At 38.6% G+C, this 54,646-nt stretch overlaps 1 protein-coding gene across 3 annotated transcripts; it reads right to left on the bottom strand.

The window, feature by feature from the left end:
- Positions 1-8,992: 8,992 nt before the first annotated feature.
- On the bottom strand, positions 8,993-41,899 carry LOC129923990 (uncharacterized). 3 transcript variants are annotated; one of them, XM_056017536.1, is made up of 4 exons: positions 41,712-41,899; positions 37,167-37,279; positions 21,978-22,188; positions 8,993-10,276 (listed from the first exon to the last, which is right to left on the bottom strand). In XM_056017536.1, the coding sequence occupies exons 1-4, from the start codon at positions 41,752-41,754 to the stop codon at positions 10,137-10,139; spliced, it is 507 nt and encodes a 168-aa protein (XP_055873511.1). In that variant the 5' UTR covers positions 41,755-41,899; the 3' UTR covers positions 8,993-10,136. The 3 variants fall into 3 exon arrangements, with proteins under 3 accessions (XP_055873511.1, XP_055873510.1, XP_055873509.1); XM_056017535.1 differs by having other exon boundaries at positions 37,167-37,364; positions 41,712-41,895; XM_056017534.1 differs by having other exon boundaries at positions 37,167-37,369; positions 41,712-41,892.
- Positions 41,900-54,646: the final 12,747 nt, after the last annotated feature.

The following is a 54,646-nucleotide window of genomic DNA, read 5'->3' as shown; positions in this document are numbered from 1 at the left end:
TCATTACAGCACGAGGCAGAGAAAACGAAGATGCTGCTATTATTGTACACGCTGCTGAATCAAAGTTAGGTCTGTAAACTGTATTAAGTTTTGATTTGGATATCTTTTGAAGTATCCCTTTTTACCGCATTTATTACAGTTCGCCTCCCTTTAGCTGGGCATTTTCTACGAGAGTGGATAGCACCTCCACAAAAGTAGCACTTGCCTTGAGCTGCAGCTATCGTAACGGGTTCCAGATCAATCTTGTCCTTTTACAGCAGAGAATTGCGACATTTCTGACCAAGTGGATTGTTGTGTTTGTGGTGTTTGAAAAGTAGTGGCTTGTTTTGAGTTAAAAGCTACACAATGTTTCTGTGTCATCTCCAGAGATCTAACTACCTCCAATGACTTTGCGAGGTCCAGAAAAAAGTACTCTAAAAGTCTCCGTTTAATTTCTGGTGATAGCATATCACTAATAAATGCGTCTCTAAAGCTTTATTCTGGTTTTCGAGAGCAGAGACTGCTCTGAAATGGCGGTCTTTAGCCAGCAATTTCAATGTCTGAATATACTTGTCAACACTCTGTCCGGTTTCCTGTTTACAATTGGATAAGAGATAATGAGCATACATCTCATTCGTTTGTTTGTCATGGATTCCTTTTCGTGTATTTACAGCAGTTTCAAAATCGGTACTGTCATATATCAGTTCGTACACACCATGTGAGATAATGTTACATAGTACATCGAACTTGTCACCTTCTGGCACTGTTAGTTTTGAATGCAACTTTTCAAAACGTGTGAAGCCAGAGCTTCCAGATCCTTTGAGCGTCCGAATCATTATGATCCACCTCCAATAGTTCAGTTGTAGAAAACGAGACATATTTCAAGCGCGATTCTTGTATAATAAATTGCAGTAACTTCATAAAAACACTACGCAGACATGTCTGAATCATAAGCTTTATTACACACAATGACCAAAAATTCACAATAACACAGTACACACACACAAGCTGACCTGGACACCAAGTCTGTTTAAAATATCAGTACAGATTAGTTAATAACACACAACAAGAAACACGCATACACAACAGTAACTCAGAAATGATAAAAAACTATGAGGGTTAGGCAAAGTAAATCTTTAATTGTATTAATCGACTAATGTCTAACCAAATCTTTGCGCCATGCTACCAGTGTAAAAATTGTCATTTAAATAAAGGCAAGAAATGCAAAATGCTTTGATCCTTACAGTCGGTCTAGTGTTACCAGACACCCATAGGAGAGCAAAACAGAGGGCAATGCCTTACAGTGGGTCTAAGGTTACCAGACACCCATTGGAGAGCAAAACAGAGGGCAATGCCTTACAGTCGGTCTAGTGTTACCAGACACCCATAGGAGAGCAAAACAGAGGGCAATGCCTTACAGTCGGTCTAAGATTACCAGACTCCCATAGGAGAGCAAAACAGAAGGCAATGCCTTACGAAACAGGAAAAAAATTAACTTTAACAATTAAAAAATAGAGTAATTTATATGATGCGTCGTAGTCTTCAGACATCTCATCTCTGCCTATTGTCCCTTCTGGGGCATAGGCCACCATTCTGAAATGAACTCCGATTAATGTAAAGGCATTGAGACCTAGGTCTCCCGTAGTGCCCTGTTAAGGAACTCTGCTGTGCGACGTAGTGCCTCATAGCCTCCATTCATATCTAGTTGACAATTGGATACCTTTCCCGCAGCTCACGGAACTGCGTACATTCTTGCAAGACTTGCACCACCGTTTCCTCTGACTCGGCAACGGGCATCACAATTTTTCCGGAACCTTGCAAAGTATGCACCAATAGGACAGTGTCTCGTACGCCACTACGCTATTACCGATTGTTCCGACCGTTTTAGTCTCCACCACGGGTCGTCTCGGTTAGGGTGGCGCATGTGCATCCAGATTCCCCTGGCACTTTCGGATTAATCCTAGGATTTTAACCATTTTCCATGTAACCACTCTCGTATGACTGTCGTAACCTAATGAAACGTACATGGAGCCTCGAAAATGGGCACGGCCCTCGCTTCTTCTCTCGCTAGAGCATCAGCCACAGCATTGCCCTTCACGCCGCAGTGCGAGGATACCCACTGCTTTAAAGTGACAACTCCAATAAATCGGCGGGTGTTATTTGTGGCACCGAGTGCCTCTTCTACCATATGGGAATTTCCCCCCTAAGCCGGCCTTGGCTTGAAGTCAGAACTGAAAATCAGTGACCATTACAACGGTAGTCGCTACGTTTTTATTTTCCCGCAGTTTTTAGAGTACCTGGCTGAGTATGATTGTTATCAGTTAATTCAGAGTTGAAGCAAATGCGGCGAGGCCGCATGTCCCTGACAGCTTGTCTGGTTTGAGGCCCGGGTAACAGATATAGGCCTCATACCCGGCTCTCACGGGGTCCTTCAGAACCAACACGTATAGTTAAAGGCGTGTAGGTCTTTAGTGTATCTAGTGCCATTTTTTTCGGGTGTATGCGTCGTTTGATGCCCCCCTCCATCCCGTTAAGTGATAGGCTTATGGGAGAGCTGAGCAGGCTCCTCCAGAGCGGGCACGTGCCTATCCTGTGGATTGGGAACCGATCAGTGGAAAGACCAGCTTGCACTCTCAAATTTTTCACTATGTGCTTAAAAGATTTCAATTTTTTATCCTATTTTCCTCTCTCCACTGTGTCACTAATGTGTGGGTCGGGAGCTCTGGTTAGTCCCTTTTATAGCGTTCCAGGGCCGTTAGCACGGCGCGCTCTCTCCACAGGATGCGACGAGCCACGTTTGTTTTGATTTCTGCAGCGGAAATTGGGCTCGTTGTACAGGTGCCGCAAATGAACATCAGAGCTTGGGCATATTCACGGTGAAATGATTTGAGGGCGTCTTGCTTGCATACACCTGTACGGGCAGGCTGTACTCGATTTGCGATATTTCAGCTCCTGTATACAGTGTGCGGAGCATGTCAGCTCGAGCAAACCAATTTGTGCTGGCTAGCTTTCTGATTAGGGTTAGGGTTAGGGTTAAATTTTGTCTTGTTAAGATTGAATTAACATTACGCTCTGAAATATTTTTTTTATTTCATTCAGTGATGTAAAATTTGTACTACAGTTTACCGTTTTTTTTTTGTTTGTTGCATTGATTGTAGTCGTAGATGTCGACTTAGGAACTGATATGTAAGAAACACAAAGTAAACAATTCCCTTAATTTGGAAGATGTATTTGATGTAGCATAAATTATTAACTAATAGGGTATTTTTCAACGTCCAATGTTTCCATTCAAAAGATTATCGTTACATAGAAAAAAAGTAAATGCGTGGATTTTGTTATACAAGTTGTATAATCAGTGGCTTAACTAAGGGGTGGGGTTGGGGGTAGAATTTTAAAATCCCCCCGGGCCCCCCTGTCCCCAAGTGGTTGACCGAAATTTATTTGTAAATACATAAATTTATATATTTGATTGACAAATAGTGTCAACGGGTGTCTTTTTTTTCAACATTTATGGATTAAATTTATCACAAAGACTAAACCTCGATCTAGGTCTATCAGTACGTTGACTTTGTTGACATTTTAAAAATATTTTTTCCCACAGAGATCAAAGTTTTTTTAAAAGTTAGTCTTGCATTTTAAACTTTGTTGCCACGAATAAAACTGCATGTTATTATTGATATACAACGAATTACAGGTATCTTGTTACCTTTACTAATAATAGATCTAAATGGCGAGTATTTTATGGCTACACTAATTAACCTTGAAGCAAAATTTACAGAATCTAGTATAACAGATCTAAAAGTTATTCATAATAATGCTAGAATAGTCCATTATTCGGGTGTGGCGTCTATAATTTCAGAATTAAACTTCATACTCGAGTTATTACCCCTCTATTCATCTTTCCTTAACCCAATGGAAACTCTCTTTTTATTTCCGTCTAATCCTTTTGATTTCGCACAAAACATAAACAAAAAACAATGACGTAATATCATTTAATATTAGCACATCCTTCCTTTTGAAGTTATTATCACACCCTTCCTTTTAAAGTTCTTAAGAGTGATATCTACTAGCAGGGCCGGCCCTACATTTGCGGGGCCCTATGCGAAACGGATCGCGCGGGGCCTAGTCTGGGTAGGAATAAGCATAATGTCAAAATTATTATTATTTTTTTTTGAATTAGAAAATAGGCCTACTTTCGTCTTTGCAATAAATTTTTATTAAATGAAAGCTCGCTATGTCACTTTTTATTTATTGGCACCCCAAAATGTCCATTTCGTCTATTCTTTAGGAGATTTGTATAAATTTAAAAAAGTTCAGGACTTTATCGTATATTTTGCCTTTTCATGAGATTTCCTGGAGTCCCTGGAAAATCAGGAGGTCGCGAAAACCCTATTATTTTATATACGTTTTAATGGTTTAATTTTAAAATGTACACTTAGAATTAGCGTGGGACCTATGAAAGCGCGGGGCCCACTGCGACCGCATAGGCTGCAGTGGTCTAAGGCCGGCCCTGTCTACTAGGAACTTTAACAATTCGTCCACTGCTGGTTGTCTCGACTGGCACAAGTTCTCTAGACGTAGGTCTATAACTGTCTGTTTCGTTTGTTCCAACAGTTTGCAGTTCATTGTCTTCATCGGTATCATAGTACCCAGAGATGTCTTCATCGAAACTCTTATGTAAAAAGCGTTGATTTCTTCTGTATGTTTTTCCATCGTTTGTCTTTATGATGTAAGATCTGGGTGCTGAATGTTTTTTTTTATGACAACTGCTTTCTGCCATGTTTGACCTAGACGAACTCTCCGACAGAATAATCTTTAGGTAGTCTTGCTTTTGCATCGTATTTCACTTTGCTTTTCATCTGTCGTTCGTTGAGTAATGTCTCTGCATTTTCAGCTACCGATGGTTTCAATAGTTTGGGATCAGTTGGAATGATTCCCTGAGTCTTCTACTCGTCAGCAGTTGTGATGGTGAATACGGCAGTCCACTTATCGGAGTATTTCTATACTCGAACATAACGAGATATGGATCTTTTCCACTTTTGTATGCTCTGAATCCATTTGCTTTCGCACAAAACATAAACAACCAACACTGACGTAATACAATTATAATATTAGCACAGAATCTTTTTCATGCAGTGGAAAATTAAGAATGTTTTGCCTATCTGGAATTTTGGTCAAAGCTCCTGCGCCCAATTAATATAGTTCAGAAGAAACTACAAAAGTCTGGACTGCATATACGGGAAGCTGCTAAAGAAATTAGTACCATTTCATGCTTTCTGCAAAATGATGAGAAACTGACAAAAATCCAATCCATCGAAAAAGCAAAAGAAGATAGTGAATACTATGGATTCCCTGTAATCAAAATAATCAGAAGAAAGAAAAGACTTGATGGGAAGTTTAGTTCTAATGTAGGACTGTCAATAAAACTGCCATTCAAACGTGTTGCGACATAAGTGCTGGACAGATTTCATATGGAGATGAAGGGCAGATTCCAAAGGCTGGAAAGAAAATGGATACCTTTGGGTTTCTTCTTGAACCAAGACACCTGTTAGATGAAGACACGCTTATGACAAACTGTGCTATTTTTCCTGTTTGTATGATGAAATAAATGGAAAATCGCTTTTTCAATGATGTCATTGATGCACGAGCACTTTTCATCAACAAACCAGTAATACAATCACCAATAGACATATTGAGGAAACAAGCTTCATATGGAAATTACGTGTGCTCAAAGTATCGATGTAGATGATGTTATAGATTTCTTTGCTGCACAGATTGCACGACGTGAAGCGATATCAATTGAAATTTGTCACTTGTGCATTATTTAACTAATAAACAACGGTATTATTCATTAAAAGAGTCTTGATGATTACTTTTTGTTAAGTTTACTGATATACTGTTGGGGCTTATATATTTTTGCGTACATGATATCATGTCATATGTCGAATGTCAAAATGCAAGGGGCCCCCAAAGAGGTCAATCCCCCCGGGCCCCCAAATCCCTAGTTACGCCCCTGTGTAGAATATAACAGGACATATACAGAATTATATTTCTGCGATAGGTCATTGGAAATGTTCCTTTTAATTACATATTACTGAAGATTTATTAGTCGTCATAGGCATTATCAGTTCTCTCATAATAGAAGATGACATTGTATTACATGTCATTTTTTTCTTGTCAATGTTTTTAATTATCTAAGACTCAAAGCTCTTGAGGATGTCAATGTTAACAACTGTTTAGAATTAGCAATTACTAAAGAGCAAGTTTGTAACATTTTCAAAAACGTCAAACCAATGAAAGCTGGTGGGCCTGATGGAATAAAAGGGCGGATCTTAAAAGAAGGTGCTGAACAACTAGCAGAACCTTTCCAAGATATTTTTTCTACTTCATTACTAAACCACGAGATACCACCTGTGTGGAAGTCATCTATAATTGTACCTGTGCCAAAGGTTTCCAAACCGATGGAAATGAATGACTATAGACCTATTTCACTTACTTCCATTTTATCTAAATGTTTAGAAAAATTGGTTAAAATATTTATTCTGAATGATCTTTGTAATAAGTTAGACCCTTTACAGTTTGCTTACCAAAAGTGTAAAGGTGTAGACGATGCCATCCTAAATATTTTAAATTGTGTCTACAAACATCTGGACTTACCGAATACTTATACAAGATTGTTCTATATTGATTTCTCATCAACTTTTAACACTATACAACTTCATTTACTCATTGTAAAGATGAAAGCGTTGAAGATTAGTCCATACATAATACTATGGGCTAATGAATTTTTTACCCAGAGATCTCAGATGGTTAGGGTAAACAATGTTATATCAAATGAACGCATAGTTAACACAAGGGCGCCCCAGGGGGCTGTGACATCGCCATTGTGGTTCATTTTGTACACCAATGATTTTCAATTCGATAGTCCTTTTTGCTCCTTCACAAAATTCGCTGATGATGCGGGTCTTCTTGCCCTGCTCTCAGAGAGCTCAGACGTAAATGAGTATTTCAAAGAAATAGAACACATTGAAAATTACTGTAAAGATAATTTTTTATTATTAAATGTAAAAAAACAACAACAAAGAAATGATAATCGATTTTCGTAGGGACAGGAAGGAAAATGATATTGTTTCTGTAGCTGGAGAGACTATTGAAATAGTGCAAACCTTTAAATACCTTGGTAGGCCTACTATCCTAGACAATTAACTAAATTTTACTGCAAATACTGATTATATCAGAAAAAAAGGGCAGCAAAGATTACGATTACTAAGAAAATTGTCCTCGTTTAATGTTAGCGAAAAGGCCTTGGCTATGTTTTATCACGCTCACATCTGCAATATTTTAAGTTTCAATATCACTGTCTGGTATGGCAATCTGAGCATTAAAAATAAAAATAAACTTTATAGAATCCTAAATGCTGCTGGTAAAATCATTGGCAAAAAACTAACCCCATTTGGGCAGTTGTTTGAGACAAACATCTCTAAAAAAGCTAACAAGATCCTCGAAATAAAGAATCACCCTTTGTGTCAGGATTTTGTGATTTTACCATCACAAAAGAGATACAAGACACCGATAGCAAAGACAAACAGACACAAACACTCTTTTGTTCCCCTGGCAATCAAATCATTAAATAAGAACAATCTGATATAAACTTTGTCACATGTACATTATGAGTGAGTCTGGTGTGAATGTACACTTTGGTTTCTTATAGTTATAATGTTTTTTGTTTGGTGTAATGCACAAATTGTAAGACAAATTTCCCTACGGACAATAAAGATTATTATTATTATTATCATTACTATTGTACACCCAAACTATTGGGTTCATGAAAGTTTTATACGACCAAAATTTTTCTCTGCCATGGGAGGGCTGTTGTGATACGGGTACTATGTGTGGTCAACCGTAGCACGGTCAAGTGTTGGGCTGGTACCTGGGAGTTAAGGGACTTGCGGGAAGTGACGGGTGTGTTGTAAGCTAGGAGAAGGAAGATCATCTAGTGGAGTTGTCTGTATATAATGTTAGACTTGTATATATGTTATGTTGAAATGCTTCGCAACTAAAAGGCACTTTATAATTAAAGGGACTTATTTCTTCTTATTATTATATTATTATTATTATTTTGATTAATAATCTTAATTAATTGACTAATTGATTATTTTTGTATATTGATTGTATTGTTAGGTAAAATAAACATTATATAAGATGAGATAATGAATAATTGTTTTGAGTATCAACTTGATAAGATAATGCGCTTTACAGTTATCTAACACTTTCTCTTCGAATCGACGATACAATCGTTGATTTGACCTTATTAAATTAAATTTATTGTTTGATTGTATAAACATTACTTTATGTTATATAAAAAAAAGCATGCATTTCCCTTTTTTTCTAGACCAAATAAAACATTTTCTGATAACAAACAACAATGCTGTTGAAGCTATTGAAGCCCAACCATAACAGGGGAGTGAAATAGTAATTAGCAAAAGAAGAAATAATAACGGAGAGAAAATGTTAAGGGGACCACACCCAACAAATTTAGTTATATATGTTAATTATCATTTTTAGTTTGCGTTTCTAATGAGTTATCTTTGAAAACTAAAGTAGGGCCTCACATATTTCATTTGTTGGTATCATAAAAAAAAAATAATTGCCAGTAGTTAATTATCTAATCGGTTACTTTTTTATTTATACATGTCTAGTCTAGGCTACTGGATAATTGTGCGAAGTTTTAACTTCATCTGAGAATGGATGTAGATAAAAATGTAACACTAAAAGCAAATGAAAATGTGATTTAACACTTAACTTTCCTTCCGAAACATTGCAATAGTTTTATGTATCTATATTAGATTGTTGCGGATGTTTTTGGCTTGCTTGTTAGTTTGATGTGTGAGTGTTACTCATCTAAAATCACTCATCAGATTCGCCTTCGACACTAGAGGACACTCAAATATCTCACAAACTATACAAAACTAAAATAAAGATCTACAATAAGAAAACAAGTAAACTAAGATAGTTGAATTCAGGACTTATGGAATATTTAATATCGTTATGCTCTTATATTTTACATATTTTTATTTGGACGTCTCATCTATTTAATCAAAAAATAAAAATCTAATTAATTTGGTTTTCTGACAAGTCCAGCTTCGAACATGTCATCATCATTTACTCATGCAGCTGGTGGAGGCATAGTCAATGGAAATCCTGCTTCTTCGTGAATTTGTAATGCTTGAAGACTAGCCTTATTAGTGTGTGATTTTTTTTAATGAAAACGTATTTTACGATAAATAAAATATATATTCAGATTGTGCTATTCACTTTACATGGAGTATCATTTAGAGATATCAGATATAAACATAAATTTTAACATGTAATGTTTCGATATTTCGTGAATGACTAAAAAATAAAATTAATTTAATTAAATATTCAAAAGTAAATTACTTGTTTTTAAGTTGCTAAATTTCTTACTTATAAATTATTTTCTTATTTTATTGCACACAAAGTATATACCGTACTTTCAACGGCAAATTTCCGAAGAATTTATCTCTCTCATTCGACAACTAAAAAATAACCCAATGCAAATGGCAAGTGCATAATGGTTAAATACTGCTCAGTGACAGATAGATATGGTTATGTTATAGCTTAATTGATCACAAACATTAAGGTAAGTCTTGTCTTAGATGTCTTAAAGTTTATTTAAATTTCTCTTACATGACTAATAGATGATTCCATCGGTTAAGAACCGAAGTTTTGCACTTTTTGGAGATGTCGCCCTAATATCATTTTACTAGATTTCGCTTTGCAAGAAATGTTATTTTTATTTTCTCAGTCTTATTATATCAATAATGACTAGAGTTGTAATAGTAAAGCATGCCAATGTTATTATTTTAAAAGGGTTTCGTTCTCTGAACCATTCAAATTATTTTTTTTTCATATCAGTTATTTATTTTCATTTTTTTTAATCCCATATGTTCTCCATCGCTCTTAGACTCTAAATTTGTTTTTGACCATTGTAAACCTCTTTCTTAGCCTTTGTTTTGTAAAGAAATACATAACTTTTACTTTTGCACACTGCATTGGTTAAATGTATATATAGAATGTTTAATGCCTGTTTATTCTCTGCAGGTCTAAGCTATGACTTCTGATCTCTTAGGTTAAACCTAAAACATCACCAGACGCCAGATGTAGACTATAATAGCCATGACGAGAAAGGTGCACATGTTTGTGCTTGTGGTAGTTGGAGGCATCCTGTCAGTTCCCGCGTTCACTTTTTGGGTTGTCGTGGCTGCCATTACTGATGCTGTTACGAAAAAAGAATTCACAAATATATGAGATGCTAAATGTAAAAAGGAACGATCACAAAATTAATGTTGCAATCTACAAAAAAAAAAAGATTCTTGGTCCTTGATGGTGGATTAACTGACTGACTGATTCATCACTAATTTGTTCACGCTGTTATTACTTACTAGATATATAGAAAAACTAAGCCATTACTTTTTGGTGCCTAACTTTCTTTTTAGTTTTTAATTCATGTTTGTTTTTCTACATACATCTATACATACATCTATAATTACATACATACATATACATATAAATATACTATAAAGTAGAATGTTTGGCGTATTTATATATGTATGTATGTCCCCGTATAGAAATAAAAACCGCTTGACCAATCTTGATAAAACTTGGCAGAAATGTTCCTTGGGTACTAACTTAGACCGTAGTGTATTTATTGTGGCCCTAAAACAAACTTAAGATCCTCAAAAAAAAAAAAAAGACCAACTCTATTACAGCTATAGTATTTTATGGATCTAGGCCATGTTTACAATGTTGACATGAGAAAAGATCGAAAGGATTTAGACCTAGATCTAATTTTAAGAAATACACTTTGCGCAGATAGTTTTTTACTTTGACACATGAAAATCCAAAAGAAGATCCTTTGATTTCATTATATAATAAAATTAACCTTCAAATTTGTTTTTCAAAACCATTTTTTACATACATTAGTTCCTTATATCTGTGACTACAGATTTCTTGACGAACATTCTTTCATTAGACAATACCGTAATGTTACACATTCCTAGATCTAAAACTCTAAGATGATAAAACTTCTCTTCGCACAGATAGTTTTATAATTAAATACATGAACATGCTAATTATAGTCCATTCATTTCATATTTTGATCAAATTAACATTCAAATTTGGTTTTCTATAGCATTTTTAATACATTCGTTTACGAAAACTGCGAAGCCATGTTGAGATAGGCCTATATTCATTCATGAATAGTATACTAAAAATTATTTCGTTTAATTAGTTGTTTACTTTATAATCCCATTTATTTAACAAATCGGGTAAACCCGTTTTAATTGTACTATTAATCTATCGCTCTTTTCGTTTTTAATAGATATGCATGCATCGCCTCGGGTAAACCCATTTTCTCAAAACTAATTTTATTTTCGTAGCGAAAGAGAAACAACTCCAAAGGATCATTAGCTAAGTTTAACGTACATCTAAATACAATTCACTAGATTAGTAAACACAAACTTAGACCCGCAGGCCACGGGTAATGTCAGGCTAGTATATATATATATATATCAACTAGCCAGATATTACCCGCTTCCCGCGGATCTTGCGTATTGCTGATATAGTCACTGAAATAGTGCATTGGAAACAATTAATGAAATAATAATGCTATAAGTAAAGCCAATGCATGAATTCATATATATATAAATATTATAAATGGAGCTAAAAATAGCTAATCACCCTAAATCCAATTTTGTTATGAAACCATTGGCTTGTGTATAGATTTATATTTAGAAGCCAGCGATAAGTTGAAGCTATGGCGAATGAATGTATGTACAAATGCTTTAGAAACACAAATTGGAAGGTTAATTTGATTTAAACATGAAATAAATGGACTATATTTAGTATATTCATGTGTTAAAGACCAACTGAAGAGGTTATGGGGTCAATCACAGAAACCGTATTAATACTTGTTTTCTGTAATATAACGTGTCTACGTGGGCTTTTAATTGCACACTGTTGATGAAAATGGGTATCGTAGATTTGTATAAACTCAAAGGCTGCAGCATACTCTGTGAAAATAATCCTTTTTGAAGCACTAATTGCATGTTGCTTCCCTTGCAGGGAATTGAGAGCGGGGATGCTTAACCCTGCTGCAAAAGTAACACTTGTTAGCTAATGCATTTACTTCATGTGTGTGAATTGCTTGCCATCTGAGGAATCGTTATATTTGGCGAGGGTGTGGCCAAAGAATTGGTGAGTGTAGTTACTTCGCAATTAGTTTCCAACTGAGATTATTCATATTGTAATGAGTGCTGATAAGCATGATCTAGTAAGCTAGCCTCATCGAAGGCGTCCTTTAAACTCAAAACAGTCTTTTCAGGCAGACGTTTTCGAATGCTGTTGGACACTAATCCATTGGTAAACGAATCTCTGATAGCATCTGGTGTTATTAAGCAGTTATCGCTTTAAAGTAGTAATCTTTTGATAGAATTCTTAATTTCTGCATGTAGGTGTTTATCGTTTGACCTTGCTCTTGTTTGCAAGTAGCTAACCTGTGTCTAGCAAACACCTCATTCTTTGGTTGTATGTAGATGCCTTTTAGAGTCTGGATTGCTTCATCGAATGTCTCTTTATCAAGTATCATTTGGTATACAGCAGGAGAGATATAGTTTATCAGTAGTATCCTAGTATCTAGATTATCTACTGATACTACTGATACAAAGTTTTAAAAAATTTTTATACCATTGCTGCCACTTCTCTGCTGCTTGAGGTGCTGTGGGCTCGATGTCAAACTTCTCTGGACGAAATATCCTATCTATTTCAAAATACTTACAACTTCACAGTTTTGATTCAGTGTATTAACTAATTATGAGCATAATAATAAGAGAGTCGAAAACCATGTCCGCTTAGTGTGGCTTGAATACACTGAATGACTACACAGTCTGGCTTGAATACACTGAATGACTACACAGTCTGGCTTGAATACACTGAATGACTACACAGTCTGGCTTTAATACACTGAATGACTAAACAGCACACATTTCTTGAATACATTCTTACGGACGAGCAGTGACGTAGCTAGAGTATATGATGCCTGGTGCGGTAACTCATCTTGATGCCCCCCCCCCCCAAAAAAAAAAAAAACAACAACAACTAAGTAATTAATAACATTGCAAAACCTTACTTTTTTTTCAAAATAATATGTATTCATTAATCAAATATTGTTAATTCAAAAAAATCACTTTTACATAAACATACTACAAATGAATTTTACGCGCTTTCTTGCTGGCAAAAATATCAATAATTTTATCGAAATCAATTTTTTCCACCAGCTCTTGTTCAATGGACAAAGTGGCCAAATTAGTGAGTCGTAAATTTGTCATCCTTGATCGCAAGTAATTCTTGATCAGTTTAAGTTTGGAAAAACTTCTCTCGCATGTAGCGACGCTTACCACAATAGTCAAAAATATGCAAATCATGATGACGATATTCGGGACTAAATCATCTAGCTGATATTTTTTTATAAAATTCAAGAGCTCAACAGGTCTTTGTTTTGGAAGTTCGGAGGCTTCTGGTGAAACTGTGACAAACCGTTGAAGCCTCTTTCGCTCCAGCAGAAACTCGTTTTTATCAATGTCGCTAGGAGTACTATCGAGATTGATTTCGACCCGAGGATTTAATAGCTGGGAAGGCGGCTAAAATTCATATCTATCTGTTACATCATGAAGTTGCTCGAATCGGGTGATTATTTCTTGAACAATCCTGTCCAAGGTAGAATAAATTTCCCTTCGTATCTCTTCTTTGTGTGTAAGTACAGAGTTGTCACTTTTCTCACCAGGCATCTTTTTCTTATGGCCAATACGTTTTTGAGGTTCTGTACTGATTCTCAGATCTGAACACACGCTTTCGGCAAAGGTAATGCTGGCTTCAGCGATGTCCTCTCGATTACTACTTAAAAATGTCTCTAATGTTTTAGTTTGAGTGAGCAGTCTCGAATAGACAATCCTTGTTTTCGAAGGTAGAATTGCACATCATTAATTTCAGTTAATACAGTAGCCCAAAATCCAAGATAGGTGAGAAAATTAAAAGACTGAATAGAAACCAATAATCCACCTGCTTCAGATCTAGTCGATGAATTTTTATCTCTGCTAGTTAATGTCTCCAGAGTTTCTATAATTTTAGAAAATGTATCTCTAATCATCTTGAAGGCTTCTCCTCTGGCGCTCCAGCGGGTCTCAACTAAACGTTTAAGGCTAGTTCCGGTTATTTTGATGAGGATATCACAGCGGTGTGTTGAAGTTAAGAAAAAGGAGTGTGTACCAAAAAATGTTACCGAATAAACTTCAGCTTCAGCAGCTCGAACTTTTGCTAAATTAAGACAAAGGTTTGAGCAGGCATTGAATAGTGACTTCTAGAATACGTTTTTGGACACCGTAGTTTTGACCTTTCATGACCGCAGCATTATCATAGCCTTGACCCCTGCAGTCCATTATGTCTAAACCAACCGAACGCAGTTTCTCTAGAATCATCTCAGCGATTCCAGCAGCATGCTTGTCCTTTGTGTCGATGAAGTCAACAAAAGACTCACGAACCTGCACCCCGTCATTATCCATGACAACGTACCGTAAAATTTGGGAAGTTTGATCCAGCTTTCAGATGTCAGGTGTACTGTCAAAAATAATAGAGAAATATTTTGGCTTGTTTTACTTGCTGTATGATTAGTTTTTTAGCTTGATCCCCCAATATTGTAATAAATTCATTTTGTATTTGTGTATGTATTCGGTCTGGAATAAAGCTTGGTTCGAAGCACATGCTCCCTCAAGAGTGGATCGCACTTTGATAGTAATTTTACTAACTCTCCAGGTTTTCGTCTCTTGTATAATCAAATCTTGGGCCTTGTTGTCAATATTGTTACCTACTCTCAGGCGAACTTGAAGTTCCCTCCAAGCAAGCGATGACTGAATGTGAGCTCTGCTGGTCTCATGTTTTTCTATTTTCGGGGATAACCTCCACCACTCATTGAATCCATCTTTGGATTTAAATGAAGATTTGGTACTTGATCTTGTTGAGAAGAGTGTGCAGGGGAAGCAAAATAAGGATTCTCTTTTTGGCGAATCACACATCCACTTTCTAAGAACTTTCTCGCCGTTTGACATTTGCCGGAAAAAACAAACCTTCGAAAGCTTTCTAGCCTTTCCTTATGCTGATTCTTGATGTCTATACGCCTCTCTGAATTGAGTGTCCATACGCTGAACTGTTTCATTTCCTTTAGTGACAAGGTGTATCCGAATATTATCTGTGATGACATCAGGCCAATCTCCAATGTCGTTCAGTCTAGAGTTTATTATCCTGCTTTCTGTATTGTTTACACTGTCTGATGGTTCAGCTTCTTCAGTATGAATTTTTGAGGAGTGTACTAAAGACATGCTTGTGTGCTGTCCTTTAGTCTCTAGAACCTGCGGTATTGAAGTATTTTCTTTTTTTTCATCATTCAGGATGTCGGCCTCATCATTTTTTTCTGGATTCAATGATAACCGTCTCATCTTGCTTTGTTGCTTTTAATTGTTCAGTTAATTCATACCCAATAACAGCTCGCCTATAGTCGGTGGACTCTGGCAATGATGTGACTTGAAATTGTCTCGATGCTTCTTTAGACTTAAGAAATTTAAGAAACGCACCTCACTGCGGTCAAAGAAACTGCTTTATGCGGATGACATTGTCCTCTGGTCAACCGGGAAGAAAGCCGACCAAATACAGGCGGCATTACAGCAGACCTCCAAACCATCTCCTCGTATTGCGACAAATGACAGATTCAGATAAACGTTGCCAAAACGACGTGGTCCCTGTTCAGCCTAGGGATCGACATTCTTGGCTTCTTAAACTCGGTGGGCTGCGACTCCAACGTGAAAACACGCCAAAATATCTAGGGGTGACCCTGAATAGAAAGTTGTCAATGCTCCAGCACGTCCAGGAAGTTGAAAGAAAAGCCTCGGAGAAGTTAGTGTTACTAAGAAAGCTCGCCAGCACAAAGTGGGGTGCCAAAGCTTACATGCTACGCACATTGTACTTAGGGTCTGTCAGATCACAAATTGAATACATCTATACAGTTCAAGTATATGCTAGTAAAACTGCCCTCGAACCACTCGACCGAGTACAATCACAGGCACTAAGGTTCATTTGTGGCACCTTTCGGACAAGCCCAACAAACGCTGCTGAAATCTTAACAAACGTGGCCCCTTTACATTTAAGGAGGGAGAGGGTGGTACTTACGGCCTACGAGCGCTACAAAAGGGGCGACTCTAGGCTACCCACCACAATCTTAGTGCAACAGTGGAGAGAGAGGAACCGCATAAAAATGTGATCGTTCCTCCACATTGCGGCCAATTTGTCAAAATCATCTGGGCTCTCCACTGATTGAATTCCTATTAGAAGAATTAGTACTTGCCCTCCTTGGAGGAGAATGCCGGCCCCACAAATAAACATGTCCCTTATAGGGCAAGAGGGAGCCACCAAGAGACGATTAACACCTGCCATACTCCAAAACTTGGCATCAGCTACACTAAAGTCCTACCCATCAGATGCCATTGTCTGTTATACCGATGGGTCGGTAATGAGGGACCCCGATAGATCTGGGTATGGGGCCCTTATAGTCTACCCAGACCGGACAGAACCAGAAATGCCGATTTCTCCGTCTGAGCTTCAAAAGGGTTTTGAGGCGCCAGCCAGACTAGTCAGTCTTGAGATCTGTTCATTATTTTGTTTACGTTACAGTATTACAATTAACTAGTTAGTTAAAAAAAACTCGTAGAAAACAAAGGTTAGCTTATTTTAAAATATTGACATTACAATAGAATTATTTCCAAAATTAAACTATAAAGAATCATAAAGAAATGATAAACTAAGACAATTGTTTAGAGCTAGACTTTATAAATATATTTGTAAACTCAATATCTAGATTAAACCAATGGACTAAACAATGAAGTAAAAAAAAAAGGTTGGCCTATCTTCTTCTTCTTCTATATATTACAGAGTGTAGTAACAACATGTACCGTGTGTCCGAAATAAATCTAGTAAATTAGATACAAACTGTTCTATAGCTTACATTGTATGGAAGAAATAGTCAAGGTGAAGAAACAAAATAGCGACATGACTAGTTTATAAATCGTTAGTTCATGTTTAAAATACAGTAGTTTATGTTTGCTCGTGTCTATACAATTAGTCGTTTTTACTGAAACGCTCAAGGAAATAGGAAATTAATACACACTGGGGGAATTTTGGTGCCCCTCTCCACTTGGTGCCCTGTGCGGCCCGCACCACCCGCACATTGGTAGCTACGCCACTGCACATGACACTATATAAATTCCACATATATATATATACACACACACATATATATATATATATATATATATATATATATATATATATATATATATATATATATATTAATATGACATGTAATATATATTTGTTGACAATGACACAGACAGGACTTAAGTGTTTGTTTCGGGAATTAAGGGAAAGTTTTACTTAGTGACAGATGACGTCAAGTTTGTTAAAAAGAAGAACGCTCTACGAGACACTATAAACAAGACGCTTTTCATCAGGACAGTGAAATTAAGAAGTAATATCCAAACGTCTAGCAACAGATGACATTTGACGGGTCCCGTCTTGAGGATTAAAAGTGTTTATTGTTTAACACTAGCGTCGACTCCACCTATATTGATTGTTTCGGCCTTTCGCCGGTATTACTGAGTTGGTTTGAAGGTTACCTTCTGTTTAGTAAATTGATTGGATTCAATAACGCGAAAGGGCGCATAACAATGTATATAAAGAGTTAGAGAGAGAGAAAGATGTGCATTGTAGTAAGTAGTAATAATCTCAAATAAAAATACTTTGTAATATAGTAATATATATTATAATTCTAATATTAATATATATAAAAAAAAACTATTGTCACATGTGTGTACAATGTCACGCTTGACAGCACAAAATAAAGGAGGACTAGTAGGAAGTCAACCATTTCGTATTAATAGGTCGTATGAAGATTGGTCAAGGAGGTTTATATCTCTCTTCCTAGCATACATACATACATACATACATACGCCTTACTTTCTACTTTATAGTATAGATTTTTTGGTTTAACTAGGCCGTGTGACGTATTGAATTTTGTTCCTTTGACGTCATATGGAATAAATTCTTTAAATGAAATTCTATATAAGTACTTGGTCATGGGTGCCTGAAAGAATATTTGAAGGGGGGTGCAAGTTGCCACCCATGGCACAAAGTCGTAGCTAGAACGGTCGATAAAACAAAAATTGCAAACGCTGCCCAAACTGTCAATGAGTTTGAGTTTGAATTTTTGGCACATCGGCACAATTTAGGCCATGTCGTGCCCGAAATCCTTCAAGGATTACTCTCCCTTTAGATCGCAAGAGCTTAATTCCATACAGTTAAATCATTAAAAGCAAGGTCTGTTCACAGTTAAAATAGTAAAGGTAGTAAAAATTTAATAATTTAGTAACAATCTTTTGTAAATATTATATATGTTCACAATTTCACAAATCAAATCTAAGAATACAACCCCACCTCCCGGACAAAGCCCAGTACCTTCCCAGGGTCGACACTATCGAACAGTGTTTTTAGGTTGTGCGCTCTAAAAAAATGTTCCCCTAATATCCTGGTATCTGGTACAATCAATGAGGATATGTTCCACTGTGAGACGGGAGTCACAGTACTCACAAAGTGGGGGTTCCTCTCTCTTCAGCACAAAGGAGTGCCAAACTGTCAATAATTACTACTGAATTGCTTTTGTTCGCTATGTACATTGCAGCGTTTTAGGATGTAGACAAAACAGGTTGAACTGAGCGTTATTATTGCTTGAAAAGCTAGACATTAATGAGGAAACTAACAAATCAAGATGCGGAATTTTAAGCAGTGTTCTGTAATAACACCAAAATCCAAGCATGTATGTGAATTTTGCTCGGTGTGTCTGTCGACTGCAAATTCTCGGCAACACCAACTGCCAGATTTGTCTTCCAGCATGGTCAAGTTTGCTTTTGATTATGTCATTAATGTGATTGCTAATGTGCTGTTGAGCGGCCACTTATGCTAAGATGGGCAGACTGCAATATCACGAAAACTGATTCAGAACGGATGAATAATACAATTGAAGACAATTACAAGACAAATCAGAAACACATAAGAAGAAGGCACTGATTACATATATGGAGTTTGTCTGGTTTCACTTACAACCGTTAATTTAAAATACGCCAAAAAGTCAAAGATCTTTTAAAAGTTTTGAATGAATTCGTATTTCTCACTTCATCGTGTCTCACACTTAGACTTAGACGCATTGGGCGGCAAGCTGTCTCCATAAAGATCTGTCATTGGCAACGTCTGAAGCCTCCTCCCACCTGGTGTCCACTGTTCTGAGGTCCTCCATAAAGATGTGGCGCCAAGTAATACGAGGACGTCCCTGTTTGCGCTTTTCTCGAATTGGCCTCCATGTCATCGCAACTCTTGGTATGCGTAATTCCTTTTGTCGTAGAACATCTCCCTCAAACCTCATGCGACGCTCTGTCACAACCTCACTAAGTGTTCGACTCTCCGTTCGGCATAGGATATTCTTGTTTGAGACCCGATCTGTGTAACTGACTCCCAAAATCCGTCTCAGCCATTTTTTGTAGAGCCACATTTAGTCTTTTCTCGGTTTTCTTTTCTCACACAAACAAGTTTAAATTAAGCACCTATGCTCTTGCTTGGGCCTGTTACGGAAGAAATAGTTTTCTTGATGAAACTAACAGCATAACGTATATTTGAAACGTCGCTCAGGTCAATCCTAACAAGTAGGACGTGCAGTGGACGTCTGCTTTTATATATTTTTTCACGAATCCTTGCCTGAACACAATTATGAATGCTACCTATCGCAGGGCAGCCATCGTAGCCTTGGCAAAGTTGTGTGTCTATGTCTAGACTGTAAGTAGTATATTCGCTGACAATGACACAGACAGTGCGACTCAACAACATGCATAAACCAATGAATTCTTCTCCAATACAATTGCCTTTATCAAATCCCAAGCTCAAAAACATGTATTCAGTGCCAGAGATATCTGCATTTTCATTACAGAAATACTAAGAAAACGGTGTTAATTCATGCTGCTGCAAGTGCTCCGTCGATACATATCAACGCTTTGACTCAGATGGCATGGGAAGAACTTTCTTATTTCTTTCGTAAACTAGTGTAATTGTTTTACCTCCGTAAGACGTAAATATATGTACCAAGGTAACTGCACTCTTTAATCTTCTTCAAAGAAACCTCCACATATATCAAATCCAAAGACGGCTGGAAACGATTTGTCCTCCAAGAAAACAAAAAACTTTTATTATATTTTAGGACTTTACTAAATATAATGATAATAATGTTTTAATGCAAATGAAAAAAAAACAACCTTCACGACTAATGTGCTAATCGATATTGAATTGCAAAACTATAATAAAGCACAGAATTTCTGACATGAACTACAGATTAATCTATCCTAGTTTATTACTACTAGCTTATCCTTATAATTAACTTTTTTTTTCACTGGAAGCACTACATGTTAAGTTGCTTCTTATCAGAAGTTAATTGATTTGAAAGTGTAAACAAAAAACTGGCTAATATTTGGTTACTCAGAATTCATAGGGGTGCACGTCCATGGTCAGCCATCAATTTCTGATAAGCCTGAGGCTAGTCTATTACAGCCGTGCTTCAGTCACCAGTGGAGCCACTACTTGTACATTGCTACTTAGATTTAAATTGATCTGATGGTGCAAAAATGGCTACTATTGGGCTGCTTAGAGTCCAGGTGGGTGCAAGTACACCACCTTTCACCCCTTTCCTGCGGGTACCCATGAACTTGTTGCATAAATGTTTATTGAACCTCAATAACTTTTTCGTCTTAAAAAAGACATATTAGCTAGATTTAGATAGAACCTAGATTTTTTTACAGTAGATCTAGATTTTTCACACTAAATCTAGATTTAAATTTAATAAAATCATTGTAGATTCTAGATCTAGAATTTTTATGTCTAGTTTAGAATTTTATTGGGTGGCTGCCTGGTCGTGCGGTTTACGCGCTGGACTTATTGATGGTCCTGGCTTCAAGGTCTGCCCGCTCCCATCCCCCATCGTCCTTTGGGAGGTTTAAATTAAGAATTAAATTATCTTGAATTCTAGAGTAACATCCGAAACATAGAAAACATTTTATAAACAAACATTTTATATAGATTAGACCAAGATCTTAACATTTCAATTTTTAGATCTAAATCTAAATTTTAAACTAATCTAATTTATTTAAATTTAATAATGCTTTCAGTCTATTGATAGACCATCTAGGCTTTTTTTACGTTAATCTTATCTAAATTACATCTTAATTATTCAAATTTAGATTTAAGATCTAGATCTAGTAGATATAGGCAGATCCGTTAGGGAATCGACGGGGGCTGCCTCTGAGTTTGTGTAATAACACAAACTTTATTTGTAATCTTGTTTAACTAAAATATTCTATTCAGGTTTTTATTGGACAATGATGTGTACTTTCGTATTACTTATTTAACATGACTTATTTTACTGAAATGCGTTTGAAGGCATTAAAATCAAGAAAAATTGATTCAGCACTGTGTTTCTTGAGAGCATTTACGCATTGAATTTGTTAGATGTGTAATCACCACCAAATTCGCCTACGTCTTATGACTCTGGAGACACTACAGCTCTTTTCAAATACAATCGTTACAACTGAATACACAATCAAAAAAAAAATATTAATAATCACAGAAACAATGAGGGTTATGCCTACTTATAATGGCAGCTATACACAAATCAATAATATCAAAATGCGACAAAAATTATTTTCAACGACAATCATTAAGTTTTTAATTGAATACCCCATTTTAATCTCATTCAACTAACCAACCCTAAATCTAGAACTACTTACGTAATACTGTTACAGTTTCGGTAATGTTAAGGCCTACATATATGGCCCCACTTGGTTGCATAATTTTAACCAACAGCAAGCACAAGTATATTCCGCTATCTTCGATTCGAACAGCCGTGGTAGACGCTGTTATAGTTGCAGTTTCGAAATTAGCACATCTTGCGTCATTTAAATCACCAAATGTGACAGTCCACCAAGGCTTGAGATAAGTCTGAAAAGAAAACAAGTATATATATATCATGGGCGTAGCCAGGATTTTTTTTCGGGGGGGGGGGATTTTTGTTTCCCCACCACCACCACCACCCCCCCGCGAAAAAAAAATTAATGGTATGTGCGTGTGTGTTTACATGATCTTTATTACATTCTGACCCTTCATTCGTTTGGAAGACGTTTATTATGCCCTAGAATGTTTCTTCCTGGAGCTAGTCGAAAAATTGTAGATTACCCGCCACTGCCAGCAAGGGGGTCTGCGCTCCCCCAGCGCGGGGCGAAGCCCCGTCGCCAAGCACTATTTCTGGTATTGAAAGCCAACAAAATGAATATTCTGAGGTATCTACAGTGCATTTTCCTGCTATTAAAAAGTTTTATTTCAAAAACCTAAAATGCTATTCTTACTGCCTTACTGGCGCCAAGTTGTACTAGGATATCGCAACTCTTAGTATGCGTAATTCATTTTGTCGGAAAACATGTCCCGCAAACCTCATGCGACGCTCTGTCACAACCTTACTAAGGTGTCGACTCCCAATTCGGGATAGGATTTCCTTGACTTAGACCCGATCTCTAAAACTAACTCCTAAAATCTGTCTTAGCCATCTTTGTTGAGCCACATTTAGTGTATTTCAATTTCGGCAGATGACTTTTCAATGCACTTTATTTATGGAGCCCCAAAACTGGTAGAAATGTATAACCTCTCTTGAATACGCTTTTGGATTTAGGTGACTGTAGTTTGCTTTAGATTTTATATCGTAAAGGGAAGTTTTATCGTCAAAATCATCTGTTGTGGATTTTAAACTAAAAAATCTCTGGATTTGTTTTTTTTTTCTTAATTCTAAACCCCATTTAGCTACGGTCTTAGATTTTGGTAACTGAAGTTTGCCTTACAATAATATTGAAGATAGAGGTTTTCCCACCTCAAAACTCTCTGTAGTGGGATTTTAAACTCAAAAACCATCTAAAGCGGTTTTAAACTTTTAAGAAAAGCCATCTGTAGGAGAGGGGCTCAAAACCCCCAATTGGCTTGGCTACGCTCAAAAAATTTTAGTGTGTAACTTGATTTTATATTAAAGAGGTATTTTTTACCATTGAACTCCGCTAAAAGGGGGTCTAAACTCACAACCCTTTGACTACACTTATAGAATTTGCTTTGTTTTTAATATTGTTATAAACTTGGTGGTGGTACAGAGAGGGGTAGTGGTTTGTGTGTAGTCAGCCGACGCAAATCGCCCCAGGCCAGCGCTAGACGAGCGGTCAACCGTGACGAGCTACGACGGTCAGCCGAGTCGAGTGTCAACAGGACAGTTCGGGAAGAATCGCCGTCGTGAACAGAGCTCAGAAGCGTCACGAGAGTTGTAGTCATCTGACCACCTAGTAACGTCGAGCGGCGTTCTGTCCGGTTCGAGAAGGCCAGTAGGGTCCCTATATAAGAGCGGAGGTGACGCAGTCAAGACGTTTCAGAGCCCGGTTCACTACAGTCCGGTCGACTACAGCACAGTTCAGCGGTGTGGTTCTGTACGGAGCATTACGACGGTTCAGTGCGAAGTACTGTCAAGTACAGTTGAGACGAACGGCGTCTTGATCTTGGTCTGCAATCGAGTCCGACACAACGAGCCTAGTGTGTAAAGTCAGTCCTGAACTGTTGAACCCAGTGCAAGCCCGGAACGAGACGGAGAGGCCAGTGCAAGAGTTGATACGGCGGAACGGTGTTATCGGAGAGATATTTGTACAGTGTACGTGTTGCCAATAGTACAGTATTGGCTGTTATTTATTCAACTATTAAAGTGTTACGTTACTTTGAAGCCCTGAGTTGTCAAGTTCTTTAAGTTGGTGGTGTAAGGTGCAGTTTGCAGAGAGCCTGGATAGTGAGATTCGTAACAATATTAAAGAGGTATTTTTTACCTTCAAACCCCGCTGAAAGGGGTTTAAACGCTCATAACATTTTAAGTGCATAATTTACTTTTTTTTTTCATATTGAAGAAGCATTTTTAGCTTCAAACCCCGCTGAATGGGGGTTTAAACTCAAAACTGAGACGAAACCCATTAACCTACGCTCATAACATTTTGAGTGCGTAATTTTCTTTTTTTTTATATTAAAGAGGTATTTTTTTTAGCTTCAAACCCTACTGAAGAGAGGGGGTTAAACTCAAAACCCTCATAGAATTTTGTGTGTGTAATTTGCTTTTTTTATATTGAATAGGGGGGTATAAAATCAAAATCTTCTAACTGCAAAAAAAACTGGTAGGGGTTTTAAACTCAAAACCCCCCTGATAGGGGTTTAAACTCAAACCCCCCTGGTAGGGGGTTTTAAACTCAAAACCCCCTGGTCTGGGGTTGTAAACTCAAAACCCCTTAGCTGCGCTGGGGCAAGTGATGATATAGTATTAAAATGTCACCCAAAAAAATCAAAGCAAAAAATCAATTACTGAATTCCGATCCCCCCCCCCCTGCGGGGTGGGGTGGGATTTCATTTCGGGGGGGGGGGGTAGAACCCCAAACCCCCCCCTGGCTACGCCCATGATATTTATATTTATATATATTTATATATAATAGTTGTATTTAGAGTGTGATATACTTATACTAAAAGATAAAAAATCCATCATTTCCTTACCCGCAGTGAAGCGGATGTAACTGTACCTAGTTATATATTGGAGTGTGTATATACATATTGGACGTTATTGTTTGTTTAACCAGTTGTTACATATTGTAAGAGTGTTTGTGTCTGTTTGTCTTTGCTATTGGTGTCTTGTATCTCGTTTGTGATGGTAAAATCACAAAATCCTGACACAAAGGATGACTCTTTATTTCGAGTTTAGTTTATTGTCTAGGATAGTACCAAGGTATTTAAATATTTGCACAATTTCAATAGTCTCTCCAGTTACAGAAACAATATCATTTTCCTTCTTTTCCCTACGAAAATCGATTATCATTTCTTTGGTTTTTTTTTACATTTAATAATAAAAAAATATCTTTATAGTATTTTTCAATGTGTTCTATTTCTTTGAAATACTCATTTACGTCTGAGCTCTCTGAGAGCAGAGCAAGAAGAGACGCATCAACAGCGAATTTTGAGAAGGAGCAAAAAGGACTATCGGATTGAAAATCATTGGTGTACAAAATGAACCACAATGGCGATGTCACAGCCCCCTGGGGCGCCCCTGTGTTAACTATGCGTTCATTTGATATAACATTGTTTACCCTAACCCTTTGCGATCTCTGGGTCAAAAAGTCGTCTGCTGTGTAAATGACTGATTCCCAAGCACAACTGTTATGTCGATCAGGCCTTTTATAGGCATGTTTGTCAAAATGTTCTAGTGCAGTTTCTTTGTAGATGGCCAAGTTCACCACAATTCCAACATGGTACAGAGGCCGTAAGTTGATCTTCTGGTATCTGGGGTGTTCGTCGTTCGTCAAGTGTCTCTGTAACCCTACAAGTGAACTTTTTTTGCGTCTTTATTTCTTCGATGGCCTTCTCCACTGTGTCGATCCTCTGATTCATCTGTTCATCTCTCCTCCACAGCATGTATGCGTTTCTTCATAAACAATAACTCGGCTTTGATTCCGATTCCATGGCATCTATGTTGTCACTGGTGTTTCCTAGCCACGAGTTCATCTGTTTTCGAAAAGAACTAATCTCTTCACGGTACAGCTCTCATCTCTTTTTGCATGCTACTGGTGATCTCTTGGCGCATAGAGCCTGAGATGAACTCCTATTGAAAAATCAGAGCAGGAAGGACTAGTCCTCCCGTAGTGCTCTGGCAAGAAACTTAGCCGTCCGGCGTAGTGCCTCATAGCTACCATACAAGTCGAGTGACTGCACAGGTAGGTCCCCCCTTAGATCGCGGAGCTGGGGACACTAGTACAAGACATGCGACACTGTTTCGACGCTCTCTCCACAGTGACGGCATCGGGAGCCAAAGTTCGTGCGGAACCGGGCAAAGTATGCCCCAATAGGATAGAGTTCCGTTCTGCACTGCGCAATAATTGACTGCTCTGACCTCCTCAGTCGCCACCATGGATCGTCGCGATCTGGGTGACGCATGCGCTGCCAGACACCACGTGCTCTGTCCCAGGACTTTAACCACTTCTCATGAATGAGTTCTCGGATTTGTGCCGTTGCTTGTAAATACGTGCTTGGTGCTTCGAGGTGTGTGGCTGCCAAAGCACCCTCCCTTGCGAGGGCGTCTGCCGTTTCATTGCCCCTCACGCCGCAATGTGAAGTTGCCCACTGCATGAAAACGACAGCTCCAATAGCTCAGAGGATGTTATCTGCGGCGCCGATTGCCTCTTCTATTACGGGCGACCCTCCCCCGCCGCCACCCATAGCTTGGAGACTGGAGCGAGAGTCAGTGACCAGCACCACCGTAGTGGCACTAGTCTCGCGTTGGAGCATTCGGGCCGTAATGGCCTCGAACGCCCGAGTTATCTATGTGAGTTCGGCATCCATGGCGCATGCGGCGTAGCCGCATGGACCATAGAGCCTTTCTGATTCAGTCCGGTCAGGGTAGACGATAAGGGCCCCATACCCTGATCTATCTTGGTCCCTCATTACCGACCCATCGGTATAGCAGAAAATGGCATCTGATGGGTAGGGTTTTATGGTTATGGATACCACGTTTTGGAGAATGGCAGGTGTTAGTCGCCTCTTGGTGGCTCCCTCTTGCCCTATCAGGGACAGGTTTATTTGTGAGGCCTGCATTCTCCTCCACGGAGGGCACGTACTAATTCTCCTAATAGGGATTCTATCAGTGGAGAGCCCAGCTGATTTGGACAAATTGGCCGCAATATGGAGGAACGATCGCATTTTAATGCGGTTCCTCTCTCTCCACTGTCGCACTAAAATTGAGGTAGGTAGCCTAGAGTCGCCCCTTTTGTAGCGCTCGTAGGCCGTAGGTACTGCCCTCTCCCTCCTAAGATGTAAGGGAGCCACGTTTGTTAACATTTCAGCAGCGCTTGATGGGCTTGTCCGAAAGGTGCCACAAATGAAACGAAGGGCCTGTGCTTGTTCTCGGTCGAGTGTTTCGAGGGCAGTTTTACTAGCATATACTTGAACTGTATAGCTGTACTCAATTTGTGATCTGACAGCCCCTAAGTACAATGTGCGTAGCATGTCAGCTTTGGCACCCCACTTTGTGCTGGCCAGCTTTCTTAGTAACGCTAACTTCTCCGAGGTCTTTCTCTCAACATCCTGTACGTGCTGGAGCATTGTCAGCTTTCTATCCAGGGTCACACCTAGATATTTTGGCGTGTTTTCACGTTGGAGTCGCAGCCGAGTTGAAGCTCGTATAGAGCCTTAAGAATGTCGATCCCTAGGCTGAACAGAGACCAAGTCGTTTTGGCAATATTTATCAAAATCTGCCATTTGTCGCAATACGAGGAGATGGTATGGAGGTTAGATTGAAGTGCCGCCTGAATTTGGTCGGCTTTCTTCCCGGTTGACCAGAGGACAATATCATCAGCATAAAGCAGTTTTTTGGACTGTAGTGAGCTGGGCAAATCATTAAGAAAGGCAATGAAAAGTGTACAGGACAGGGCGTAGCCCTGAGGCAGGCCATTGAGTTGTTGTTTTGGCTTGCTAAGGGAGTGCTGGTATTTTGTACGTGTGCTCCTCCCAGACAGAAAGAATTGTATCCAATTGTATATCTTGCCCCGCACACCCATGGCTCTTAAGATAGATGCCTTGCTTCCACACACGGTCGTAAGCCTGTTTTAGGTGTATGAACACTGCATATGTGCTCTCGGCCTCTGGAACCCGTCGGCCACCTCCTGTGCGAATGTTGTGACCTGGTCGATCGGGCTCAAGCCTGCCCTAAAGCCGGCCTGCTCTGGCGTCAGGATACCGGCACTCTCAAAGGACCAAACTAGCCGCTCGTTAACCATTCGCTCAGCAATTTTGCCAAGCGTTGAGGTTAGTGAAATGGGTCTGTAGGACTCCACGTTAGTCGCGTCTTTTCCCTTCTTAAGGACTGGCACAATGATAGCACTCTTCCAGGCCCAGGGCAGTCTGGACTCTGCCAGGTTCGATTCATAAACTCCAGGAGTTTATCTCTCGCAATGCCCCCAAGGTGTTTTACCATCTCAGGGGTAACCTTATCTGGCCCCGGAGCTTTTCGGTTTTTGAACTTAGCTATCGCTCTGTCCAGCTCAGCACGATAGAAGGGCGCGTTGCACGTTGCTTGGCTTTCAGGCTCATCTGGCTCCCTCTCGAGTCTTTAACGGTCTTTGTTGAGGGCTTTGGACATGGCTGACTTCTTTTCGGGCTTGCTGATTTTAGCAAAATGTCGATTCAACAAGCCGGCCATTTTGGTTACCGTAGAGACCGGCCCTCTGGGTGAAAATAGAGGGGCAGCCGATCGCGCTGTGTCTTTGGCTTCTAGGTTTCGCAGAAGACGCAAGGCCTTCGAGGAATCCCGAAGATCCATCCGGGCGCAGGCAGCGTTCCAATGGTCCGACCAGTTCACTCGTGGCTCTACAGAGCCGATTGTACTCCCGCCGGATTTCAAGGGTACTCTTCCGTTCAGCAAGCCTCCGGGCTCGCTTACGTCTCAGGACCAGCTTATTCAATTCCTGAGACCACACGCGTTTCTGCCTTACGCCAGGATAAGTCCGCGGGACAAACCTCTTGGCCGCACCCAACATAGCTGCTGTTATTTCGCCGTAGATGGTATCGACGTCCCTCTCCTCCACCGCTGTATTCATAAGGGCACTGTCGACTGCTGCCTCGTACGCTGGCCAGTTCGACTTGGTGTAACTCCTGAGAGGGCAATTGTGACTAATATGGGCCTAGGGTCGCTCCCAATGTCGTCTAGGACTTGGAACTGTATGTGAGATTCTAAATTGGCTGTAATTAGAGTAAGGTCAGGTCTAGATTGGCTGCCATTTCCAGTATGGTATAAAGTTGGGGGAGTATGTTTATTTTGCAGACAGAACAAATTAGAGTTATTAAGGAGTTCATGGATTTTATGTCCCGACGAGTAGGTTGAATCATAGCCCCACTGTTGAGACTTAGCGTTAAAGTCTCCTGCGATGACGTTGTGAGTTTTGATATTAGTACAGTCATATTCGAGACTAATTTCATGCTGGGGGGGGGGGTACAGATTAGTTACCGTGAGTTTACGCCCGAGTTTATGTACCTCAAGGGTGATGGCGTCGATTCGCCCATGCACTCGTGGACCGGGGACTTGTGTAGCAACCAGATTGTTGCGTACGTAAGTAATGAGCCCTCGGCAGTCTGTGCACTTACACTTAAATGCAGTATAACCGGTGATACTGGCATTGCGTTTGCCAGTTGATGTCTCTTGTAATAAAGCCACGTCTATTGCCCTCTTGTGGAAGAGTTTTGAGAGCTCTAACATCTTGGGTATTACCCCACAGATGTTTCTTTGCAAGATCAGGAGGGACCTAGTGTTTATGGGCTTAGTCCCTGGGGTGGGTTGGATCCCGCTAGTGTCAGTTTGGGTTGTTTGGGTGCCGGAGGCTCCCGTCACTATTTCGCTTCCAATCATATTTGCCTGCCGTGTATCTGGGTCGGCAGGAGGTTGTGGCAGACTTCCATCAACCTTGTTCGAATCGGACCTCCGAAGGAGGTACGAATGCAGTGTTCGTTGAGAAGAGGGCTTTAGTGGAGGAATTTTAGCTAATTTTTCACGACCTGACAAATTCCTCCTCATCGAGGTCGCGGGGCGAATAGTAGTGGACTTTCGTGCCCAGGCCTGACGCCCACTACCCGGCGAACGGAGCCTGTTCGGGTCTGCTCGTGCCCGCTTTTTTCCGTGTCTGTGTCTATCATTGTTGTATGGTTAAGGCCGTTGGCGGCCTTAGTTAAGACTAAGACTAAGACTGCTTTATTGATCCTTACGGAAATTTGTTGTGATTACAAAGACTCGTTTCTCATATAAAGACAACACAACAGAAAAATACACATAAATACAACAGACAACATAAAGAGTTCATTCAGCGACTACACACAGGTATCTTGGTGCATTTCATGTTCCCTGATCAATAAGTGGCTGTGATAGAGTCTGACCGAGTGAGGTACGAACGAGTTTTTGTACCGCTCCGTTCTTGTTTTGATTGACAGCAGTCGCCCACTTCGCGACGACCTGGCGTAGTTCTGATGGAGTGGGTGGCCGTTGTCTTCCAAGATTTTTTCGATTTTCCTTAGGCACGTTTGTTCAAAAAGTTCCTTTAAATGTGGTAATGTTGTGAGTGTAATTTTTGATGCTTTTTTAATGATGTTTTCTAGACGTTGCAACAGTTTAGATGAGGCGTTGCCTTGCCAACAACTTATTCCGTATGTTAGCAGATTTTGTACAGTCGCGCTGTAAAATGTCTCAATGATCTTCTTGTTTAATTTAAAACTGTTGAGTTTATATAGAAAAAAGAGTCGCTGGGCTGTTTTCTTTGTCAGAGTTCCAAGGTGGTCTTCCCATGAAAGCTTGTTGTTGATGATAACGCCTAGATATTTATATGCCTTTACTTGTTCTATAGATGTAGTGTTTATTTGCAGTTCACGTATAGTTTGTTTTTTCTTTCTAAAATCTATTATAAGTTCTTTAGTTTTTGTGACATTCAGTTCTAGAAAGTTGTCGGTGCACCAGTTTGTAAACTCTTCTATCGAGCTTCGATACTGAGTTATGTCTCCTGAAATAAGACCGACTATGGCAGTATCATCAGCGAATTTAATGAGTTTAACTGAGTCATAAATGCTTCTTATGTCATTAGTGTAAAGAGTGTATAGTACAGGAGAAAGGACACAACCTGCTCTAATGCAGCAGCGTGCATGGCCTATACTTGTGTCGCCACTAAGGGCAAGGCAGGAACCTGCCCAAGCAATCACCACCACAGTTTGGCATATAAGTTTCTCGCAAGGCAGGAGTGGGGCGGCGCGCGTTTCTCGACATTCCCAGTATTGAAACTACCATTTGTCGCGGCGAATTCCTTGTGACCCGCGAATCAGCCGAGTTCCAGGAGAACCCGACCAACCCTCGAGTTGGTGTCCAGAGCTATCCGCTTTTCGGAGATCCCATTAGGTCTCTTATTCACCTTTGCCCCGGGGCCCCACAGGGGGGGGGGAGGCTGGACATAACCCCTTTGTTTTCCTTTTACACTTGCCGGCTGTGTACTTTCTCCTGTACTGTACATGCTTTACTCTAATGACATAAAAAGCATTTATGACTCAGACTCATTAAATTTGCTTACAATACTGCGATAGTCGGTCTTATTTCAGGAGACGAAACTCGGTACCGATAGAAGAATTTACAAACTGGTACTCTGACAACTTTCTAGAACTGAATGTCAGAAAAACTAAAGAACTTATAATAGATTTGAGAAAGAAAAAACAAATGATACACGAACTCCAAATGAAAGACTACATCGATAAAATTTTAGTCTTAATCTTCCTTCATGAAAACTTCCAGAAGGCGTGCTTGTAAGGTTACTTTTTTTCCACTTGTCTTAAGCCCTCTCTCTCAGAGCTCTCACTTCAGTTGCTTCACAAGGAGTTGGTCAAGCGTTTACATTGAAGCAAAAGAAGATTCCACTTCTGACACCAGTTGTAACGAATCTCACTATTCATGCTCAATGCAACTACACAACACGACACTACCAACTCATAGAACATGACAACTTAGGTCTCCAAAATAACGTAAAACTTTAATATCCAATAAATAAATCAAATACTGTACAATTGGTAGTTCCGAATCTCTGACCTACTTTATAAAAAGTCACGTGACTGTGGTCTTATACATGGCAATAATGGCAATATCTTCCTATGATAAGATGTAGATCTAGATTTAGTGCTAGCCTAGATCTAGTAGACCTACTAAATAATTATAAAAATTAGTGAATTATTGTAACATACTATTTATTACTTAAAGATGTCTAGATCTAGACAATTTTCATGTTTAAATTACAATGAAATCAATGAGGTCATTAATGTAAACAACACACGCACGTGACTGAGAAGAGATCCGGAACTACCCCACTCGTAACACTTACTATACAATATTCTGCCTTGGTTATCTGAACCGCCGTATTAACTTTGTACTGTTGTAGCAAGATTTCTATTGGCTTCGCTGTACCTTGTTGAACTCTGTCGTAACGTACTGAATCGTAGATCGAAACTTGGGGGAGCTACCACCTTCTACCAAGCGTGTCCCCAGGTGGCGGATAGTGGAAAGACCCTTAGATATAAGGGTTAGTTGTGAATAACAAATAAACAGCCGCGGACAAACTGGTTTGCAGTCATGGAGGATGAGGTGAAGTATTCCAGTGGTTAGAATATTTACTAAAAACATCTCAGAAATTCAGGGAAATGATTGCAAAAAGAGAGTATAGGGCGCTCTAACTCTAAACCCGGTTAGATGAAACTCGTTAGCTAGGGATAGCAGTTCATCTAGGAGAGAAAACTCCGAAAATAAACACCTGCTGCCTTGCAGATGATCTTGGATGATCAAAGGCTATGGGAGCACACCCAGAAAGAAAACCAGGCTGAAGTCGGAGTCAATGGGCCTCCTGGCGCATAACACATTGACACGCAACCTCATCTATGTTGGAGTTCAGTAACGAATCTAATAGATGTGGCGTCCTGCCTGTGGAATCCCGCCGCGCAGGTAGGGGGCCGAGCTCTCCGGCTCGAAGGAGCCCACACAAGCGAACTGGTGGTTCTTCTATCTCTGCCTGTGGAGCCAGGAGCAGGGACAAGTAAGTAAATACTACTGGCCAACACTCCAAGACCAAAAGTCTAAAAATCTTACAATGGAACGCAGAGGGCATCCAAAAGAAAAAAGAAGCTCTAAAAATATTTCTACATGAGAAAGAAATTGATGTAGCTTGCATCCAAGAAACTCATTTGAACAGTAATCTTCGTTTCTCCATTAGAGGCTACACCTGCATCAGACAAGATAGAGAAATCAGACCCAAAGGAGGAATTCTCACCCTCATTAAAAATGACATCCCTACCACAGACATAACTATGCCCAACTCCTCAGAATCAGAAATAATGGGAACTAAGTTAAATCGCCCAGATGGAAATATTAATCTATTTAACTGCTACTTCCCACCAGACAAGGAAATAGAGATTGACCACATACAAATACCTGACCAAGAAGACTGTCTTATCTTAGGAGATATGAATAGTCACTCTCAGAGCTGGGTATACCCAGACCTAAATGCCAGGGGAGAAGAAATTGAAGAATGGCAAGCAGAGAACAGACTTATCTTGCTTAACAAACCTGAGGATAAACCAACCTTTTAATCAAGAGCCTGGCTAACATCAACCACTCCAGATCTAGCCTTTGCAACTGACAACTTATCCAAAAAGTGCACCAGAGAAGTTGCAGACCAGCTAGCCACCAGTGACCACAGACCCATATTGATCAGTATGGATACCTCCTTCAAAATATCAGAAAACTCCACTATCCCCAGATGGAACTACAAAAAAAGCTAACAGGCACCTATTCTCAAAGCTCACAGACCTATATACAACTTCAATAAACTGCAAATCAAATCAGGTTAATAAGTCATACTCAGCTTTCTCCAAAGCAATCCTCCTAGCAGCTAAGGAATCAATTCCTAGAGCAGCAAGAAAAGATTATATCCCCAACTGGTCTGATCACCTTCAACAACTCCACAATGCCACTATTCAAGCCAGAAACACAGTAGAAAATAACATAAATCTAAAAGCAGCTAACGCAGTTTTCAGGGAAAATTAACTTTCCGCCATGAGGAAAAGTTGGCATAAAAAAACAGAACAGCTAAACGTAGATAGAGACGTCCACAAACTCTGGCGTATAGCCAAATGTCTCAACCAGAAAGAAAACAGAACAACTCCTATAGGAATAGAAAAGGACAACAAACCCCTGAAAGCCAAGAAGCAGCAAATGAATTCATTAAGTTTTTCCAAAGCGTAGGACAAATACAAATTAATGAAAGTAGAAATAAAGATGTAAACTCAGAAATCCAAGATAGAATTAAAGAAAACAATCCAGCTTACTCCTTGGGAATGACCACTAATTTTAAAATGAAGGAACTTGATGAATCCCTAAAAGTCCTCAAACCAAAATAAGCCCCGGGCCCAGACAAAATATCTAATGACATGGTTCTTCACTTGGGTCCTCAAGCCAAAAGAAAACTGCTACAAATATTCAATGCTAGCTGGAAATCTGGCAGAATTCCAAACATCTGAAAAAAAGCCATTATGATCCCTATACTAAAGCACGGCAAACCAAGAAACAAACTGGATAGCTACCGCCCCATCAGCCTCACTAGCTGTACTTGCAAACTGATGGAAAGAGTGATAAACAGAAAGCTGACATGGATCCTTGAGTCACATAACCTACTCACTGAAGCCCAGGCTGGCTTTAGAAAAGGCAGATCAACAGAAGATCAAATCGCCTTCATCACACAAGAAATAGAAGATGGCTTTCAAGAAAAGAAACCAACAACAATTGTGTGGGTTGACTTAGAAAAAGCATTTGACAAAGTCTGGGAACAAGGTCTCTTGCTCAAGCTAATCCAGCATCACATATCCCACAGAATGTACAACTGGATAAAGGAATATCTAAATAATAGAAAAGCCTTAGTTTGCATGCAAGGACAAAGAAGCCACACAGTGGGTATAAAAAATGGCGTCCCCCAAGGAGGAGTCCTATCCCCAACACTTTTCCTAATATTCATAAACGATCTAAATCAAAACCTACCAAGAAAAGTTAAAAGCAGCATGTATGCAGATGACCTTGCCTTAATTAGCACAGAAGAATATGTAGGAACATCGAAATTTCGATTACAAGATGCTCTCGATATACTCAATAATTGGTCCAAAGATTGGGGCATGTCCATCAACACAAAAAATACCACATATACCATATTCTCACTGTCAACAAAACAACAAACAATAAAATTAACATTAGATAAGGAAGCTTTAGAAAAAAATGACAGCCCTACATACCTTGGAGTCACCTATGACCCGAGACTAACCTGGAAAAGCCAAATAGATAAAACACAGAGTAAAGGCATCCAGAGACTATCCCTCTTGAAAATATTAGCTGGCACAGATTGGGGAGCTAATCACAACATCCTGAAAAAGACCTATACCAGTTACGTAAGACCTGTACTAGAATATGGTGCCACAGCATGGGGCTCACCAGCCAAAACCAACCTAAGAAAAATAGACAAGGTTCAAAATATTGGTCTAAGGATATTGACAGGAGCAATCAAAACAACACCCATAAGAGCTATGGAGGAAACCGCTGCCCTGATCTCTCTGGATAAAAGAAGAGAAATAAAAATCCTTTCCCAATTCACTAAATTGGAAACCATGGAGAGGCACCCACTCAGAACGAAAATCCACAAAACTGGCACAAAAAAAACGTCTCAAAAGAACCAATTTCATACAGGAATCTCTAAGCCTAAAAAAGAAACACCAACTTGAAAAATTACTATGGAATCCTCGATACACTATAATGAATCTCCACCCTGGGACGAAAGACCTCTTCCTACTATAAGGGACCATATTGAAAGCAGAAAAAGAAAATCTGATTACAGACCAACAGAGCTCAAGAAAATAGTGAACTGTTTTCTACATACCAATTATTCTAGCAATCAGTGGATCAGAGTTTGGAGGAAAACTAGAAAAATCCATCGCAACTGGAGAGCTCTTTGACAGTCACAGAGCAGAAAGGGAAGCACTAGCACTAGCTGCTGCCATGCTAGCAAATCATCCAAGACATCCAAGTTCCCCAAACAGTCAGATTGTCTTTCTAACCAATGTAAAAAACAACCCTCCAAAGCCTGCAAAACTCTGATTCCTCATATATTAAAAACCTCAGAACAGCACTTACAAAGCTCAACAACAACAGCAAAAAAAAACTGTAATTCAATGGATACCAGCTCATATAGAACTAGAAGGAAATGAGAAGGCTGACACACTCGCCAAGAGTGGGAGAACTAACTCACTAATAAACTCTGCACTCTATCCAGAAGAATTGAAGAAATTAATCATAAATAAAAGAAATGAGAAATGGACGAGCTCTCATCCAAATCACAAGAAAGATGACGCTTACTATAAGCTATCAAACGTCTAATCTTTCGACTCAGGACCGGACACAACAGAATGCGACAACACATGCACCGGAAGCTCAAAATTGGAACCAGTGAAATCTGCCCAAGTGGAGTATCACCAGAGAATGCAGACCACGTCCTCCAAAACTGCTCTCTTTACCAAGAGGCCCGTATAAGACATTGGCCCCAAATCACCCCAATAGAAAGGAAACTATATGGAAAGCTCCCTGATTTGGAAACCACTGCGCAGTTCATCTCATGTATTGGTCTACTCATCTGAACACTCCAACATAACAATGAGAACGAAGAAGAAGTAGATCGAAAAGTTGTGACTGACTCGACTCATATTTTCGCTCTTTATATAGGGTTTATAATGCCTCCTAGAACCAGACGGTGTAACGTGACCACATCGTTTATGCCTTGTCTAAGCAGTATTTATTCTAGATGTTTCTTTTAACTTCGACAGTAATCGCAGTTGACCGTCTTGGCTCGTCATGGTTGACCGCTTGTCTAGCGCTGGCCTGGGGCGATTTGCGTCGGCTGACTACACATTACACATACACCACTATCCCCTTCTGTGTCACCAGGTCAATAACAATATTAAGAAAGCCATACCTGACCCCACCTGCGCTCTGCAAGTTTCCTAGCTACGGGAGATGCAAACCAATTCCTTCTCTTCTAAGGGGTGGGGGCACAACCGGTAAATGTTTGAGAAACACTGAATTAATGTGATAGTATAACTAATTTCTTTTACTACAAGTTTCCTTAGAAATGTTATCGTAAAATAACATTTGTTATTTTCATTAATGCTATATACATGCAGGCTCCGGCTTTCTAAGGATATAAAAATAGTAAAATCTGGAGACATTGGCTCCTAGTTTATATTTAATATACTTAAATAAATATACTACTTACCGTTTCTGAGCTGTTGATTGGCAATTTTGCAATCCGGAGATACTTGTTGGCAGTTTCGTCAAGTTTCATTAAATGTACATCGTAAACACACTGAATGCTGGTGTCATTTATTCCTAGGACGAAGAAATTGCATCGAAGTTCAAGAGGTTCCCCAACCGTAAGAGTTTTACTGGACATGAAATCATCTTTCGTTTGAATCTGAACTGTCAAATAAACAATTCCTTAATTCATTTTTTTAAAATTTAGTATTTACCAAATTTGAAAACTGCCGAACTCAATTTTTCTTTATTTTGATAGTTTTAATTTAAAAAAAAATACTTCATAGAAGTTATTACGTAATAAACGATCTTCACTTTTTCTTAACGACTTAAGATACTTTTAAAATAAAATGTTGGTATTAAAAAAGCGATATAACCAAGATATAAGCTCAATAAAATGATCTAATATATAAAGTAGAATCTTCTTATCTTATATGATACAGACGCTACTTCAAAAAAGAAGATGATTACGTCCTAAGCGTCATGCATTTAGTCATGCATATTAACCAGTGACCTAAACTCCGCCAAGTCACTGGTTTTCCTGGCTAGCTCAGGCAACTCATTCCATGCTCTAATAGCGCTAGGGAAGAAGGAGCTTTTGTACAAATGTGTCCTAGCATATGGAATGAGATACAAGTCTGCATCTTTGTGTCTTTCTGAGTATTTTATTAAATTTTGTTTTTGTATTTGAAGATTATGGTTCAGTGTTTTATGTATAATTGCTACTTTACTTTTAAGTCTTCTATCCTGAAGGCTTTCTAAATTCTATGCGGCGCGGTGGCTGAGCGGTAAAGCACTTGGCTTCTGAACCGGGGGTCCCGGGTTCGAATCCTGGTGAAGACTGGGATTTTTATTTCGGGATCCTTGCGCGCCTCTGAGTCTACCCAGCTCTAATGGGTACCTGACATCAGTTGGGGGAAAAGTAAAGGCGGTTGGTCGTTGTGCTGGCCACATGACACCGTCGTTAACCGTAGGCCACAGAATCAGATGACCATTTTGTTCCTGAACTAATGCAATTTGGTTTTTAATTTTATGTAAATTAAAAATAGTAGTGGACCTAAGACTGTTCCTTGTGGTACACCTGAGTTTACTAGTGTTGATTTAGAGCCGATTATTATTTAGTTTGTTCTCTCCCTATCAGAAAATCTTTAATCCACTGATGCAATGGACCATTAATGCCGAAATATTTTAGTTTTTTAAGCAAACTATGGTGGTGAACTTTGTCAAAAGCCTTGGAAAATCAAGTAAGATAGCATCTATTTGCTCACTATTATCTAAACCTTTTGAAAAATCATCCATTAGTCCTATTAGTTGTGTTTCATATGGTCTATATTTCCTAAAGCCATGTTGGTATGGAGTAAGGACATTATGTTTGTCTAAGCGATTTATGATGTTGCTACATATTATGTGTTCTAGGATTTTACATATGATGCTGGTAAGTGATACTGGTCTGTAGTTTCCTGGGTCAGATTTTTCTCCTTTTTTAAATAGGGGGTGACATTAGCTTCTTTCCAGTCCCTTGGTACTCTGCCCTGGTTAAGAGATGCCTGAAAAAGTATTTTGAACACTAGTGCTAGCTCATTGGTTAGTTCTTTGAGTAATCTAGCTGGAATACCATCAGGTTCAGACGCTTTATTCGGTTGGATGTTGGCTAATAGTTTTTGAATTCCCTTTTCTTGTACAACTATATCTCCTATGTTGTCTACTTGGTTCAAATTCAGTAATATGTCTTTGTCTCCTGGGGCTGAGAATGCTGATGCAAAGTATTTGTTTAAGATGTTAGCTTTAGTTTCATTATCATTATGTATTACGTTTTCTTTTTTTTTTTAATGGCGCTATGCCTGTTCCATTATTTTAGACTTAATGTATGACCATAGTTTGTTTGTTTTTTTGTAATTTTTAGATATTACATTGTTTATGAATAAACATAATGTATATGAAGAGTATGTATGTATGTATGTCCCGCAAAGAAACCAAAACCGTTTTACCAATCTTGATAAAACTTGGCATAAATATTCCTTATATCATGGTGGAGACCGTAGTTTATGTTTTCACTCCCACAACAGGAAAGTCCTTAATATTAATATTTTAAAAATTCCTAAATTTATCTCTATTATTAAACAAAGATATTTTGTAACAAATGGGGTACAAAATATTTTATATTTGATATGAATATGTCGGCTAAACTGGTAAATCCATTTTCACAATCTGCTTTCATTTTTTGTTGCAAAATATTTTTTTAATGTTAAGGGAACATTCCACAATAAGTAAAAAGTGCGACTTAAATTAATGGACCCAAAATATGAGTGCGTGTATCGGGAGCACATTATGAAGCAGGTCTATCCAAATCAAATCAAAAGATTATGTCGGAAAAATCACAATGCGCAGGTAAAAAAACAAAACAAAATGGGGGTTCCAGAAAACGAAAGAGAGAGAGAGAGAGAGAGAGAGAGAGAAGGAAAGAGAGAGTGGGTTGTGAAATTTCAATTAACAGATACACTAATCCACGGGCTATAAAAGCATGTTAGGTTGAAAAATTAAAAAAAAAAGAAAGGGATGTCCCGGACATAATAAACAATATAAAGCATTGGAACAAATCAAAGGGCGTAGCTGGTTTGTACTGCTAGAATATATAGAGAGATCATGGCACAGTGCTGTTCAAGGGGCCCTTAAAGGTCTACTCAAATAATAAATGATTAATAAGCAGATAACAGAGTAGAGATAAAGATAGAAAAACATAAAAAGAGAGACGGACACAGAGAAAGAGAGATAGAGAGACAGAAACAGAGAGACATGGACAGAAAGAAAATGAGAAAAGAGACAGAGTGAGAGAAACGAAGACAAAGAAAGTGAGGCTGTGAAAGAGAAAGAGAGGGGGGGGGGAGGATAGAGTGAGACAGAAAGGGAGAGTGATGAGAGGGACCTAGAGAGGCAGAGAGATAGAGATATAGGCATATACAAGCAGAAAGAGGACAGAAAAAGAGAAAGGATATATATATATATACATAGAGAGAGGCAGAGAAAAAGCCAGAGATACAAAAACTACGAGAGACAAGAGAGACAAAAGAGAGATGGGAAGAGAGAGTTCAAAGTCTTTTCTTGCAACCGCAATTTTCCTACATTAGTCAGTAAGAGATTTGGAAAGAGAATTCAATAATATATGGTGGGAAGCGTGGTAGAGAGGCTAAGTACGCTTGAACTTGGCTTGGCTTGGCTACCTATGAAGGGGGCTCGAGGTTCGATACCCGACTCGAGCAGAGGCAGCACGGAAAAACTACTCCCAGATACCCCACAAATTAGATTGGACCATAGCGCTCTGAGCATGCCTACAAGCATGAAGTTAAATTTAGTTTAAATGTAGGCTATATAGATCTAGATCCAAAACATTTCAAAATCTTTCTAAAATTAATCCCTTAATTAGTTTTGATACAAATCTGGATTGGTTTTTGTGAAAAATACTTCAACATGGTGACATTCATGAGTATGGATGGTACCACTACCCTTAATGATCATTCCACTTGGTTTAACTCAGTGATACCCAACCTAATTCAGCCTGCTAGCCATTTTAATTTCCGACACTCGTTTCGCGGGCCGCATCAACGAATAGGTACAAAAACGAAATGAAGTTGACTTGAAACCATTTGATTAGAAACCCGATCATCTACTAATAACATTAAGTAATGGGACATTTGAAGATTATCTTTTAAAATATTCTCCTCGATCCTCCAATCTCTAGGCGTAGTTTAACAATCGCTTATTTGCGGCTCAAACCAAAAATGCCGTCATATTTGTTTCATAATGCCGTTTATATGTTGTTCTTAAAAAAAAACAACAGCCAACACTTTATTTGTAAATTCAATACGTTGGCTTATTATCATATTCCACAAAAAAGTACAGATATTTCATTTTTCCAGGTAGATTATACATTCAGAATCCCATTTCATAAAGGCACAAATGTTAAATAAAGGCCTTAGTACCAATCCATCAGGAAAAAAAAAATGAGGGCCCTAACGTAGGTAAAAATAAAATAATTTTTTTGAAAAAAAAAAGGGGGGGGGGATTTTCTTCACTTCATGCCGACATTTCGGCGGGCTGGATGGAATGACGTCGCGGGCCAGATCTGGCCCGCGGGCCGTATTTTGAGCATCACTGGTTTAACTGGACTGCGGCAGTATTTTGCAAGCTTGTTTAATGTTTATCATGTTTTGGGTGTTCCTTCAGTTTTGAAGATAATCTACTTCTTAGACCGAAACTCCCGCAGGACGACTGAGATGGCAGCGGGAAGGGACCATCGAACAACAGTCCAGCGCGCGTACCACACGACCAGGCAGCCATCCTAATGTCACAATGTATATGATCTGGATTTTTAAAATCTAGATCTAGATCTATATAGAATTATGGATCGTCTAGAATCTAGATTAAATTTTTAAAAATTCTAGATTTAGATCTTTTGTTCCTTAGATTCATATATTAGATCTAACACAAAAAAATGATTAAAATAACTCACCGATTATGCACGCCAAATAAAATGGACATAGAAATTGCTTCATTTTGAATATATTAAACTATATCTATTCTACTTGAGGAAAAGAGCAAAGACTTGATTGCGATGCACTGTTTCTGAGATGGAACGTACCTTCTAGGTGGGACGATAAAAAACAAACACGGGCTAAAGAGACGAAACCTTTTAAGTGAAACCTGGAACTATACTGATGGAACAATAGCAACGAGTTTTTTTGAGCCAATAGCCAAGTGCCGTCTTTTTCGCAAATGGTGCAATGTGGAGAAACCCATGATGATACCGAAGAAGCAATTTTCTTTTCTTTATAATTATACTAGCCATATGTTACCCGCGTGTTACTGATATAGTACATTAGAATAGTTTGTTGGAAGTGTGGTCGAGACGCTGAGTACGCTTGAACTTGGCTTGGCTTGGCTACCTATGAAAGGGGCCCAAGGCTCGACACCCGACTCGAGTTGAGCTGTGTTTACTGAGCACCTAAAGGCAACACGGAAACAAATTTGAATGGACCATAGCGCTCTGAGCATTCTATACGCATTAAAGTAGCGCTATATAAAAAGCTATAATAATAATTACAATTAATAATTAAACAAAATAATAATGTTATAACTAAAGCGAATGCGTGAATGTAAAAATAGTATGAATAGTGCTATTAAAATAGCTAATCGACCTATATCCATTTTTGTTACAAAAAGATTAGCTTGCATATATATTGAGATCTAGATCTAGATTCTAATATAGTTTTTCACCTAGATTAAACTTAGATTCATTTGTTTAAATTAAGTTAAATACATCTACTTTCACTAAACATTCTTGATCTGTCAGTTTAAGGTTCAATAAGCTTATTATTGTATGTTAGTATATTTAATATCACCCATATAGAGCCTCATTTGCCTGTACAGCGTGTTTTCACTGCGCATGTAAGGCGTGCGCGACACATGAATGAAAATATTAAAATATCTGTCAACACGGCATTGCAACTATAGCGAACAAATGTATGAAAAATACTTTAGAAAAACGAATTTGAATGTTAATTTGATTAAAATATGAAATAAATGGACTATAATTAGTATGTTTATGTGTTAAAGTATAAAACTATCTTTGCGAAGAGAAGTTCTATCATCTTAGAGTTGAATAAGAGTTTTAGACCTAGGAATAGAGAGAATCAGACATGTGTAACAGTTCGGTCTTGTCTAATAAAAGAATGTGCAGAAATAAGGAACGAATTTGTTCACCCCCCCCCCCCCACACACACACACACCTAAATGAAATCCCCCCCCCCCCCCCGGGGAGGCGGGGGTCGGAGTTTAGTGACTGATCTTTTGCTTTAATTTAATAATGTACACTTAGAATTAGCGCGGGGCCTATAAAAGCGCGGGGCCCACTGCGACCGCATAGGCTGCAGTGGCCTAAGGCCAGTCCTGTCTACTAGGAACTTTAACAATTCGTCCACTGCTGGTTGTCTTGACTGGCATAATAAGTTCTCTAGACGTTGGTCTATAGCTGTCTGTTTCGTTTGTTCCAACAGTTTGCAGTTCATTGTCTTCATAGTATCATAGTACCCAGAGATGTCTTCATCGAAACTCTTATTCAAAAAGCGTTGATTTCTTCTGTATTTTTTCCATCGTTTGTCTTTATGATGTAAGATCTGGGTGCTGAATGTTTTTTTTTATGACAACTGCTTTCTGCAATGTTTGACCTACACGAACTCTCCGACAGAATAATCTTTAGGTAGTCATGCTTTTGCATCGTATTTCACTTTGCTTTTCATCTGTCGTTCGTTGAGTAATGTCTCTGTATTTTCAGATACCGATGGTTTCAATAGTTTGGGATCAGTTGGAATGATTCCCTGAGTCTTCTACTTGTCAGCAGTTGTGATGGTGAATACGGCAATCCGCTTATCGGAGTATTTCTATACTCGAGCATAACGAGATATGGATCTTTCCCACTTTTGTATGCTTTGAATACTTTTGCTTTCGCACAAAACATTAACAACCAACAATAACGTAATATCATATAATATTAGCACAGAATCATCTTCATGCAGTGGAAAATTAAGAATTTTTTGCTCATCTGGAATTCTGGTCAAGGCTCCTGCACCCAATTACTATAGTTCAGAAGTAACTACTACAAGACTTTGGACTGCACATACGGGAAGCTGATGAAGAAATTAGTACCCTTTCATGCTTTCTGCAACATTATGAGAAACTGACAAAAACCCAATCCATCGAAAAAGCAAAAGAAGGTAGTGAATACCATGGAATCCCTGTAATCAAAACAACCAGAAGAAAGAAAAGACTTGATGGGAAGTAGAAACTGTCAATAGAACTGCAATTCACACGTGTTGCGACAGAAGTGCTGGATAGATTTCATATGGAGATGAAGGGCAGATTCGAAAGGTTGGAAAGAAAATGGATACCTTTGGATTTCTTCTTTAACCAAGACACCTTTTAGATGAAGACACGCTTATGAGAAACTGTGCTACTTTTCCTGTTTGTATGATAAAATAAATGGAAAATCGCTTTTTCAATGATGTCATTGATGCACGAGCACTTTTCATCAACAAACCAGTAATACAATCACCAATAGACATATTGAGGAAACAGGCTTCATATGGTAATTACGTGTGCTCAAACTTTGCAACCTCCTCCGAATACCGCTAACTCAGGCCACTTCCATTACGTCTTGTGAGAGATCATTCTCAAAGCTCAAGTTTATCAAAAACTATCTCAGGAGCACAATGACGCAAGAAAGGCTTATCATGGCTTTAATGTAAGTGAAGTCACAAATACTAGAAAGTATCGACGTAGATGATGTTATAGATGTCTTTGCTGCACATAATGCACGACGTGAAGCGATATCAATTGAGATTTGTCACTTGTGCATTATTTAACTAATAAACAACGGTATTATTCATTAAAAGAGTCTTAATGGTTAGGCTATTTTTTGTTAAGTTTACTGATATATTTTTGCGTACATTCTCTCTTGTCATATGTTAAATGTCAAAATGCAAGGGGGCCCCCAAAGAGGTCAGTCCCCCCGGGCCCCCAAATCCCTAGTTACGCCCCTGCCGAAGTGTATGTATTGTAGCCCTAAAACAAACTTAAGACCTTAAAAAAATACAGTTGACCGAATCTATTAAAGCTATAGTTTTTATGGATCTAGGCTTTGTTTACAATGTTGACATCAGAAAAGATCGAAAGGATTTAGATCTAGATCTAATTTTAAGAAATACACTTTGCACAGATAGGTTTTTACTTTGACACATGAAAATACAAATATAGTCTAGCAAGGGGTCTGGGGGAGCGCTAGCAGCTCCCCCAGCGCGGGGCAGTGGCCCGCCTCCAAGCAATATTTCTGGTATTGAAAGCCAACAAAATGCATATTCTGAGGTACCTACAGTGCATTATTTTGCTATCAAAAAGTTTTATTTAAAAAACCTAATGTTCTATTCTTACTGACTTAGACCCTTCCGTGCCGTTCGGCGCATTTCCTGGCAAGCTGTTTCCACAAAAATATGTCACTGGCAATGTCTGAAGCCTCTTCCCACCTGCTCTGAGGACCTCCATGAAAGTGTGGCGCCAAGTTGTACTATGATGTCATCGCAACTCTTATTATGCGTAATTCATTTTGTCGGAGAAAATGTCCCGCAAACCTCATGCGACGCTCTGTCACAACCTTTCTAAGGGGTTGACTCCCACTTCGGCATAGGATTTCCTTGATTTAGACCCGATCTCTATAACTGACTCCTAAAATCCGTCTTAGCCATCTTTGTAGAGCCACATTTAGTGCTTTTTAATTTCATTGCACTTTATTAATGGGGCCAAGCCACTGGTAGACATGTGTAACTTCTCTTGACTACGATCTTGGAATTAGGTGACTATTTTGCTTTAGATGTTATATCGAAAAAGGAAGTTTTATTGTCACAATCATCTGTTGGAGGGTTTTAAACTAAAATATATCTGAAGTTTTATTTTTCAATTGAAAACCACATTTAGCTACGGTCATAGAATTTGGTGACTGTAGTTTGCTTTAGAAATAACATAGAAGAGAGAGGCAGGCTTTCAACCTTAAAACGCTCTATAGGGGGATTTTAAACTCAAAACTATCTTGAGGGGTTTTAAACTTTAAAAAAAAAGCCATCTGGAGGAGAGGGGTTGAAACTCAAAACTCCCCATTGGCTTGGCTACGCTCAAAGAATTTTAGTGTGTAATTTGCTTTATTTTATCTTGAAGAGGTATTTTTTAGCATCAAACCCCTCTACAGAGAAATTTAAACTTAAAACACCCAATAGGCTTGGCTACGCTCAAAGCATTTTGATTGCGAATTTTTTTTTTTTTATTTTGAAGATTTATTGTTTAGCTTCAAATTCCGCTAGCCGGAGGAGGGTTTAAACTAAAAACCCCTTTGGCTATGATCATAGCATTTTGAGGGCGTAATTTGCTTTTTTTGATATTGAAGAGGTATTTTTAGCTTCAAACCCAGCTGAAGAGGGATTTAAACTCAAAACCCTTTTGGCTACGCTCATACAATTTTGAGTGTGTAATTTCCTTTTTTATATTGAAGAGGGGTTTATCGTAAATTTTGGAAAGGGGTTTAAGATAAAAGTCTTCCTTAGATGTGCTCTGGAATTTGGGGATTGTCGTTTGCATTTTTTTTTTGTTTTATAGAAGAGGAGGATTTAAATGCAAAACCCCTGGCAGGGGGTTTTAAACTCAAAACCCCTGGTAGGGGTTTTAAACGTTTAAAACCCCCTGGTTTTAAACTCAAAACCCCCTGGTAGGGGGTTTCAAACTAAAAACCCCTCAAAACCCCATGGTAGGGGTTTTCCAACTCAAAACCCCTTGGTAGGGGTTTTAAACTCAAAATTCCTTGGCTGTGCTAGGGCAAGTGATGGTGTAGTATTAAATTTCAAAACAAAATTAAACCATTATAACGTATATAAAATAATAGGGTTTTCGCGACCTCCTGATTTTTCAGGGCCTCCAGGAAATCTCATGAAAAGGCAAAATATACGATTAAGTCCTGAACTATTTTTAAATTTATTCAAATCTCCTGAAGAATAGACGAAATTGACATTATGGGGTGCCAATAAAAAAAAAAAGTGGCATTACGAGCTTTCATTTGATAAAAATTTATTGCAAAGACCAAAGTAGGCCTATTTTCTAATTATGCTTATTCCTACCCAGACTAAGCCTTGCGCGATCCGTTTCGCAAAGGGCCCCGCAAATGCTAGGGCGGCCCTGCTAGTAGATATCACTCTTAAGAACTTTAAAAGGAAGGGTGTGATAATAACTTCAAAAGGAAGGATGTGCTAATATTAAATGATATTACGCCATTGTTGTTTTTTTTATGTTTTGTGCGAAAGCAAAAGGATTAGATGGAAATAAAAAGAGAGTTTCCATTGGATTGAGGAAAGATGAATAGAGGGGTAATAACTCGAGTGTGAAGTTTAATTCTGAAATTATAGACTCCAAACCCGAATAATGGACTATTCTAGCATTATTAAGAATAACTTTTGGATCTGTTATACTCGATTCTATAAATTTTGCTTTAAGGTTAATAAGTGTAGCCATAAAATACTCGCCATTTAGATCTATTATTAGTAAATGTAACAAGATACCTGGAATTCGCTGTATATCATGCAGTACTATTCGTGGCAAAAAAAGTTTAAAATGTAAAACCAACTTTAAAAAAACTTCGATCTCTGTGGATATGGCCGGATAGTAAAATATAATATTACATGTCTTGTAAATAGCTTGAGTTGCTGAACATTTTGTACAACTTAAATAACATTCCTTTATGAGTATTTTTTTTTCTTTTTATTAACTTTATTGTTTTTATCTCTGTTACTGATCGATGAATTCAAGCTCAAACAGTATTTATAAACTAATCTATGTAACATGAGTGTGTCTGTGCGAGTCCACCAACTGTAACGGGTGTGTATGTGATAATGTAAAATTTACTAATGTAAATCCTATAAAAGTGCATTATGGCTTGCATAGTGGTCGGATGTTTGTTTTTGTATGTGTTTTATGAATTTCAGACCAACAACTGGTCATCAGACTTGTAACTTTAAGTCCAAAGACCGCTTCTAGTTCTGGCTTCAAGAGGCTTAATACTGATAGTAGCTGATAGTTAATAGTTGGAATCTGAAGCGTTGTGAATCTGGAGGGGGGTTTAAACTAAAAGCTCTCTGGAGAAGTGGGGGGTTAAGGGTTAGTATTCAAGTCATGTCTTGAAACATTCCATCCATCGGCGCTACAACCCATGGAAGGCCCTGGCCTGCTTTAGCACATCCCTCCATTCTGATCTATCCTGTGCTTAACGTCTTAATGCCTGACCCTTAGCTGTTGTAGATCTGACTCTACACTATACATAATTAAGCCACCGTAGTCTAGGTTGTCTTTGTGGATCTATTGGATCTGAAACCACATAGGTAGTCTCCTAGGATTTCTTCTGCATACTTTCCAAGTCTCTTAGTTACGATCTTATACGTTACATTCAAGAGAGACATTCCACTGTTATTACAGCACCTTAGCATGGATCTTGTGTGTGTGTGTGTTTTCCAATCAGTTTGATTTACTACTTCTTCCCAAACTCTTAATATCAGTCTGTGTATTTGGCAATGCGGTTCTTTTCCTCTATATTTAATTAGTTCTGCTTTTATTTGGTTCTCTCCTTTTGTTTTGTGGTTTTTCATGGTTCAAATTATTTCTGATGTTTCACTCAGTGTTTGGGGTGGGGGGGGGGGACTGGTCCTCCCTGAGAGAGTTAATATTCTAGTTCTATTACAAATTAAGTTACATGACTGATTCAAACTAAATGATATAACTACAATTGAAATGAGTTTTATTTTTTTTTCTTGGCTCCCCATGTCTTCGGAACCGATTGTAGAACCGACCTAACGTTTGTATTAAGTTCTGTAAAGACAGTTCTTTAGGATCACCAGATTGTTGGAAGAAGAGTGATAACTTCATCATAAAGACAAACATCTTTATTCGTACCATTTTGTATAATGTCATCAGTTCCACCATCTTTGCTAACCCTACTTCCCAGATTGGTGAAATGGTCCGTTTCGAGGACGTTCCCCACCTGTAACATGGGCCAAGCCGAATTTTTTTTTTCGGTCGGATGATTTTTTTTTTCTTTTTTAGCCTAAAATAGGTTCTTTCTAGAGTTAGTGGAACGACAGTAGACACCCTCCCTTTCCAGATAAGGTTCAGCGCTCGCTCAAGCGAGCTAAGCCCGACGCCATTCATGTAGTTGAAACTTTTTAAAATGCATCTTCTGAGGTTTCTATTATGCAGTATCCTTCTACTCTTCTATTAAAAAGGTTACAAAGACAGTTTGTGTGGAAACACAAACTTAAAATCGGACCCCGAAGTGGTCCATTCAGGCAGATAAAAAGGCTGGATTCAATATTTTCAGAAAGAATACCATAATGAAATTCTATCAAAGGCAAATGACAGAGAAGAATGGAGAAAGAAGGTTGGGAGATCTTGTGTGGTGCCCCATTGGTCCAGCAGAAAGTAAAGAAGAAGTTTGATGTGAACCTGCTGTCTTATAATAATTATCTAATTGATCTAATTGTTTTGTAAAGGGTTAATCTCTTATTCAAAGCCTCATGAAAAAAAAAACGTTTTCAAAAAAAAAATATTTAAAATTCTACCCTTCCTTTAGTTCAGTATTCTATAATTCCGGTATTCAGTAAATAGCTTCCTGTTTTTGTTATTATTAATAGTGAATGGTTGTAAAAATGGTGTAATTTTGTGAGAAAAAACTGGTTACATATTTTTTTTAATTATTTTTTTTTACTTTTGCTACATTTATGGAATCTAGAGGCTATAGTTTTCCAATAGTTTTTTTTTTTTTTTTTTTTTTTGGGGGGGGGGAGGTTTATTTTAGCTTAATTCGCCCCCCCCCCCCCCGTTGCTATGGACTTTGGTAACTGTAGTTTTTTTTAAAGATATTGTTAACCAAACCCCCCCCCCTTTTTTTTTAGCAAAGCTGTGCCAAGTTAGTATAAACAATAAAAAAAAAACCAGCATAACAACAGCTACCAAATCTCACTCTCATTGGGGTATTTCATTTTGGAGGAGGTTTGAACCCCGAACCCTATCTACTGAAGTTCACAATAATTTTAGTTACTTTATATATAATAAACCATAAAAACAATATTAACTACATACTCTAGCATGGGCGTAGCAAGGGGGGGGGTTTGGGGGTTCAAACCACTCCCCCCGAAATGAAATCCCCCCCCCGGAAGGGGGGTGGGACGGAATTCATTGACTGATTTTTTGCTTTCATTTTGTTTATTTTTGGTGAGATTTTAATACTAAATCATCTCATACCACAGCACAGCCGAGGGGGTTTTGAGTTTAAAAACCCCTAGCAGGGGGTTTTGAGTTTTAAAAACCCTATCAGGGAGATTTGAGTTTAAAAACCCCTACCAGGAGGTTTTTAATTTTATAAACCATACCAGGGGTTTTGCAGTTAAAGCCCCCTCTTCTATAAACAAAACTGAAAAAAAAGGCAAATGACAATCCCCAAATTCCAAGAAAACAGATAAGGAAGATTTTGACTTTAAAACCCCTCCAAAAATTACGATAAACACCCTCTCAATATAAAAAAAAGCAAATTACACATTCAAAATTCTATGAGCCAAAGGGGTTTTTAGTTTAACCCCCCCCCCCTCCAATTGGGGTTTGAAGCTTAAAGTTCCTATTCAATATAAAAAAAAGCAAATTACACACTATAAAATATATGAGCGTAGCCAGCCAAAGGGGTTTTGAGTTTAAAACCCCCTAAAACCCCCTGCCAGCGGGTTTGAAGATGAAAAATACCTCTTCAATATTACAAAAAAAGCAAATTACGCACTGAAAATGCTATGAGCGTAGGCAAAGGGGGTCTTAGGTTTAAATCCCCCTTCAGATGGTTTTGATTCTAAAAATACCTCTTCAATATAAAAAAAGTAAATTACACTAAAATTCTTTGAGCGTAGCTAAGCGAATGAGGGGTTTTGAGTTTAAATCCCCCTCCTCCAGATAGCTTTTCTTAAATTTAAAACCCCTTCAGGTGGTTTTGAGTTTAAAATTCCCCTACAGAGCGTTTCGAGTTGAAAACCTCTTTCTTCAATATTATTTTAAAGCAAACTACAGTCACCAAATTCTATGACCGTAGCTAAATGGGGTTTTGAATTTAAAAAAAAACACACAAAAACTCCAGAGATTTATTAGTTTAAAACCCCTCAACAGATGATTTTGACGATAAAACTTCCCTTTTCGATATAAAATCTAAAGCGAAATACAGTAATGTAATTCAAAGAGCGTAATCAAGAGAGGTTACACATTTTTACCAGTGGCTGGGCTTCTTTAATAAAGTGTGAATAGTCATCTGCCGCAATTGAAAAACACTAAATGTGGCTCAAAAAGATGTCTAAGACAGATTTTAAGAGTCCGTTATAGAGATCGGGTCTAAATCAAAGAAATCAAATGCCGAACTGGGAGTCGAACCCTTAGTAAGATTGTGACAGAGCGTCGCATGAGGTTTGCGGGACATGTTCTCCGACGAAATGAATTACGCATAATAAGAAATGGAATGACATCTTAGTACAACTTGGCGCCACACATTCACGTAGGTCCTCAGAGCAGGTGGGAAGAGGCTTCAGACATTGCCAGTGACAGATTTTTGTGGAAACAACTTGACGGCAAATGCGCCGAACGGAGCGAGAGGGTATCAGTAAGAATAGCACATTAGGTTTTTGAAATACAACTTTTTAATAGAAAGATAATGCACTGTAGATACCTCAGAATATGCATTTTGTTGGCTTTCAATACCAGAAATAGTACTCGGCGGCGGGGCTTCGCCCCGCGCAGCGCTCCCCCAGACCCCCTTGCTAGCAAGGGCGGGGAGTCTACAAGTTTTCCACTAATTAAGAACCTATTCTAGGGCACAATAAACGTTTTCCGAAACGGTCAGAATGTAATAAAGATTAATTATGTACACACACACACACACATATATATATATATAATTTTTTTCCGTTCGGGGGGGGGGGGGGGGCGGGGGAAATCCCCACCAAAACCCTCCCCGAAAAAAATTCTGGCTACGCGTAGCCGGGGGGGGGGGTGGGGTTCAACCCCCCCCCCCCCCCCCGGAAATGAAATTTAGTGATTGATTTTTGCTTTGATTTTGTTTATTTTATGTGAGATTTTAATACTAAACCATCACTTGCCCCAGCACAACCAAAGGGGTTTTGAGTTTAAAAAACCCCTACCAGGGGGGTTCGAGTTCAAAAACCCCTACCAGAGGGGTTCGAGTTTTAAAATCCCTACTAGGGGTTTGAGTTTAAAACCCCCTACCAGGGTATTTGAGTTTTAAACCCCCTTCCTGGGGTTTTTGTAGTTAATTCCCCCTCTTCTATAAAACAAAACAAAAAAATGCAAACGAAAATCCCCAAATTCCAAGAGCACAGTTAAGGAAGATTTTGATTTTAAAACCCCGTCTAAAATTTACGATAAATCCCATCTTTAATATAAAAAAAAAGCTAATTACGCACTCAAAATGTTATGAGCGTAGCTAAATGGGTTTTGACTCAGTTTTGAGTTTAAACCCCACTTCAGCGGGGTTTGAAGGTAAAAAAATACCTCTTTAATAATAAAAACAAAGCAAATTATACACTAAAAAATGTTATGAGTGTAGTCTAAGGGGTTTTGAGTTTAAACTCCCCTCCAGTGGAGTTTGAAGCTAAAAAGTACCGCTTCAATATAAATAAAAGAAAATTACTCACTCTAAAATCTATGAGCGTAGTCAAAGGGGTTTTGAGTTTAAACCACCAGCCAGGGGGGTTTGAGGATAACAAATACATCATCAGTGTAAGAAAAAAAAAGCAAATTATGCACTCAAAATGCTATGAGCGTTGCCGAAAGGGGTTTTGAGTTTAAACCCCCATTCAGAGGGGTTTGGTGCTAAAAATACATCTCCAATATAAAAAAAAGCAAATTACACACTAAAATTATTTGAGCGTAGCCAAACCAATTGGGGGTTTTGAGTTTAAACCCTTCTTCTACAAATGGCTTTTTTTTTAAGTTTAAAACCCTTCCAGATGGTTTTGAGTCTAAGATCCCCCTACAGAGCATTTTGAGGTGGAAAACCCCCAACAAAAGATTTTGACGATAAAACTTCTCTTTTCGATATAAAATCTAAAGCAAACTACAGTCACTTAATTCCAAGAGCGTATTCAAGAGAGGTTACACATTTTTACCAGTGGCAGGGCTCCATTAATAAACTGCAGTGAATAGTCATCTACCGAAAGCGAAAAACACTAAATGTAGCTCAGTAGCTCAACAAAGATGGCTAAGACAGATTTTAGGAGTCAGTTATAGAGATCGGGTCTAAATCAAGGAAATCCTATGCCGAACTGGGAGTCGACCCCTTAGTAAGATTGTGAGAGAACGACGCATGAGGTTTGCTGGACATGTTCTCCGACAAAATGAATTACGCATAAGAAGAGTTGCAATGATATCCTAGTACAACTTGACGCCACTCATTCATGGAGGTCCTCGTGGTAGGTGGGAAGAGGCTTCAGACATTACCAGTGACAGATTTTTATGGAAACAGCTTGACGTCAAATGCTCCGAACGGCGTGAGAGGGTCTAAGTCAGTAAGAATAGCACATTAGGTTTTTGAAATAAAACTTTTTAATAGCAGGAAAATGCTGTGTAGATACCTCAGAATATGCATTTTGTTGGCTTTCAATACCAGAAATAGTGCTTGGCGGCGGGGCTTCGCCCCGCGCTGGGGAGCTCCTAGCGCTTCCCAGACCCCCTTGCTAATAATGGCGGGGAGTCTACAATTTTATGGAAACAGCTAGATGGCCAATGCGCCAAACGACGAGGGAGGGTCTAAGTCAGTAAGAATAGCACATTAGGTTTTTGAAATAGAACTTTTTATTAGCAGGAAAATGCAATATAGATACCTCAGAATATGCATTTTGTTGGTTTTCAATATCAGAAATAGTGCTTGGATCCCTTTGCTAGTAATGTCGGGGAATCTACAATTTTTCCACTAACTCATGGAAGAACCTATTCTAGGGCACAATAAACGCCTTCCGAAAGACTGAAGGGTCAGAATGTAATAAAGATTATGTACACACACACACACACACACACACATAAATACATATAATTTTTTTTTCGCGGGGGGGGGGGGGGAGTCTGAATCCCCCCCCCAACACCCCCCCCCCCCGAAAAAAAAATCCTGGCTACGCCCATGATAGTATGCCTTTATAATGCACGATTTTATTACCTCTGACATTAATTTTATTCGTATCACTACGCGGCACAATTAATAGTGCGCGCGAGCTATGGAAAAGTGTGTAAATGCAGCTAAAGCTATTCGCATTTAGAGCGAACGATTTTCTTTAAAAAATGTTTTGTAAACTCAAATATGAACGTTAATTTTCATTAAATAATGAAATGAATAGACACTTATTTGTATGTTCATGTGTAAAAAATTACAAAATTATGTTTTCTTGAATGAGAGCTAATTTAGATGTAGAGATTTTCATCTCTGCGCATGCGTGACCTCTCCGTCTTGTCTCATCATTTATACACATTATGTAAACATGGCTTAGATTTATAAGATACTATAGGCCTACTTTCATAGAGTTAGTCATTTTTCTTTTTGAGGGTCTTAAGTTTGTTTTAGGGCTACAATACATACACTACCGTCTAAGTTAGTACCCAAGGAACATTTCTGCCAAGTTTTATCAAGATCGGTCAAGCGGTTTTGATTTCTATTCGTAGCATACATACGCCTTACATTCTACTTTATAATATCGATTAAGATTGCTAAATCAGAAGTTAAGTTTAGGTAGATCTAAATCTTCATTCTAGTTGCATTTAAATGAAAATGCC

The sequence above is a fragment of the Biomphalaria glabrata genome, chromosome 18 (assembly GCF_947242115.1).
Source record: "Biomphalaria glabrata chromosome 18, xgBioGlab47.1, whole genome shotgun sequence".
Classification (NCBI taxonomy): Eukaryota; Metazoa; Mollusca; class Gastropoda; family Planorbidae; genus Biomphalaria; species Biomphalaria glabrata.
Note: the sequence above shows the minus strand (reverse complement) of the source record. Positions and strands in the feature narration are given on the sequence as shown.

What these genes read in the sequence shown, in the direction of transcription:
- LOC129923990 (XM_056017534.1), bottom strand. Translation starts at nt 41,754, where the DNA reads ATGAAGCAATTTCTATGTCCATTTTATTTGGCGTGCATAATCG. An exon ending in TTATTTGGCGTGCATAATCG is followed by an intron (nt 37,370 to 41,711) that starts GTGAGTTATTTT and finishes TTTATTTGACAG; the next exon opens with TTCAGATTCAAACGAAAGAT. An exon ending in CGAAACTGTAACAGTATTAC is followed by an intron (nt 10,277 to 21,977) that starts GTAAGTAGTTCT and finishes TTTTCGTAACAG; the next exon opens with CATCAGTAATGGCAGCCACG.